Source organism: Drosophila teissieri, chromosome X (assembly GCF_016746235.2).
Source record: "Drosophila teissieri strain GT53w chromosome X, Prin_Dtei_1.1, whole genome shotgun sequence".
Lineage (NCBI taxonomy): Eukaryota > Metazoa > Arthropoda > Insecta > Diptera > Drosophilidae > Drosophila > Drosophila teissieri.
In genome coordinates this window covers 22,077,986-22,148,830 of record NC_053034.1, presented here as the reverse complement: position 1 = coordinate 22,148,830, position 70,845 = coordinate 22,077,986, and the positions used below count along the sequence as shown (strand labels likewise).

General features: G+C 45.3%; 5 protein-coding genes across 7 annotated transcripts; 3 read left to right on the top strand and 2 right to left on the bottom strand.

The window, feature by feature from the left end:
• Positions 1–3,157: 3,157 nt before the first annotated feature.
• LOC122623193 (chaoptin) lies at positions 3,158–21,021 on the bottom strand. Of its 2 annotated transcripts, XM_043802194.1 has the most exons (6): positions 20,157–21,021; positions 19,000–19,262; positions 7,047–9,969; positions 6,137–6,660; positions 4,118–5,257; positions 3,158–3,596 (listed from the first exon to the last, which is right to left on the bottom strand). In XM_043802194.1, exons 1-5 carry the CDS (start codon positions 21,019–21,021, stop codon positions 4,139–4,141), a joined length of 5,694 nt encoding a protein of 1,897 aa, XP_043658129.1. In that variant the 3' UTR covers positions 3,158–3,596; positions 4,118–4,138. The 2 variants fall into 2 exon arrangements, with proteins under 2 accessions (XP_043658129.1, XP_043658128.1); XM_043802193.1 differs by having other exon boundaries at positions 3,158–5,257.
• LOC122624715 (serine/arginine repetitive matrix protein 2) lies at positions 11,794–14,307 on the bottom strand. Its single transcript, XM_043804395.1, has 2 exons — positions 14,268–14,307; positions 11,794–14,209 (listed from the first exon to the last, which is right to left on the bottom strand). The coding sequence occupies exon 2, from the start codon at positions 14,185–14,187 to the stop codon at positions 11,968–11,970; it is 2,220 nt and encodes a 739-aa protein (XP_043660330.1). The 5' UTR covers positions 14,188–14,209; positions 14,268–14,307; the 3' UTR covers positions 11,794–11,967.
• Positions 16,489–17,236, top strand: LOC122623996. The gene is made up of 2 exons (XM_043803409.1): positions 16,489–16,891; positions 17,112–17,236. The coding sequence occupies exons 1-2, from the start codon at positions 16,489–16,491 to the stop codon at positions 17,234–17,236; spliced, it is 528 nt and encodes a 175-aa protein (XP_043659344.1).
• A 10,817-nt stretch (positions 21,022–31,838) lies between the features above and the next one.
• LOC122623100 (protein folded gastrulation) lies at positions 31,839–61,333 on the top strand. Of its 2 annotated transcripts, none has more exons than XM_043802037.1 (5): positions 31,839–31,857; positions 32,779–33,373; positions 43,116–43,259; positions 57,712–61,053; positions 61,201–61,333. In XM_043802037.1, the coding sequence occupies exon 4, from the start codon at positions 57,753–57,755 to the stop codon at positions 60,048–60,050; it is 2,298 nt and encodes a 765-aa protein (XP_043657972.1). In that variant the 5' UTR covers positions 31,839–31,857; positions 32,779–33,373; positions 43,116–43,259; positions 57,712–57,752; the 3' UTR covers positions 60,051–61,053; positions 61,201–61,333. The 2 variants fall into 2 exon arrangements, with proteins under 2 accessions (XP_043657972.1, XP_043657973.1); XM_043802038.1 differs by lacking the exon at positions 31,839–31,857 and adding an exon at positions 32,224–32,342.
• Positions 61,334–68,065: 6,732 nt separating this feature from the next.
• On the top strand, positions 68,066–70,571 carry LOC122624145. The gene has a single exon (XM_043803589.1). The coding sequence runs from the start codon at positions 68,218–68,220 to the stop codon at positions 70,312–70,314; it is 2,097 nt and encodes a 698-aa protein (XP_043659524.1). The 5' UTR covers positions 68,066–68,217; the 3' UTR covers positions 70,315–70,571.
• The last annotated feature ends 274 nt before the right edge of the window (positions 70,572–70,845 follow it).

The window sequence follows — 70,845 nt, the reverse complement described above, 5'->3', positions numbered from 1 at the left end:
AAGGCCCCACGGACACGCTTTTTTCAGCTGAGGTGAATATACATATACTTGATAAGTGCTTATGCAGCACTGGGTAAGTGTATGTTTTTCGGCATTCAATTCAAGGTTTGAAACTGTATTCTCTTATTTATTAAAATAAATGAGGGCGTCAGAGTGCGTTGAAAAGTTGAACAGGTAGATGGAAGCATTTCCGGCCCTATTTTCTATTTCGTACTTCCAATGGCTGAGTAACAGGTATCTGATAGTCGAGGATAGCGACTATAGCGTTCTCTTTTGATTTCTACTAATTTCCCATAGCAGCCGAATGTTCCTATAGCAGCTGTATATTATAGTTGTCCGATTCCGATAAAATCAAAAGCCAAGTTATATAATTTCATTTACGGGTTAATTTCATTAAGGTACATGCATTGTTTACTATTTTTCGATTGTTCACCTTCCGCATTATATACATATTTATATATTTCAATTCAGATAGCCTTCGAACAAAAATACTTAACAAACCAGAAATATTTAAATGATACACAGCACAGCACACAAAAAGGAATCGAACATCGCCGAAACTTCTACATATAACACATAATACTTTGTAAGGAAGCAGAGAATTTATATATTTAAGAACACCAATCCCACACTCGGAAACATATGAACTACCACTACCTTACCGTTTCCATTCTGTACCACCATGAATCAACTCTACTCAGAGCACCTTAATTAGGGGTTTTTAATGCAATTGTAATAAAAACATGGCCAAACCCAAGCGCAAGTCCACAGACGGCGTAGCCCGAATTCCTGCGCCAGCTCTCAATTATAATTGTTTGTTGGCTCTTTACAATAGGAAATATAAAAGCCCACGAGCATGCAAATTTGTAAATTAAATTTGTTCAAGCTGAACAACGCAGGTAAAATACATTTGAGTCGGCTCGTTTCGGTGGCCCATTTCCGCTGCTTACACGCGGCCAAGATGTTTACACTCTGAGATTCTTTTGGGGCTGCTGGACAGCATTCAATTCCCCGACCAGAAATATCCTCGCACTGCAAGTCCTGTTGCATGTACCCACCGTCTAGTCAACATGCATTCGTGGGTGTCTGCAGCAGCCTAATTAAAATTCTGCATGGCATTTAATGCCGTTGATGAGAAAACGTGCTCAAGAAGGCGGAAATTTCCATTTAATTAAAATTTGCAACAAAAATTAAATAAAGCTGGCGGGCTTCCCGACTATAAGGTGCTCATTGTTACTCCACAGCCAGTTTATCGGTGGTTTTTGAATTGTTCTAAATGATTCATTTCGGAGTATAAACCAAAACTTGACACCCTTTTCTTTTCGTACTGCGTGTCCGATCCAATAAGACTACGTATTCCTGATTAGCTCGGATCGGGTATACATATATAATATACATATATATAATTTATTGCCTTTTCAACCCGTTTTCTTGTTGAATCGCTATATAAAAGGTATGTGTGGTATAGGGGCTTCAAGCTTCAAGTAAAATATAAGTAAAATTGAACTGCAGGAAGACTTCTTTTACCTACCTGTTACATGTGTCCGTACGCATGTAGCATACCCCATCGCTCGACGAGTGAGGGGTATTCAAAGGAAACACGGGGTAGCTGAACGCAAAGTGCATACGAATAATAAAGCAAAATGGGATCCTGGTCCTGCACATGTGACGCAATGATGGGAGTTGTGTGCTAAGGTGGAGTTGGAATTAGGGAAATATTGATATTTTGTTGCACATAAGTGACAAAATCCCTTATATAGAAAACTTCAGCATTTTGAAAAAGTTGCTAAGTGGATACACACATACGCACTGATTCCGCTTCCCCAAAGCCAAACGCCTAAATTATAATGAATGACATAATATAGATAAGTATTTGTGGCCCCAATTCAGCAAACTGCACCATTCGCAGGACACAGGTGTATATTTTAGACAGTGCGCAAACACAATAGCGAGTGCAAATATCAGCTGCAATCAAATGAAAACCGTTTTCGCTTTTGTTTGAAAGTTTCTTGTCATTTATTAATATTTTACTTTGTGTTGCTGGCCATACAATATTTTGGTTTTTTGGGTTTTAATTTATTACATTTATTGTATGTTTGCTCTATATTTGTTTTTTGTTTATCTGTTTATTTTTTACCTCTGCATTGTGTGTGTTTTGTGTTTTGTATTTTGTGTTTCCTGTTTCTAAGCCCTACAATTGAACAAGAATCGGAGAAAAGGGCTTTTGCATGGCAGCGAATGCTTCATTATGTGTTGGCTTTTTGTGGAGCATAACAAAGCGTTGTTTAATTTTATATTTCCTCTTCATTTTGAGTTGCTCGTCTTGTTCTTTGTTCTTTGTTCTTTGTGTATTTCGTGTTGTCTTAAGTTCGATTTTTTGATTTTGATTTGCATTTTGTGTTCTTATTCCTCTGGCCATTGTTATTGTTTGCTTCTTAAGTTTGATGCATGCATACTACAGTTCTTGTATCGTATCTCGCATATAACCATATTAAAATACTTCAGAAGCCCAGACGCACTGAAAGGTACACAGGAAGAAATGGGGACCGAAAAGTTAGAAGTCTCGCAAGAATCTCTTCGCCTTAGCTGTCAGTTTCGGTGTGTGAACATGCGTTTTGTCTGGGGTTTTGATTTCATTTCACTTGAACCGGTTGCTTAATTGTCTAGAAATTCTTTATTAGTATTATGATTATTTTGCTTATTTCTCTGCATTTGGCTTCTTTTCATGCGTAATGTTTACTGGCTAAAGTAAATAATTTATGTATTTCAATCCTCGACTAAAGCTTAACTTGTTTTCGAATCGAAAATTAGGAAAACCATACAGTTAACTATGAGAAAAAATGTATGTATATATATATATGTATATGAAACTCTTTGAGTTCTGCTAACAATTATGCATACTTTGGGGTCTGCACTTAAACTAGTTAATGTTATTGTTTATCTTTTTATAATTATTTAGTTACTTTTGGTAATATGTCTTGCCGCTTCTATGACGTTTTATATAACTAGTTTATTCTTGACCCTTCAGCGTTCGGTCTAAAAAAAAAACACAAAAACCCGCTCATACGTTTTCCATTCACTAAGTCTAGTTCAAAAAAAATTGTCTGCATGTGTGCTTTCCATTACAGGTATATATATTTATATATCTTTACGGCCATGTGTGTAGTTCTTATAGATAGCATTATATAGAGCTTAATTTGATTTAGATGCAACATTAGGGCTGAGATTTGCTTTGATTCCACATTATTTACATTGAAAATGCCAAATTGCCTTCCGATACTCGCATTGTGCTCTACCTTCAATTGTCATAACTAAACGAACGTTGAACGCATCATCGTAATTATCACTAACCTAGATTTTCTTCATTTTTCTATATTTACCTTTATTCGCCTTTTTTGGTTTTTTGGCACCTCCTATCGTAAATTAAATGCATGTTGGGCACATTGAAGAACATAAAACTGCTTTGCGCTTGCTCTGATTGGTAAAAGTTTTTGACTCCATTTCGAATGTGAAATATGCGAGCTTTTCCTCGATTTTGCTCGCTTTTGCTCGCTTTTTAGGGATTGCAGATTTGCAGATTTGATTTGAAAGGGGTGCTGAAGTGGATGAATTCACTTAAAATTCCAATAAATCACGCCATCCATTTAATTATTAAAAGCGGATTTCAGTGTTCAATGTCAAAAAATGCAGCCTGCACATGCGGTAGATCCTCTTATAACTCATTTATTCGCGAATGGGTAAGCGATTACGCTTCGGTATTTTCAGTTGAGCTGCATGTACAGAACCGCTGTGCTAGCTGGGCATTAATGTTTTGTAAATACTTGCAATTCACATACATATCTCGCAATCGCTGGCTGATTGAAACAAATTGCATATTTCAAGCACTGCTGTGTGCATGTAAGTGAAGGGCTACTTGGGAGATCATCTTAAATGAAATGAGCCCTAAAGAGAAAGGGTATTGAGGAGGTAAGTTCACTTTTGGGACCAACCAATTTTTGAAAAGGACATTTAGGGATGCGTTTCAAGCTGAATGCGGAATTGATTGAAAGGCAGAAATATCTTTTACAAATGTAGCACCCCTCAACTCGGCACCTGCAACCACGCTTCTAGTATTTACCTAATCCTTCTGGTGGTGCGACTAACACACGCTCAAGTGGTTTGTATTGAGCACCACGCCCGCCGCCATGTAACCGTTATTCTGCCGGTGGGCATGGGCGTGGGCGTGGGCGTGGTTGTGGTTGTGATTGTGGTTGTGGGCGTGACCTACGTCCACGGAGGAGTCGGCCACCACCAAGCCCGCTCCCACGCCTACGCCCACGCCCACGCCCACAAGGGGGCTGCCCGCCTTGCCCAGGGGCACCCCAACAATCGGCACGCCCCCAATGGGCGTGGTGGCCGTGGTGGTCGTGGAGCCGGTGCCCGTGCCACCTGTGCTGAGGCTGGTCCCACTGATGTGCGCACTAATGCCGCTGGGCACACTGGACATGTGCGGCGAGCCACCCGCGTCGGTCGCATTATTGGAGTTATTCGAATTATTCGCTGAGGCTGCTGCCGCGGCAGCCGCTGCTGCCGCTGCTGCTCCCGCATTGGCAGCGGTCCTGGTCAGCTCCTCGTTGGGGATGGAGAAGTGCCTGTAGGATATATACTCGGGCGGCAGGGCGGCCTGCCGCTTGGCGTTTTCGATGCGCTGCTTCTTCAGCTTGACATAACTCAGGACCGAGATCATTACGATGAACACTATGATGCCCAGGCAACAGCCCACAATCAGGCCCAATCTTCTGGTGAGGATGGAGTGAATGAAACCGTTGCTGGAAAGCCCGTTCTCGTCGGTGACCAGGCTGGGCGTGGAGTCCAGTGTCTGGACATCTGTGCAGGCGGAGATGTGGGAGTTCTTGAGCACCTCCATCAGCGCGTGGTCCTGCCCGATGGCGTTGTCCAGGTCCTGGTCAGGATGCTGGTTCTGGTTGTGGCTGTGGTCCTGGACCATGGCTGCATTAGTGTTGCTATTGGAGTTCCGGTTGTGCTGATGCTGGTGCTGGTGCTGATAAGGCGAAAAGGACTCGGGCAGCGGCGCCGACATCATCACCGCCTCCTCCTCGCGCAAGGACTCGTTGGCATGGAGCCGTTGCAGAGCGTTCGCCAGCGGCTCCGAGAGCCAATTACCGCTCCCGATGACACAGATGTGATAGCGGGTATTGGGGCTCAGCTTGGTGAGCTTGGTCGAGCTGGCCGTTCCATTTAGCCGCTTGCCGTGGATCTGTGGAATAAATTAAGCAGGTTGCAAGATGGTTATTGTCATCGCCATGTACCCATTGTCGTTTCCATTCTCATTCTCATTTTCATTTTCATCAGCATCGCCGATGTCGATGCCGTGTCGCTTTATTAAAAACGTTCCCTGCGGCCCTCCGCTTTCCGCGACCACAGTGGCCTCTTTGCTGGCGGTATGTTGATGGAGCTCGGCCCTCTGAGGGCCTTAAAGCGTTAGAAATTTGTAGTAATGGGAGGACAGAACGGGGACAGAACGGGGAGTCGCCCGATCTGAAGGGGATTTATCGACCGGATAGTGCCTAATTGGCAGAGCACGAACTGCTAAAGGCCTTCGTGCGAACGGAAAAAACGCAAAGGATAGGTGAGCTGCTATATTCAGGCCTCTATAACGAGAGGAACTAGAGAAAAATGTTGTAGTCGTAGTAGAAACAATTCTTTAATGTCCCTACAACCTTTCAACTTTTATACTTGTACTAATTTCTTAACACCTTATAATGAAAAAATCTACATTGAGGCCTTCAATTTTCATCACAATTAAGCTTTGACCTCTAGCAATGCCTTTTGTCGAGGAATATAAGAAAATATAACAATTAAATAGTGTTGGCCATTGGGAACTTTGTCGCTTATCGAAGGTGGTCCATGGCCAAAGGACCTACTTTCAAGTTTAATGAAACGAAATCCTGAGGATATTATAAAGACCTATGTAAGTACATATTCTCCTTGACGAATTGAGCCGTTTTATAGAACATATAACAAGAAGGGCACCCATCACACGTAACACACACCCAATACACGATTCTAGGACTAGCCTCGAAACGTGGCTTCGAATGGCACACTGAAAACAATCGCTGTTTGGACAGGTGCTTACCTCATCGGTGGCGACGGGGAATCGCTCCCTGTCCCGATCCCGTTCCCTCTCGCGATCCCGCTCTCGTGCGCGCTGCTCCTGCTCCCGGCTTCGCTGCCTGTCGGGGTCGTGACCCCTGTCCCTGTCCCTGTGACTGTGGCTGTCCCGCTCACGGTTCGTTGGAGATCCGGCCGGAACGAGGCCGTCGCCAGTGGCGTGGTAAACAATTTCGAAGCCATTGAGGCCCAAATGGTCGCGGCTCTGCCAGGACACGACCACCGAGTAGGGCTGAATGTCCTGGATGGCCATTTTGGGTATTAGCGGCGCGTCGCAAAACTGCTGCGGTTCCATCCTGCCGAACACCTTGCCCCGCAGCTCCGTCGGGTGTTCGCACCTTAGGTAATTAATGGAATCGCCGCCCAGCCCTCCGGTCAGTCCGCCAATTCCTCCCCCCGCGCCGGAGCCCGTGGAAAGCGACCATTTACGATGATCCCGCAACCATTCCCAGAGCTTCTGGGCGTCACAGCTGCAATGCAGTGGATTCTCTGAAACGAGCACGCAATATGAACAACAAATTGGCCATGAGAACGGGTTGACGACTGCCATGTTCAAAAACGAAACATTCAAAGGACGGCTAACTTTTATATACATATATAACATAAACAGAGGTAACAAAAAATGGTTTATTTTGGTTCATTATTTCACTTGGCTTTTAGGTAAAGGGCAAATTGGAATGGAACCTTTTTGCAAAGCTAGGAGTCATCTAAAATATAATAGTTGTTAATTTTAAATTGCCTTTGGAATTGGAACTATAGTTATGAAGGATTCTGTGAATGAAAACCAAGTTAAGCTAAAAGGAGTTTACAATGAACTTGGGAACAATCCAGATGACTAAGGTTGTAAATGAAAGAAGAAATAGCAGAGCACTTACCCTCCAGCCTCAGGGTTCTAAGGTTGGTTTCCAGGGGCCTCAGTGGATCCAACGGCACCAGCTCGAAATAATTCTTGCGCAGATCCAGAACATGCAGTTTCCTCAAGAACCGGAAGGCGTCGTTTGATAGAACGGTCATCCGATTGCCCATGAGGAGCAGTTCCAGCAGACCGTGCAGATTTCTGAAGGTCTTCTTTGAGATACGATCCAGCTGGTTGAAGCTGAGGTCCAGAGTTTGCATCTCCGAGAGATCGGCACTGAACTCCTCCAGGTCCTTGAGGGTGTTATGGGAAATATTGAGGAAACGCAGCAGACGAAGGCCTTGCAATCGCTCTTTGGGCAGCATTTCCAACTCATTGACGCTCAAGTCCAGAGTGAGCAGATTGGTCAGTGACTTGAAGGCGCCCGGGGAAATTCTGGTAATTCTGTTGTTCACCAAGTGGAGGTGCTGCAACGCCTGAAAGGCCTCGAAGTCCTTGGATGTGAGTATGGACAGGTTCGTCTGACAAATGTAGAGCTCCTTGAGGTAGGGATACCGCTCTTCCTTCACAGTGTAAATCCTGTTAATAGGGTTGCCAGTCAAGTTCAGCCATGAGAGGCGTGGTATGGAAACATCCGACAAGGCTGATGAGGGTATTTGCAGGAATCGGTTGCTGGACAAGTCCACCTTCTGCAAATTGATCGAGTGGCGCAGGAAATTGGCCGGCAAGGAGAGCAACAGGTTGCCACTCAGGTCCACACTGTCCAGCTGGGTGAGGTTAACGGCGTTAAAGCCACTCAAGGCGGTGATCTTGTTGTCTCTCAGGATTAGTTGCCGGAGGTTTAGGGTTCCGCTTAGCTTGAAGAAATCAATCGAGGCCAACTGGTTTCGGGCCAGGTCCAGGGTTTCCAGCGTGCTGAGATTATAGAGAGCAATGTGCGGGAACTCGGAGAGTTGATTTCTGCAGAGCTTCAGTTCCTTAAACACATTCAGGCCACTGAAGATATTCCGGTTCATCTGGGTCAGTCGGTTGTCACACAAGTCTAGTCTAACCAAATTTGTGTTTTTGGCAAAGAGCAAATCGGGTATCTGCCCCAAACTACAATTGGACATGGAGAGTTGCTGCAGTGAGCGGAGTCTGTCAAACATTCCAGCCATGATGCCAACGGATCCGACATAGCTGAAGTTGTTGTGGCTCAAAAGCAGTCTTCTGAGATTTGGTATATCCAGCTTTTGGATATCCGCTGGATTCAGTTGGTTTCTTTCCAGATTGAGCTCATTAAGATTGGTCAGTGACTTGAAGGCATGTTGTTCCAGTTTTCTTAGAGAACAATTGGCCAAATTCAGGGAGTTTAAGGGCAATTCATCTAGGAAAACATCTCGTGTTATTTGCACCAGCGGATTGTGAGAAAGATCCAGGGACTTCAGATTCTTGAGCTTGGCAAAGGCATAACCTTCGATGGCCTCTATGTGATTTCGGGCTAGACTAAGTTCCTCGAGGCCCTGAAGGGGTGCAAAATAATCCCTTCTCAGTTGCCTCAGTTGATTGCCACTTAGGTCAAGGAATTGCAGGAGTAACAGGTTCACAAAAGTGTCCTTTTCTATATCTCTTATCCTATTGTCGCTCAGATACAACCTCCCCAATTGAGGAGTATCGGCGAAGAAGGACCTTTCCACTCTGGTCAACTGATTGTCTTTTAGCCACATAATTTGCACCTTCTGCTGCCGACGAAATGTGCGGGGGTGAACTTTGTGCAGGTAGTTTGCTTCCAGCTGCACCGAAAGTAGGGAGGAGTTTTCGTCTGGAAAGATGTCCTCCAGTACGGTTAGTTGATTATCCTGCAGGTTAATGTGCTGCATGTTTTCCAAGGTGTGAAACGCCTGCGGTTCTATATCCTCGATACTGTTCTTCTGAATGTGCAACTCCTGAAGGGAGGGCAGGGGCTCAAACACGCCCCTTCTCACCCGACGGATACGATTGTTGTGCAGTCTCACCTCCCGCAGGTGCTCCAACTTCCGGAACATGCCTATCTCCAGGTCCTGGATCTCATTGTTGTCCAAGGACAGGGACGTGAGCTTGGTGCTCTTGTCAAACAGGGTTACGGGTAGGAGGGGTATAAAGTTTGACCTCAAGTACAGGTGATCGAGGTTAACCAGGGTGCTAAAGACATTTGGATCTATGTGGGCTATGGCATTGGACTCCAGATAAATGACATCGACGTTTGTCGAGTTGGTAAACGCATCTGCCGGCAGCTCCAGGATGTTGTTCTCACTCAGGAAGACCTCTCTTAACTGCGGTAGATCCGAGAACACCCCGCCAATGGCGTGTATATGATTGTGGCTGAGGTCCACCGTTTGCAGTCTCTTATTCCTCTCGAATACCTTGGGGTCCAATGCTATAATCCTGTTGTGCGACATGTCCAGGGACATGAGCTCACGCAGGCTCTTGAAAGCCTCCGCCTGGACCAACTCTATCTGATTGGCGTAGAAGGAGAGGGTTTTTAGTTGGGGAAAGGCCCTGAAGCAGTCGTCTCCGATTTCGGCGAACTGATTGGAGCTCAGGTCCAGAAAAATTAAGGATGGTAGCTGGAACGCACCAACTGCGGCAGCCGCAGCCGAGGCATTGTTTGTGGCCAACTGGATGTCCCCGTAGAAGGTGGGAATCCGGTTGTTCGAGAGTCGCAGTATTCGCAGGTGGTCCAGTTTCCGGAGAGCCATCAGTGGGAAGGTGCGCAGTCCGTTCTCCGAGATGTCTATCTCCTGCATGCACTCCTCCAGCCCGGCAAAGGCGTGCTCCGTCATTCCCTGCAGCCGGTTTCCCTTCAGATTCAGCTTGGAGATCCGCAGTCCGTAGAAGCTGTAGTCCTCCACCCGCACGATCTCGTTGTAGTCGAAATCAAGGGCCGTCAGCTTTTGCATCGAGCTCAAGGCTCGGGATGGCATCTGGAAGTATACAAGAATATATACATTTCGGTTTTAGCAAAGGATAATACAGCTCTCGTATATTAGGGTGCCGGTTTAACATCCTTGAGATATTTACTTCTTTTGCTCTTATTCCTTTGCTTCTCTGCATCAAATCATGTTTACAATCATGTTTTTTACTATTAGCAATCTAAAGCACTTATATGCATCTAAAAATGTGGACCATTTGGCATTTCAGAGAGCGAAGGGTATTTTAATTTTGCTCATTTGATAGTAAGCTAAGCTAATAAGAAAAAACAGTGGGGTGCATACATAGGTGAGTACATGATTGCGCCTCCATCAAGTTGGCCGATTAGCAGACTTAACTAGACAGAAAATGTCGTTGAGAATTGGTTGTGCATCGATTTCTATACTCGAGCTCTAGAGTTATAGGGTAAATGATAACGTATATATCAGACTTTGTAAGGAATCAGTAAATGTAATTGATCCGAATCGATCTGATCAGATCCGTTTCTTCTTGTTCCGTCTATCTTTATAGCTTTATAGAAGCACAGTTTCACATCCTTTTCAACGAATCGAATATGCCCTCGGAATATATATTCTCGTCTTCAATTTCTATACCATTACCCTTAAATTTATGATGGATGGCATTTTACTTAATGGTTGAATATCACAAAATACAATTACCTTTCATCACCTGTTGTAACGCATAAAATATATATAAAGCGCTGTGTCAAAATATGGTTACTTTTGCGCTAAGTACTACACGTGTGCATATTTTTGTTTTGCTTGTTAAGATAATTGCATGATTTACATTGTTTTTACAAAATATTTAATTAAAGGTCTGGGGACGTTGAACAGCTATTTCAAAAATATTGAAAAGAGAACCAGGAGCATCCTCATTCCGCATGCGCGTTTGTTTGCTCATCTGTTTTGACAGTATTGCCTGTTCGCTATTGGAGCACAACAAGTTAATGCCAGTTGTCGGCATTAAGCTGAAAACTTTTTCGATTTTGTATGCTAATTTTCAGTTGTCCTGAAGCATTTTTCAAAATATTCCAAAGTTTGCAAAGTGAAAACAACGAAACTATGATTTCTTTTCTAACATTTTCAAGTAATTTTCCAACCCTTCCTAAGGCAGCTATATGATAGAGTATCGTGATTTTTAAGAACTTGAAACCGACAATCATTTATGTATACGTATATTTTAAGGCAAAAACTAGTGCATACTGATTTGAAACGCTTTACCATCGAAAACAACGAAGCGAAGATAGCTTTTTCAATAAGTAACTATTAATTTTCCGATTGTATCCATGACCCCTACTACATATATATCATTTGGTTGTCCGGTTTAGATCAAATTTAAACAGAAATTATATATAATACTTAGTAAAACTGGTATACAAACACTTTGTGATCATAATATTGAATATAAATTGTTCACATCTATTTTAGGAATATTTTTATGGCAGCTATAAGATATACAGGGCTTTTATACTGCACTTACATATATTTATATGTACTATATGTTTTAATGCACATAGTTAAGTAATTAACGGACGAGCGGACAGACAGACGGACATAGATCTATTCAGCAATTGATACTGAATCAGTATTACTGATGTAAATATGTACTCGTGTACTCAGCAACGCTTCATCTATAAATCTGATATACGACTCTCCACTAGGAAATACAATTTACCTGTCCTTGGGTAACCGATTGTTTGATGAACCAGTGGGCCCTTATGTTATTACCGAGAGAACTACTACAATATTCATATTACTTTGTGATATAACCAATTTCTTTTTTGTGCAGGGCATGAATATTTATTTGTATTTAGGGCTTTAAATTAGCCTGAAATTGTTCACCACCAAAGTGAGTATACAACCGCACTTTGTTCTAGCAAATCTCCATTTGTATTAAAGTTTAAATGCAAAGACCAAAAGTGGCATCCTGATTCCTGAAAGTCCTGTCTCGCTCAAGCTGCGCCCACTGCAACGTGCGACAGGTCCGCCTGCCTATGGCGAACGCGAATCGGGGCGGTGGTAGTGCCCGTAGCGCGGCGACGAGCGCGAGCGGGAGCGGGAGCGGGTGTAGGAGCGCGAGCGGTTGCGCCGGTTGTAGCGCGATCCCGACTTCGAGCGGAAGCGGGAGTGGAAGGAGCGCGTCCCGGACCGCGAGCCGGACCCCGAGCGGGACGGCGAGCGGGAGCGGGAGCGGGACAACGAGCGCGAGCGGGACATGGTGCGCTGGTTCTGGCGCCGGGTGACCGGCGAGTAACGGCGGTATTGGCGCCACGGCGCCTTCAGCATGCTCTCCTGGAAGGCGGACACCCTGATCCGCTTGCCGTCGATCTGGCCGCCGTTCATGTGCTTGATGGCACAGGCGCAGTCCTCTGGGCGAGAGTACTCCACGAAGGCGTATCCTCGTCCCTGGCGTCCTTGGAAGCGGTCCATCGGAAAGTCGACTGCCGTGAGGGCTCCGAAGTGACCAAATATCTCGCTGATGTGCTCCTTGGTCACCTGGCGCGTCAGTCCCTTGATGTGCAGGCGCACATTACGCACGGGTTGGCGGAATCTGAAGGCGTCCTTTCCGTTTCTGTAGGCCGTTTTGTTGCCCTCGCCCACGGCTCTGTGGCCCCGTCCTCTTGCTTCGCCTCCTCCTCCTCCTCCTCCTGCTCCTCCTCCATCGCCTCCTTCACGCCGATGGTTCCATTGGCCGTTTTGGCCCTGACCGCTGTGTTTTTGGCGACTAGGTTCTGGACCAGTGGTCGGGGAAGAACCTCGACGTGGTCGATCCTTGGTTGACGACTTGCCCTTGGAGCCAGAGCTGTCCGAACGATCCTGCTGCGGGCTCTTCCTGTGCTCTTTGGCTGCCGAGGGCCTGGTACTGGAGTGCACCTGGGCGAAACTCGAGCTGGAACTGGCGTGGTTGGCGTGGTTCGCGTGGCTGCCGTGGCTCGAACTGGCGCTGGGGTTAGACCTGACCACCGCCTTCGAGGAGGTGCCTGCCAGTGGGGTCTTGGGGGCTGGGTAGACCACCTTGCTGCCCGAGAGATGGGTGACCACCGCCTTTGCAGATTGGCTGGTGCTGCTGCCACCCTTATGTTTGGAGCTGGACAGGCTGGCGCCGGCGGTGCCACTGGAGTGGCTTTCGGCCATGGCGGTGGCGTTGGCAATCGTCTTGGTGATGGTTATGGTGCTACTGGTGGCCTGGATGATGGCCTGGTTGCTGCCGCTGGAACTGCTGGAGGCCGCGGCGATGGTCTGCGAGGTGGAGCTGCGCATGCGGGACTTGCGGTCCAATACCACGCCGGTTGGGTCCCTCATCGGAGTTGGCATGGCGATCGGAGCAGTGATTGGAACCGGAACAGGTGCCGGAACGGGTTGCGGATGGGGATTGTTATGGGAGTTGGAATGACCATGTAGTTGGGACTGTGAATGGGAATTTGAATGAGAACGGGAGTGGGAATGGGAATGGGATTGGGAATGGGAATGGGATTGGGAATGGGAATGCGGGTTCGGGTGCGGGAGCGACTCCGGAACAGACAGGACAGCCGGAATGGGTGCCGGCACAGGCAGCGGAATAGGGGCCGGTATCTGAATGACCCCGGGAGCCGGGGCAGGAGGAATTGCTGCGACAACCTCCTCCTTAACAGTGATAGCTCCCTTGGTGGCGGATATGCCGCGACGACTCTTTTTAGCCAAACGCTTGGAGGAGCGCCCGTGAGTCGAGTGATTCGAGTTGTTCGCGTGGTGGCGCCGCATGACGTGCCGGCGACGGTGCGAATGACGGGGTTTGTTGTGGCGCCGATGGCGACGATGGTGTCGGCGATGGCAGCACGAGTGCTTGGGGCGCTCAAACTTCTTGATGGTGCCTTCTGGCGCTGCCTCGCTGTCGCTGGACGAGGAGCTGCTGCTGGAGGAGCTCGAGAAGCTTGAGCCGCTGGACGATCCGGTGGAGCTGTAGCTCGAGTCAGAGTAGCTGGAGTCGCTGCTGTCTCCCTCGGTGCTCTCCGAAGCGTCCGAGGGAATTGGCGAGACGTCCCTCACCCTGGAGGAGGTGCCTCCGGCTGGCTCCTTGCGCTCCTTGCGATCCCTGTAGTCCCTGTAGTCCCTGCGGTCCTTGCGCTCCTTGCGCTCCCTGCGATCCTTCTTGTGCAAATGCATATCCTTGCGTTCGCGCTTGGTGGCTGGCTCGCCCTCGTCCCTTGCCTTCGTCCCCGACACCTTGGTCATTTTTGCACAAGCTGAACTTTCACTGCGAAAAAACTCGAGGGCCTTCGAAGCTGTTTTCGATCTGCTGCTACGTTACTCACACGTTGGGAACGGCTGCCTTGTGAAATGTGCTGGCGTGAAAAAACTTGGGCTGACAACTGTCACAAAAGTGAAAGCTAACCAGGCAATGGCAACTCGATGGGAGGTAACTCCTTTCTTGCTCCTTGGTTGCCACCTTAGGGTAACCTTAAAAACCAAATCTCAAGCAATGTGCCACTAGACCACACATAAGATATACTTTTGCGTTGTTTCACGACGTAGTTTTCCAGAGCTAATTCCAAGCTACTCTCTACAAATTAAAGTTCCTAAAGTTCACTCTACAGACTGTTGTACGTAGTTGTCCAACCCTTCGAAATCCAGGGCTGTAGTTCAGGAATTCACTCAGGAAGGCAATCCTATAATCTGTCAACATGAAGCATAAAAAAGCTAGAAAAATAAGCCCGTTTTAGCAACCCGACGCTTGTATACCCTTGCAGATATTATATATACCGAGTTGAAGTACTACTTAATTAAAAACAACGAAACTAACATTTTTTTACTATTAATGCTGAATACTGAAACCCTTTTCTGCTTCAGGCTAATGCTATGCATGGGCTATACGACTATTTTTGCTTATACTTTGTTTTTGTTGTCTATAACAAACTATTACTGTGGCCGATTGCATGTTGAACTAATCTTCGCTCCAGAAGGAAAACACAAATTATTGGACATTTATAGTAATAAAACCTAATCGAGCCGATTCCTCAGTCAATTAAGTGTATCGTAAATAACATTTGTGCAGATTACCACACCCTCCCCCTAATTATTTCGCTAGAAACGTTTGGAATGCTTTCTGCAGACATAATTTTAGTTGCAAATATGTTGAAATGATTCTTCGAAGCTGCCAATGCCACTTGAAGTCATGCAATTGAAAATATTTTCTCGTTATACTCGTATCTTTGAACGAGCATCCGAGTGGAGGGAGTTTTAATTGCACTGATTGAGCAGAGTTTCCACCACACTGGCCACGTGTGGGCGAGCACTTCTGTGTGTGAATGCCAAAGGATCGAAAGGATGCAGATGCAGTGTCACCTGACATGGACAAAGCGAATTACGGCCTTTTAATTAATGTACTGACATGGAAATTTATGGCAGTCGATTTTAATTTATTGAACCTTTGCGCTGCCGTTTGGCGCCTTGCGAACGCGACACAGTTCGCAGTCCAAGAGACCCAGGACATGCGACTCCGCCCGACTCAACCGAAATTTATGGCCAGTGGCTGGCCAGCGAAAAAATGGTCTGCCATAAAATGATATTTATTTTTATTGTTGGCACATTATGAAATATTTATGGGCATTTTGAATTCCAAAGACAAAGAACAAGAATAAGAAAGATTCACACTCTAATCCCTGATCACGGGTCGTTTCGTGGGGGCACATGGCCCGCTGGCTCTACTGCCTCCAGCTATCCAACGACACTGGCTGGTGCACGTCTCCCGGAGCAACTCTTTTCCGGCATTCCTGCGATTGCAGTTCCGCTCCAGGAGGCGGCAGGGCCGCAGCCTGGTGCAGGTGTTGGTGGCTCTGTCGCGCACACAAAGGAGCCGCGGATTCTGCAGGTCCTGCAGGGTGCAACGATCCCAGCAGCGCGGAGGACGCGCGACGCCATCGGCCTCAATGGCCACCACAATCGTGGCAATCATCAGGATAATGCTCAGCTTTGACATTATTGGGTATCTTTGGTTTGGATTGCTCTTCTCAAGTCTCCCCGATTGAATGATGAGTGTTCCCCGAAAAGCCAGAGTTTTATAGCCATTGACTGTCCAGAAATCAGGTGGCTTGTTCACCCCTCGTAACATGTGGCGTATTATTTTGTGAATGGCATTGTGGCCCGCTCCATATGGCTTGGTGATTGATACCGCATGCCTTTTGTTTTCAGTATAAATGAATTAAGTAACACATTAAGTAAGATCAGACTTGATTCATAAGGAGAATTATTATTAACCGTTTAAGAAAAATAAATGTCATTCTGTGCTCCTCCTGCTACTTGTTTTACAACAACCAGAAGTTGTATAAAAAGCGTCATCCATCAGCCCCAGAAGAGGGTCAATAATACGCTAGAATAATGTGCAAGTTTACCACGGGATGCGTTCTAGGTACGCTAAAGTCTCCTCAATCAAATCGACTTTTGTACTACCCACTAACATTTCAAATGCAATTGAACTCGCTCTCAGGCCTCGTCCTTTTCGCGGCTGTAAGTTGCAGCAACAGGACAACCACCGGAATGCCCCCCACCCTCGAGTCCAGAGTGATTCGCGTTCCGCCGCCACGCCCCCTCTGCATACTCCCGCCCCAATGCACGCTGCGAAGCCCTCCCGTCTGTGGTCGTCTTCCCAACGGCGATTGCCAGCGCTTCCAGAACATATGCACCCTCCTGGCCCTGAATCGCCGCGGAAGCCTCCTCCAAGTGACCCACACCCGGGAGCTGGACTGTCGCGGAATCCGCGGCGTTGGCGGCCAGTTCCGGCGACCTTGCTATCATGCGTGTCCCGGTCGTCCGGTGATTTGCAAGAGGACGCCCCGCAGGGCGGAGATCTGCGTTCGGTCGCGAAATCTGCATAGCTGCAAGCTGCTGGCCAACAGCTGCCAGCTGCTCAACCAGAACTGCCACGGCCGCCCAAGAAGCAGTGAGTGTTGAAATGAGCGATTCCAAAAAAGGTGGTGTAGTGGACATGAAAGTAATGTTACATTTGACATGCGACTAGGAATCACTTACACCGTCAATTTACTGTGAAATTATTCAATTTTAAAGCCAGAGCTTTCCCGCTTGCTTTAAGCTTCTTCTCAAGACCTGCTCTTCAGCTCCGAATACGAACTGTTCCTCTCATATTACCCGAATATTTTCAGACTGGCACCGCACCGATAGACGCCACTGTGGGCAGCGACAGGTGGGCGACCAGCCCGATGTCTGTGAAAAGCTGCCCGCTACGGACACTCCTGCCCCGCCGAGCACCCGCAGACCGCCCATGTAGGCCGCCCTTGGATGAACTTTGCTCACTAGCGGCATTTGTGTGCACAAATGAAATAATTTTTTGTGGCTGAAATAAATCAAGGCATGCTTTAAATTGAACCACTCATTGAAACTCCAAGGAACATTCTGGCGCAACATGACTTGCTGCTCTTTTTTTCGGGCTCTTGAGCTATTTTATGGAACTTGGGATTTATGCAATACCGCGACTGCCTAAACATGGCTCTTCCGCGCACATGTTGCCTTCTTTATCAGCTGCTCATCAAATGTCTCTGTCTATGCGTTTCCGACCGCGCGATTTCGCCAGTTGCGCCGCTCGCCTGCAAATTATTTTATTGAACGCAATTGTTTTTGGCTTTGGCTCGTTTGTTATTCGGCGGCGGCGGCAAATTACTTTTTATGGCTGGCGGCGGGCTTTTCACTTCCCATTTTGCCATTTGCCGTTTTGCCTGCCCATTTCCCATTCCCCATTTCCCGCTTGCCACTTGCGGGGGCATTCCCCCCTGGAATGCGACGCACTGGGCTCCAATACAGGGAGGCCCGAATACTGGGAGGCCCGGATGCCCGGATGCCCGGATGCCCCGATACCCGGATTCAGGACTCAGAATCCTGGACTCTGCACTCTGGATGGTGGCGCTGCCGTTGCGGCGGCTGTTTTCCAAATTTAATGGCTTAGAAAGCTATTTGCATTTTTTGGTTGCCCAACATTGTTTAACATTATGTTGTACGGAGTTTCGGTCCGCAGTGCCAGGTCCCGCTGCAGGAGCCAGGAGCCAGGAGCAGCTTCGATGGACATGGACTAATTAGCTCTGCGAAGCCACCGCTAAAACCACCGCGAGATGCAATTTATGCGGCTCGACGCCAGTTCCTCATAAGTGAGTATCTCTCTGCTCGGCTGCGACCATTTCACTGCGCCGCCCGAGAGTAGACTGCATATTTTGATCGAAACCGCACCATTTGGAGGGGTTTGGCGCATATGCAGCACAATTAATATACCCTAGCAGAGGGTATGCCTGGGTATGTCCGCCTGTTTGTCCGTCCGCTTCAACGCAAACTAGTCTCTTAGTCTTAATCCATCTGCCTGAAACTTGTTATTAGTGAAAGCTCTAAAATATATAGCTGCCATTTGAACTTGAATGTTTGTTAAAGTTTACGTATCGTCCTGATCTTTATCTTTATGACTTATGGCTCATGATCTTTATGGCTTATATGATAAATCTGATGATTACCAAAACGTTGTGCATGGGTATTCCAACTTGGGGTAAAATATTAATAGCACTCCGGGAAAAAGAACTCCGAAGTTGGTCAAATTCAGATTTCGGCTATTCTCGATCGTTAATGACAGGCAAACGGATTCTTGGGCAGTATAACATTAGCATGGGTAATATGTCACAAAAGCTTTTAATTTCATATTTCCCATTAATTTAAGATTTTTTGTATAAGGTGTAAGTAAAATAATGCTTTCTCCGTTTTGCTACAGGCTAAGACTACTGGAAGTTACACTTATCAATCTCTCCAAAATCTCTTTTTGTATCTTTGATTCCTTGTTGATGCCTTTTTTAAGATTTCAGTGCGGACGGCAGTCTACGTAGTGACGATGAGCACTGAGCGTGTGATGGGTAAGAAAACTACTACATAGAGCCGTGGCACTGAAAATCTGCTACGATGAGCAATCAGGACCGTTTGTATATAGATCAGAGGGAAATTTCAAAACTCTTTCTCTTATACTTGTATCTAATAAAAATGTATATTCCCGACTCCACTCACCTGCGTTAGTTTGCCATTGACAATGCTGAGCGACTCCAGGCTCGAGCGGACGTTGCGCAGACTGTTGTCCTTGAGCGCCTCCAGGTGCGAGTGGGAGAACTGCAGGTGCCGGATGTGGACGCCGGGCTGGAAGACGTCCTGCGATAGTGACGTCACCGAGCGGTCGAAGTCGTAGATGGACAGCGAGTGGATCGGCGCCGATATTCGCTCGAGGGTTGAGCGCAGCGATATCGCCGTCGTGCCAGGACACTCCAGGAATAGTCCTGAAAATCGGACGAATTAATCATGTGCTTATCGCCGACAGGCAGGAGCAATTTGTGCATTTCAATTAGTTCCATTTCCATTTCCATTGCCATCAAAGCAACGGTACCGGCCCGTCGATTGCACTGCTCGTTGGTAGTAGTCTGCCCAGCTAAAGAGCCTGTCATATTCATTTCGATTGACGCCCCATATGGATACGGATATTCTGTGTGCTCCTCCGCAGGTGCTAATTAATATTCACGTGTGGTGTGGGAAGGACACGGATTGGCCGACGTCGTGTAAATACACAGCTTGGTTGGCCAAATCGAAGATAATCACTTAATGCAGTTGCTCCCTCTTTGTTTAACTCGAAATCATCACCCAAATTTTGAAAATATTTAACGTATTTAGAAATGAATAAGAATATGAATAAATAAAAGCCACACACACATTCAAGAATAAGTTTCCTCGACTACACTGAAGTACTGTTCTCACAAAATGATAAAATGATACCCTAGCCTTGTGTAAACACCACGTTTTCTGGGCGATGGTCCTCCTAAGGCGGTCTGATTGAAAGAGGTACTCAATAGAATCTAAGCTATATACCTTTGGGAAAGTAACTGGAATAAGCTTACATTCGAAACCTAGAACCAAACTAAATGTATCTATGGTAGCATAAGGGTGCAAGTTCACCAGGCTTGTTTGATACTTTTCTCCGCCAAAACCCGGGCTGACTAAACTCACAAAAAACCTTCGATACTCTTCTTCTAGCAATGGAAAGAGAAACTATTATTTATTGGGTATCCGATAGTCGATGGCTTCATACTGGACGCGTTCTCACGTCCTGGGTGCAATAAACTTTGCCTCGGCGTCTCGGCTGATGCGTTTAATTAGTTCGCTCGACCGTTCGCACTTACCATCCTCGAACTTGTAGCAGGGACAGGCGGTGTTGTCGAAGCTGGGGCACTCGATGCCAGCCGCACCTCCTCCTCCTGCCCCAGTGAGTCCTGTGCCAGGACCACCGCCTGCCGAGGAGGCTGCTCCGCCGGGGGAGCCACCAGCTCCAGCTCCAACTCCCATTCCGATTCCTATTCCGACCCCGACGCCTCCACCGCCCATCTCGGCGAAGAGGAGCTCACGTGCCGGGCCTTTGGCACTGGAGATCCTGGCCGAAGGTGTCATCGAGGCTGCGGCGCCCGGCGGCAGGGGCAGCAGCCCCAGCAGCAGGACAGCCGGCAACAGGGCGCCCAGGAGCAAGTGCAGCTCCAACTGCAACCGCAGGACATGCTGCTGTACGCCGGCTACATTATTGCGCTTTCGTTGGTGTTGGTGTTGCTGCTGGTGCTGGTCCTGGTCCTCGTCCTGGTGCTGGTCCTGGTGCTGGTGTTTGTGTTTGCCTTTGCATTCGGAGTCTGTCGGTTTGGTCTGGTGTTCGTGCTCCTTGGCAGCCGCCGCCTCTTCATTTGTCCCCATTGCCATTTGCTCTATTTGACGTCCTTGTTGCTGGCGCTGATTATGCTGCTCCTGATGTGGCTCCCGCCGCTGCTGTTGCCGCTGCTGCTGCTGATGCTGCTGTTGCTGCAGCATCTGTGGATGCTGCTGTGGATGTTGCTGCTGCTTGTTTTGACGTTTAGCTCGTTGTTTTTGCGGCACGAGGTTCCCCCGATTTTCCGATTCCTTTTCCTCTGCGAGGACTGCCGCCTGTCCGTTTGTTGACTTCGTGCATTTCGCTAATAAGTTTACCAGCGCTGCTGACGTCCTTAAATTGCTGCCTTTGCACATTTTCCTTGTCTCTCCTGTCTCTCCTGTCCACTGTCCCCTCGCCTCCGTCTCTCTGTCGCAGTTCCTGTTCCTGTTCCTGTTCCTGCGTCTCTCTGCTGTCGTCTGTTTATCCTCGTCTCGTTCAGCCGGTCTCAATCAGCGTGTCGCACTCGACTGGATGTCCTCCTGTTTCCATATCCCTGCAAAGTGGGGAAAATCGAAAAGGCCAATTAATAAGGAATTAGCACACGCATTTTTATGGCCCTTCTTATTGCCCTTCAAATGCATAAAAGCCCAGCAGTGAGCGCTAAAGAAGTGAGGAAACCGCTGCGAAAGGACTTGAACAGTTTAACGCTTAACATATCGCTAAAACCACACAGATTCCGAAACCCAGCGAGAATTAAAGAACTAGTTAAAAATGTAATGTAATTAAAGTGCTAATGCGAAAACCCAGTTAGAGCTTAATTATACAGCAAATTAATGGTGCCATGCTCATGTGACTATGAGTGACTATGGAGTCAGTTCCCTGGACTAACCCACATCCCGGGGTCCTGGCCACAATTTTATTTGTCTTTCGAGCGTCCTTTGGACTGAACTTTTTTCTGCCATGTTATGCTGACAGCATAAGACCATTTTTTTGTCGGACTGCCATCGTTTGTAATATGAAGTATTCTCCGGCATGCCTTTGCAGCAGTTGCGCCCACTTTTTCTCACTCTTGAATTTCATTTAATTTTTTCCATTTTTCCATTTTTATTTTCAATTTTAATGCTCGCCGCCTCCCGAAAGGAATTTGTGTCAAGTGCGTGAATTTTTTTCGGCTCTTCTGGCTCCTAATACACCGACTTTCCCCTCGTGGCAGACGGTCACGTTGGCATGCTTTATTATTATTATTTTATTACTTAGTCGTTGTTGTTCGCTCGTTTAGTAATTAATGCGTTTTTTCCCTATTCCCCATTCCCATTCCCATTCCCCATTCCCCATTCAGTTCCACTCTAGGGCCATTAAATGCCATTAAAATTATGGCAGCTAATGCGCCAAATGACTCCTGCCGGCTGCCCGTCGTCTTAACCGGAAATTTCGTTGGCAGAAAAAATAAAAATGGCAGCAACGGCAGCTAAATATTAATTATTCTGAATTTCCGGCGAGCAGCAACGATGACAGCAAAACAGTTCTAAATAATACAGCAAAGGGATAAGAGTGGCAGATAGGGCATTGGAATAATAGTTTTTAATGGAGATAGGACTTGTGCCTACCCCTCCCCCTCCCCCTCCCAGTATTAAAACATAGACTTAGTCTGCGATATCAGAAAGTCATATTAAGAGGCTTACAACATTTTGTGGTAACAGACTTTGTTCTTGGCAAGCGAAAATAGCGACTTGAATTGGAAAAGAAATGGCAAAATGTGTCAAAAATCACCTTGATCTGGCCAAACTACTAGAAAATGAAATGGAAATGCCGATAAGCAAGAAATATATCTTTATATATACAAGATAAGATTCATTTTCAACTTGTATAAGTTTACATGAAGATTTTGGTTAGAACTTGACACCAACTTGACAAGTACCATAGGTATTGTGCTGCAAATTACTGATAATATATCATATACATATATATTTTTTAGAGCCATAGGATTTTCAATTAGAGTATGGTGGAAGCATTTTATTTTCTCCAAGCTGAATTCCTTCTATTTTTTTAGGTGAGTCCGGTAGACGTCTGCGGTTCCTTGGAGGCTCTAATCCCATGAAACCCACTCCATTTAGAACCAACCCCCTTGGGCAGGAATTCGCCGAAGGTTCTTTCGCGACAGCTTGCGGTTTCGATGCCCGTAACCTTTCACCCGCGATGTGCTTGGCCCCACTCCCCCTTCCCCCCCCCCCCCCCCCCCCTGCGACACCTGTAGTTGCCACCCCGTGTGCGATCGCCTCACCTGTCGCCGGCAGCGGCGGATGTCCCGTGGGGAATCGCAGTCCCAGTCCGGATCCGAATACCGCCGGCGACCGCCACGTTTTCATCCCCTGGCTCGCGGCCTTTTCAATTAGTGGCCATGACAACTGAAGTTTTTATTGCGGCGTTTCCACTTTATTTTCCCATTACTCGGCGCGTTCGTACATTCATTTGAGTTGGGTTTCCCAAGTTTTCTCAGTCGCTGCAGCGGTCAGTTGGCCGGCAAGTCACTCCGTTTCTCAGTCGGTTACTCAGTCAGTCAGTCAGTCAGTCAGTCAGTCAGCCAGTCAGTCTGCCAACCAGCTAGCCAGGAAGTCGGCCAGTTGAACGCTTAAGCTGGACTCGCTCTTGCGGCTGGTTAAAAGTTAATTGAGTAACAACAAAGGCTCGTAATGCAATTGCTTTCGCCATTGAGAAACGAAATTGAAATTATGGCCTTCGCAAGGGGCTGAAATCAAATATGCAGTGGCAATTTATTTAACGCGGCCAAATCAATAAATCGACGTATCAATAAATTAATGCAAAATGTGGCCGTCATTAAACAATTAAAAGCGAATTCAGTGAATGCGGAGGCCACTGCAAAAGGAGAGGCGGTAGCTAAGGACCACAGGTTTGCCCACCCATTAAATAACAGGCTGCATTTATTTTTTATGAGCTTTTTATTTTATACGCTGCTATTTGCTGAAGGAAACCATTTTTCCAACATTAAGGAAAGTTAACAGTGAGTGGCCCCGTGGTTTCCGAATCATTTGAAATTTGGCCATAAATAAACTGGTGGTTATTTTATTGGTTAAATTAAACGTGTACCTCAAAATATCCTGGCATGGCTTCTGAAGATATCAAATGCAAGCCTGGTTATATATAACTGCTGGTTATCTAATGTCAAGTGAGTTCCTAAGACAGAGCCCATTGAGTTTCGCACTATTGCTATAGATTGTTAATCGACCTGAGATCGATTCGGATTGGCAACAAATCAAAGGCCTCCCAGGAGCGGGATGAAGTGCCACTTAGCTTGACCAGTTGGAACGTCGAAAGCTAATGCCAAGTCCAAGTACGACAGGAGTGGACCGATGTCCATGGTGATGGACCCATCTGTAGGTCCAACTCGGACCGAAAGCCCGGGAGAAACCTCAGCTCGGGTGACATTAGCGATGACAAAGAGCTCGCCAGGCGACTGCAACATCAGCAGTGGCAACAACCACTTTGCTTATTGGAGTAAGCATCTCATCACTCACACAAATGCACTGAGAGAAGCGATCCACTAATCGAAGCGAGACACTTTTGGAGATTCTTTACCTCGTCGGGGGAACTAACTTAGGAGTCATTAGGCTAATCGATATTCCCACTGGGAAATTTCATTCCTGCAAAGCAAGTATAAGCTGGACATTCCAGCTTGATGCCCTAACAAATTGGATCGAAAAACACAAACACGGGGTACATAATTAGTATATAGTATATAGTTATAGTGCACCAAAGCTTGGCTGGTGCCAAATCCGGGCTCCCCTTCTATGATACCAGACGAACCTGACAATTATATAATTGTTTTCCCTGCACAAAAGCTGGCAAAGGAGGCAACGCCTGCTGTGGCCAAGCTGACTTCCTGCCCCAGTGCACGAGCAACATCATCGCCTCCATTCGCCCTTTGTCATGCTTCTACTTAGACCCGACTGCCATTTCATTTTAATGACTCACGTGACTTTCACGTATCTCTTCAGAGCCAGACCAGCTCCCATGCACGGAGCAGCTCTTGGGGGGCAAACATCGGTGGCTCCAACTCCGACTCCATCTCCATCTCCAACGCCAAAAGCACCAGCAACAGCAACAGCAACATTGTCCATGGCAGTTGGGACTGGGACTTGGGATGGGGGTGGGGCTGAGGCTGAGGCTGGGGCAAAAGTATAATCATAATAATAAAAGTTATACACCTAACATGCTATTACATCGCAGAGGGGGGCGGGGCTAGTAACAGAGGGGAACAGAATGAGACGGCAGAGACCAGAGTTGGGTTCTCGCACACACACCACACACATCGTGCACTTTGAAGACAAGCTCAATTGGGAAATGAGCTCAATGCCATGCCACCCCCGTTCGTAGTCAAAACTGTCAGTTAATTAGCATCAGCAAACGAAAAGTTTTCATTAGCAAGACCCTAACAAGCCGATTTCCGAATATCATCGACTTGGGGAGTAAGTTCCATTTGGGATTTCTGGAAGGAAGGCTATTTAAGGGACCTATTGGTCGAAATAATCATCGGCGAGATGTGACATCGTAGTGTGGATTTCTAACAACACCATTGCCAGCATTGCACCTACTTTTACAAGATGTATGTATGTACTATAGGTAATGCAGAACTCTTTGATTACGTGACAATGTGCCCATTTCAGCCGTACTTCAGTTAGCAGCACTTAATTTCAGCACTTGACATTGGTTTCCTTCCCATTTTCGACTTTGCAAAACAGAGACATGCGTGTTTCCCCAGCTCCGCCCGACAGGCCATTCATCAAAAAGCCGACTTCCGCCGCTCCCCGATTTTCTTGCCCAGCCTGTGCTCCTTTCCGTTCTGTGCTACCGCTAGCAAGGGCGGGGTAATTGGCCACCCTGGAAAATGCCTAGTACCAAGGGAAAATGCGGAAAAATACCACGTCAAATGAAGTTCAAACGAGGGAATATCACGCTGAAGCCATCGCATCAATTGTGATTGACAGTCGCGGAATTTTCAGCTAGGGGATGGATGAGGCTGCTGGATGAGTCTGCTGGTGCTGGTGCTAAGACAAGCAATCTGGCGGTTGCTGTGGCTTTTAGGCGAACAAAACTCGGGGAAAATGTCATTTTGACAGGCTCACAGGGTCGCAGAAGCGCGATTCTGAAGACGTCTTTAAGTAGATTTTCTTGTTGTTGGCTAACAGTTCCATTCCTATTCCTATTCCTATTCCGATTCCTATTTCGATTCTGATTCCACTTGGAAGCAGGCCGAGCTGGCTGCAGTTGGAGCTTCTATTGAAAAGTGCCACAAAAACGGTTTTCATTTTTCTGCCTAACACCATAATCAGCCATCAGCTCGTTTTAGTTCAGTCAGTTCAGTCGGTTCAGTTCGGTTTAGTTCGTTTTAGATAGGTTTAGTTTGAAAATAGAATCAAGCGGAAAACGCCGAAGGCCCATAAACATGGCGTTTTGCGAAAAGAGAAAACAAAGTTGGAGCACACGATGTTGGAATACCCTTTCGGAACTCACTGAGTAAATAAGAAGGAAAGGCGCGGAGTTGGAAAGCTGAATAATGGAAGGAAAGAGCTTTCTTAATTTAAATTCGGTATTTATTAAACCAAATGATTTCCAAATTCTATTCTACGAGATGGCTAAATACCCACTTATCGGATGAAGTTTAAAATTGTTCGGATATCACCGTTGGCGTGGCCATCCCAGCCGCAAGCAGAGCGCGGAAAACCGCTGGTCAGGGTATTCTAATGGAAATTACATGCACATACTAAATGGCCAACTGAAAATGGTCAGCGAGAGAGCGGAAAAGGCGAGAAAAGCGGCCAGCACGGAGGAAGGCGGACGGAGACGGAGTATGGCCAACTGAGGAGGACGGCCGGGGAAACTGTTTGTTTGGACTGCTCTTCGCTGGCTTCGATTAGCTCCTGCAAGGCGGAAGCCCAGAAGCACAGAAGCACAACAACAAGCAGCGCCTTTTAAAGTGCGGCCCAGAAAAGGAAGACCCAGAGGCACTCACAGCAATTTAAAGGCGATTAGAATTGATTATAATTAGTTTACACAGGAGCCCTGCCCGTAACAAAGTTATTTTAACTCATCTAGGGGAATCTATATGACACAAATTACGATCGTCGTTAGAAGCGAGGAAATCGCGCAGGGTGAGTGCACTTTTCGCCATCGATGGGGATAGACTGTGGGGGAAAGATCTTTGGTGAACCTAGTTTCGGGGTTCGCTTTTCAGGTTTTCGAATTCTTGTCGATATAAAGTGTGTGAAAATAAACTATTACTCGTATGGGTTCAATTAACTAGAAGTAAAGTTACATAGTTTGGCTACGGAAGATCACAAGTCTCATAATTATACATATATGAACATTTGAAGGGATAATACTTGGGCTGCGTCTTGCATGCAAAGCAATGGTGCTAAAGCTCAATTATGATCCCATGATGCAACTTGCAGCACTCATTGTAAGCGGGAGGGACTTCTGGAGATCCGACACGTCCACTTATGGAGCACTCGAATACCTCCAAATATGGCCGAGAAACAAAACACACGCAGACCTTGAGTGATGGAAACAAGATGGGGATGAGGTTGGATGTTGATACGCCCGGCTGAAATTAACCAAATGTTTAATAACACAGCGGTGTAGAAATTTCAAGTGGCCACTCATTCGGGGCCGCAGATGTGCGACGTCTATGCGTTTTTCGGAGTGAGTTGTTCTCCTTGTTTTCCCTGTTTTCCTTCTTTTCCCTTCCAGGAAGGTCAATGCAGCAGTGTCTCTGCGTTTTCTGATGACTCATTGCCAAGTTCGAATGTCACGAGTTTCTTCGGCTGCGATTTGGACTGAGTGTTTGAGTGTTGGGGCTCTGGGTTTTGAGTTCTGCGCTGCCGGTTTCTGTCTTTGGGTTTTGTTTCGGGTTCCCAGTAAGCCGTGTCCGCAATGTCCGCAGTGTCCGCCGTGTCCGCAGTGTCCGCCTTATCGGAGCCGAACATTGCCCGACTGCTCGCCAAAGATGTGCTCCCGATTTTTGGTGTTTTCTTTTAGGGAAATATTTCACTCGCTGTCGTCGCCTTTGGACAGGGGAAAGGGAGGGGGCTCCAGTTTCGAAAACAGAGCGTTGCCTCCAGATGATAAATAAAAACAAGAAATGAATCTGGCAAGCCGAAGCTTATATGCCCTATACACATATATCTTAACACAGAAAAGCTGGTGTAATTTAAAACATCGAAACTATGATTTTTGTTCTATTTTTTAAATACCCTATGACTGCTTCTTTGGCAGCTACATTCACATATGTGATACTGCATACTGAATTTGAACGCTTCATGATCGAAACAACGAAGCTAGGCTTTCTATTCCATTAATTAGCCAAAAAAAGATTCAAATCTGCTCTTTGCTAATGTTTTCCGTGTATTCCCATGGCTGCTATATGATATATACAAACTGAAACAGAAAGAGGGAGTTTGGAAAAGAGCAGTTTTGAGATCTCTTTTCCGAGAGATTAGTAAGCCTAGAAACGGACGGAGGGATACGGATCATGAATATATATTCTTTCAATGGTCGCAAGTCTCCATTCCAGTGCGTTGCGAACCGACTGAAATGAAAGTACCAAAGTACCCTCTGCAAGGGTATTACAAGCTTTTAGCTGGCACACGCAGTGCCCAGACCTTCGAAATTATCAAATGTGTTCAAAGACATTGCCTTGCAATGTTCCCGAAACGAGAGCAATAATGTAGCTGATAGTATGCCTACAAATTTGTACGAAAATATATAGTTTAAAACATTCGTCTTTGCACTGTGGTCAAGAATGATTTGCGCCTATTGTGTCGTTGATTGAATGCTTCCCCAAATATCCCTCCTAATATTTTGTATGTACATAACTACGAGTACGGAGCCAAAATAAAGCTCACTTTAGCAATGCCAAGTATGATTGGCCGGCATTGAATTCTCGTTCAGTTTATCCCCAAAGAATTTCCCGAGGCAGATGAAAGAGATACCAAGCACAGTGATATGTAAATGGCTTATGCTTTGGCAAACTTGCAAATTGTTGTCCACTTTTCATGTTGTCCTGGCCATGTGATCCCTTTTTTGCAGCCACGTCTTCATTTTTTCCAATGGCTTTTCTTTTTTCCCACTCCCCCCGCTCGCTCCCTGTGTGGCTATGTGGCTCTGTGGCTGTGGGCTATCTCTCGCCATAGGATTGTGTTGATGTTTTCTTTTGGAGGCCCGAGAGCAAATGAATCCCAAAAATGTTAAATGCTGGCTGCCCCTTTCGGGTTTTCTCGCTTTAAACTTGATTCACGTCAGCCCGGCGCTCGGCATCGATATATTTTCTTTTCCTGCCCGCTTTTCCACTTTTTTCGGCTCTTTGGTATCTTTGGCATGCATATGCGGCTTAGTCCCTTCCCCTCCCCTCCCTTCCATGACTCCCCCTCCGGCGGCGTGTTGATGTGTTTATCATTGTTATTATTTATGTTTAGATTTGAATGTCAATGTCGAAGCGGAATCGAAATCGGCATCGGAATCACCATCACCATCGACATTCGTTCCAAACTCTGGCCAGGGGAGGGGTGTGTGGAGTGTGGTGTGGAAAATGCCTAGGAAAGGGGCAGAAATTCGGGGAGTGTTTTTGGGTTTTCTTGTGCGCGCACTTTGAACTCTGATGGCATTAAGTTGTCAATTTGCGTTCTGACTTTGGAGCGCCGCCATCGGGCGCCCATATAAGGGGATTGTACCTCGGATAGCCCGCTGATCTGGGTATCTGTTCTCTGGTCTCTATTCACTAGCTATGAGAAAATACGATCCTGAACGAACGGGGAACATGAACCAGCCTCACTTCATGCCGTTTTAGCATGGAGTGGTGATACTGGTGCTAAAAGCTTGCTGTGGGGTGACAAGGAATTCCAATTGCATATTTGAAGCTTCAATTCACTCAGCTGCCACTTTTTCCAACTCAGTTACAACCTCTTCTAATGCCAAATCCGTTTCCCTAGCCAACGACTTCCATGTCCACGTCTGTCCAAGTTTTTGGCTTGCTTGTATTTTCATATTTCGACTCCCACGCAAAACTTTTGACAATGTTTGGTTTGGCTTGGTTTGGCTTGGTTTGGTTTTCGCCTCTTAATTAATGTTGGGGTTTTTCCCCAGAGACACAAACTTGTTCGAAAAGTGAAAACGAGAACATTAAAAAAGTGAAAATGATTAGCATAGTGGGGAGGGGAAGTAATACGTCGGACGGGAAAAATGTAAAAAGAAATTAATTTTCATTGAAAATCCAAATGCCCTCGAAGGGTGTAGAGGATGGTGAAGGGATGGGAAGGGAAGGGAGGGGGAAGAAGCGGCAGCGAAGGCAAACAATCGAAAGACAACGAAATTTTTTAATTGATTTCACTTAAATCACTTTTGCTCCAAAACAACGCAGCATCTGCGCAAGAAGAAGGAAAAGTACAAAAACACATTTCGGACTTTTTTCTTATTTGTTAAACTTTTGTTTCTTCGATTTTTCGTTTTTCGTTTTTGGTTTTTGGGCTTTTGGGCATTTGGGCGAAAGGCCTCAAGACGAGCCCCACACACTTGACCATCGAAAAGTCAACACGAAGGGAAGGAGGCGGAGAAAGAGAGAATGGGGAAAAAGGCTGATCCGAATTCGTACACTTGGCGAAATGGCCCCCCTAGTTCAGCTGTCGAAAGTCTAGTTTTGGCCATACTTAGTTCCCTGGGCAAACTGTATACATTTATATTTTTAATTATGTTCTTTATGCTTTGCATAAATTAGCTTTATTTACACCGTTTTGCGAACTCTTTAGTATCGTGGATTTTAGCTGGCATCGCCGCATAGAAAATAAGGGAGTTTACCCAAATCAAATCGAAATTGAAACGCTGTATTCGGCGGACAAAGTGGCCCTAATTGGCCATTATGTTGGCCTAAACAGCGGCACAGGCTCAAGTGGCGGCTAATTAAGAGTACCGAGAAGTGCGATTCAGTCCCCAATGATGATGACGGGCAACGAAAAGAAACGGTCCTCTGCTCCAACTTCGATTTAAGTCCGAGGAAATCCATCTCCGACGTTCTCCAAGGTTTTCCTTAAAAGTTTTCTTTAAGCCGGCCACTCCAGTTAGCCTTAATTTCTGACTGCTGGTGCCTCTAGTGGTCTCCCGACCTCGGAAAAATTGAAAATAGATTTTACCCAATAACGAAATTAAAAACGAACTGCCAACGGAAAATTACCAGGAAAAGTACCAGGAAGAGCCAGAGCCGTAGTGTCTATGTAAATTGAACAATTAGCTGCATTCAGAAAAAATGAACAGCAGAGAACGTCATTAATCATCCTTTGCAGGCGGCCAAAAGAGAGCAGCGCCTCTTTGGTTTTTACTATTTAACACTTGGAAAAAGATTTCAGAACAGGCGGGTAAAGGTTTATAACGAACAAAGAGTTTCGGAATCTTGTAATTCTATGTTTTAATTGGGAAAGTATAGTCTTGTAGCCTGCGCAAGGTGATCTAAGTTCTAATAGATATAATTTCTAAGCTTGATGGAAACAAAACAGAAACAAAAGGAAAATCAAGTATCGGATATTAAATAATACGTACCAAGCCAAACGAATCAAGTGACTTGCAAGTGGCTTGTCTATTAAAGAATCAAACTTATTGGAAGATAATCTCATAAATCAAGTATCGGATATTAAATAATTCGTACCAAGCCAAAAGAATCAAGTGACTTGCAAGTGGCTTATCTATTAAAGAATCAAACTGATTGGAAGATAATCTGACTTCTCTATTTTTGCCAACCAAAACACTGCTGAATCTCTTTTCTTTATCGCACCATATTTATGTTGCCAGCACACAATGTTTGGCAATGCACAATGCATTTTACTTTGAATTAAAGACATTCATTAAATAATGCACGACCAAAAGAGCAGTATGATTTCTCAGTGCAGTTGCAACTTAAGAGCAGTGAAAACTGAGCGCGGCTTAGGAGCGCTCTTCAAAGAGAGTTCTCTAAACACTTCGCTTCTCTTGGCTCAGATCATTGCCGAACGCGTATATACATATATACAATTACATGTATATATTTATATCTGACCGCTGACAATCCTCTCTCGCACTCTCTGCCTGTCACGGTGACTGCGGCGCCGACGTCGACGCCCGCTTTTCGAAGCCGCTTCTCATTCAAAAAACAACTGTGAACGTGATCGGTAACGGTGCGCGCTCTCTTTTCCGCCTCTGCAGTGTCTTTGCGAAAAGAACTTGAAAGAAATGAGGGGGGAAGAAAGCGGGGGAAAGTCACCAGCAATAGCAAATGACAAAAACAACAATATTTTGTTTCGATTGAATTTGTAATACAAATTGAAAATTTAAGAGACATGTGCAATCGGCCAAAACGTGCATATAACTCAAAAGCAAAAAATAGCATGGGAACTGTGAAGTTTTAATATTTCTTATGATTCCCCATAAAAATGCGTCCCCTTAAAAAAAATTCGAACGTTTTTTCGTGTGCTTTTCGGTTTTATTTTTTCTTCATTTTTTTTATTTGGCCCGTCTTTATTTTTTCTAAATTTGACCCGATTTCAATTTGGATTTGAACGAGAACCTAAACTCTAAAACAAAACGAAAACGAAAACAAAACATACGATTGCATATCTGTGAAAGGAAACAGGAAAAAGAGAACGAGCCAAGTGAAAATAAAGTAAAGTAAAATAAAATACATACTACGAAGCGTGTATTAATATACTATACTTTTGTGTATATACTACATTGTGAAACAGTTGTTGTTGTGCTATTGTTGTTGGCTTTACAGCAACAGCAACAGGCGTCCGATAATTTATAATCTTAAAAATATATGTGCCCTGTGCATATAGATTCGCCTATGTGCACTGAAAAAACCGAGATCAATTTTAAAAGACCAACACTTCAATGCTCCTTGAATTACAAATATTTAGATAACGTTGTTTCGAGATGATATTCCTCTGTAGGCAAAAAAGGAGGTAAATACGTACATATTTATTGCATAATCTAAAGTTCTTTTCGGTGCACATGGGAGCTTCTATTGCGGGCATTATTTTTTAATTGTACTCAATACTTGCTTAAAAAATAATTCCCTTTTCGATTTTTTTCCCCAACAGTGTGTTACAATAGATACCCTTTGAAGTCGATTTTTTGTAGTGTTTTTTTTTGAGTGCGCAAAAGTCTTTGTGAATGAAATAATACATGTGATACAGTTGGAGAAATAAAAAAGATAAAACGAAAAAATTTAATAATAAACATTGTGTTGTCTTAACGAGAGTAATAATAATAACAATAATAAATGCAGTGACAAAAGTCGATACAAGTGCAGCGAAAAATGAAAGGCAACCAGCGCCGGAAAAACTTTAAGCAACTGAACAAAATTTAGTAGCTAATAAAGAAGTTTAAACTGGCTCCAAGCAGCTAGCAACCAGCAAAAATATAAAATATATAATATTCTTAAAAAACCAATCCAAAAATCCAAAAAAAACTGAACCGCCATCAAACGAAATTCAAAACGAGCCAATTTGTGGTGTTTATTATTTATTTATATGCAAATTTATTTTTACAACAACTTGGTATTAACCCACAATCGAACCACAACAACAACAACAAAAGCCGGGGAAGATAAAGAAGAAGCATCGAAAGCAAAAGCAGCGCACCTTCTTCGACTTCGACTTCGACGTCTTTGTTTTGGGATATAAAACAGCAAAAGTAAGTGGATTGCATGTATTTTTGTTTAAACTTTATGTGTGTTTTATAATTCCCATTCCCATCGAATTCACTGCTTTCCGCTGCGAAACTTGTTCTTTAATGCAAATTCAATTGAAACGAAGCCAGCGAAATTTTTACAGCCCTGCAAACTCGGATTTCGGACCCGAAACCCACAACCCGCAGTATCCCACGTTCCTGGTCCTCCTGCAACATCCTTGTGCATTATTTGGTCGGATGTGCTCTCGGGATGTCTCATTTTCGTGGGCTTATCCTCGGGGATTTTCCGGGTTCACGCCCGATGCTGGCCTTCTGACTCTGCGGATGTGGGAAATCTACCCATTCTGCAGATGCAGAGCTCACTCTTGGGATCTTTAGTGACCAAATCGCGAGGTATTAGAGTAATGCTTCTCGAAATTACCTCGCTATTACGCGTCCAAATGGATGCAACTTGGCTAAGTCGGAGTGCTTGCCAGTTAATATGTACGATCTCCCTTGAATGTTTCACCAAGAAACTGATGAATAACAAAAGTAGTTAGGTAGTAGAATCACTTAGTGAACAAACAACAGCCACGTGCACATTTCCCCAATCTGATCAAGTGTTGTACTAGTTAGTGCAAAACTCATGTCACGACGTGACCACAATGGATGATAACCTTAGTGTCATCATTCAACCAACTGGTTAAATACTGGTTAAGTTCGATTGGTTAAATTCGCGCTGGTTAAATACACCGAATTCGAGGCGCATTAGGTGTCTTATCAGGGTTCGCACTTAAGCATTTGCCAAACAAGTGAGTTCACGATTATGTTTATAGAGATGAGCTCCATGGGTCTCTGGGTCTCTGGCAGTGGACATAATGATGATAATGCCGATGAAGTCACGCAGCGACCCTATCAGCGCCGAAGTGGCAAAGTGATCACTTCCGCTGGACGTAAAACACATTGTGGCTTAAAATAAAAACCGAGAGCAAACCATGAACGAATTTCGGAACCAAATTTCAGTCCCGCATGAAAGTGTAACCAAGTTAATTGCATTTAACCGGCTGTCCAAAAAATAAAGAGTTGAAAGGGTGGCAACGCACTCGAGTGGCTGGGAAATAGTTGACACTCGGGTTGGAAATTGCACACTGAGAGAAATGGCAATATCCATGTATTTACTTAGTAGCTTCTTCCCTGTACTCGTTTTTATGGCGCAGACATATAAACTACGAAATGTTTTCTGTGCAAGTACCAAAACGCCCACAAAATGCTCCTAAAGTCATTATCAGCATTAGAAAGTGTTACAGACGGCACGAAAATCAAATTCCGGGGATTGTGATGGTATATACATACATACGTACTATATGGATATGCAGAGTTCGTGGGGAACTGCGCGGAGCCGAGACTGCCAGGCTGCTAGACTGCCAGACTTTCCCCACTTGCCTCGACTATCAGATACCCGTCACTCTGCTGGTGAATTTTAAGCCTATGCCTTCTTATAAAATCGATGACTAATCTTTGCTTTGCTAATCCTTAACCCATATCCTAACCCTATCCAATTAGAATTCTAATTGCAGCTCAAGATCATATATGCATATCTAAACGGGTCGGAACGTTTCCTGTTACATACTTTTCCGCGAACTTAGTCTACCATATACTCTGCGAGCAATGCCTATATGTTGATACCCCTCAGAGAACGTGGAATGAAATCAGCAACCGAAAAAAACGAATCTATCACGAATTTATTTTCGAGGCTCTTTGAGTCTCTTGTGCCCATGGCTATATAGCCGTGGTAAAATTGATTCAGCTGCATCGGGGCAAACAGCATCGAATGGGCGATCCGTAGGGCAGTACGTGCCTGAGGGCCCAAGAACCGAAAACCGAAAACCAAATACCGATGTCGGCATCGATATACGACCTCCACTTACACGAAAAACTTGGGGAACGTTTGTTCTGGAATTTCTGGAATCTATTTCCCATTCTATACTCTATGCTTTCAAGCGGATTCCATGAAATGGCCTAATGCTTAAGTAGGAAGTTCCGAAAAAGTTCTTACCTGGAGATACTTAAATGTATGGAACATTGGCTTGAAAGAGTGGTTGGGAAAAGCTTAGGCCAGCGCAGTAGCCAGTAACACAAGGTAGAAATTTATGGATATAGAGAGCAGAAGGAGAGTGCAATCCCTATGAATAATATGTACATAAATGGTGGCTAAACAGACCAAAAGAGCTCCGGAGTGGAGGACATTGGCAGTCGTCGCATAAATACACATATGCTCACCATCTTGATATATGCTCCCATTTACATGAGTTCTGAGTTCTGGTCCAGAAGCCCTGCAATTGCATTGTTTACTTATCTCATTTTGGGATCACTTCCCCATTCATTCCCCATGGCATTCAGTTAGTCAGTTATTCACCTGTTGAACCTGAGTTTGGGCGGCCCATGCTAATAGGGCAATACATATTCGCCGTTAGAGCGCGGGATCCACCTGCCTAGGCCCCCTTTACGACCGCCCCCACCAGTAGCTTGTGACCCCCCTTTTCGACTTTGAGCCCCATGTGCAGCGGCGCGTTTCCCCCTCCCCTGTCCCCCGCATGGTTATTTAGGCATGAAGGCGGATGAATTTGCGGACGAGGGGCGTAGGGGACATGGGGCTTCTCGGGCGGAGCACGTTAGCTGAGTCATCGCCAAGTCACAAGCGTAGCACGCAGCGCGCTCGCCTAAAACCAGCCAAGCGTCAAAGTGTCGACGAACAGGTGCCTCAGCTCCAGAGGGTGGGTACGAGGGGGGGCTGTGAGGGACGGGCGGGAAGGGAAGGGCGGTGCGGCGACGAAATGGGGGCGGCTGCTACTGGGGCAGAACCTGTTACGCCCTTTCGGTTGCCACGGATGCACAGCGAGAAATATAGTTTCGTCGCGTTTTGACAAGGGTAGCGTGTACTTCTGAATTATTCACAACATCAGTGCCATTGCAAGTGGAAGCTTCTTACGAGTCTGCAACATTCCTTAGCTATTCCTTAGGTCCTTCAAAAGTGTCTTTCCTCGTAAACTAAAGTGCTTCAAAAGGAAGTAGATCTCAAGTTTTACAATCTTAAATATCTATGAATGCTGCGCGCGTTGTTCTCCGTGTACCACTCCATTGATCCTAAAAACGGGGCAACTTCTAAACTCATTACGAAATACAGGATTTTCGTTAGATTTGAGTGTTTTTTTGCGTGTGCGCTGGCGGTTGTTGCTGTTTTTGCTGCTGTTGTTTCTGCTGCTACTGCTGCTGTTGTTGTGTTGCTGCTGTGGCGGCGGCAAGCGGAAGCAGAGTGCGGCTTGGGGCAGCGTCTATCGCCGCGACTCCATCGGAATCGGAATTGTAGCGACTATAGCTGTACGGACGCCAATGGATATAGCCGCAGGTGCACTGCCCCCAGCTCTGTGTTGCTGTTGTTGCTGCTATTACAATGCGATTTTTTATTGTTCTTGTCCGTGGACAGTGCTCGTAATTTCCATCGCACGCCGCGCCGTTCTTCTTTCTTTATGACGACTCTTTCTTCCGCTTCTCGATATAAGTCCGTTTCTGTTCCAGCTGAATGCGTCGCTGCTACTTCCGCTTACAATTCTTTTTTATTACACTTTATTACACATTTTATATTCCGTTTTGATTTCCATTTGCACTGCGCTCCCTCTGTGTTTTGTTTTTGGCTAAATGATTTAATCATTCCCCGCGCGTAGTGAGCACCGCGATGTTATAAACTCTAAGGAGAGCGAAGAGATGGCCAAGAGCCATGAAAATAGACGCAAAATAAGCTCTGCCAGACGAAATAGTGACTGCCACTCAGTTTACGTGTTCGGAAAATGAGCGCCAACTGGGCGAACAGATTAATCGGTGGCAAATTCATAGATATGGCTCCTACAAAATAGGTTTCCGTCTTTTAAAATGTGGCAAGGTAACGTATTCAAATGTTAATACAACTTTTGAAATGTTTTCTGGCGAATATAGTGAGTTTAAGAAAGGGTTTCTACTCGAAAAGAACTCTACTCGAATATGCAACGAAGATTTTATAATTTCTATATGTTCTGTGGTCATATTTAATGGTGTACCAGTTACAAAAACATTTTCCATATTTCAATTCGTTACTCGTTTAGTAAGAGGGTATACTAGATTCGATTAGAAAATAATGTAGTGGTTCTTGTCGGACAGCCGTAGCACGTTTTCCATTATACGGCGATATCGCCGTACAAGTCTCTCGGTGCTCATCGTTACTACGCGGACTGCCACGTATCCACAGTGCTTTTAGAATAAAATACATAGAATATGTTTTCCAACAATCTCAGACACTGGCTAGTTTCCATTATTCTTCCAAAGCTATCACAAAAGGTTTTTACTCAATTAATTATTCCTAATAGCCGACGTCATCTTACGTTACGTATCAGTTTTACCTAAATACAAAGAGTAGGTAATCAAATAATAAATACAATTATAAAACCGTTTATTTCTGTTATTGATGTCATTGGAAGAGACCCCTTTTATTTATTTATCATCTATCATTTGTCATCTTAGTTAGGATTTTGAGCAAGACTGCTTCTTCATCTTGGAGGATGTCACGATTCATCTGCTTCCCCCCTTTTCAAAGACCCTTTCCCAAGACTTTCCCTTCCTAGTTCTCCATTTGGCTTCTTTCCCGGGTCGTTCGCATTTGGAACTCCGACAATTTTGCCTGTAGTTTTTCGTGCATCCACTCCTCCCCACTAGTTTTTCTGCCGTTTCCCCATTTTCTCCGTTTTATGTTCGAGCACGGCAAGTGTGAAAGCATATGTTTTGACAATGCTATCGTTGTGTTCCAGGCCCAGAGCCTACAATTCGGCTTCTGGGTTTTTGGGGCGGCGGACACTGAATGGGCGGGGGCGTGGCAGGAGAGGGGCGGCCAGTGGGCGTGCGTTGATGGAATGCAAAGCATTTGCATTGCAAGTTTTGCATCCGCGCAAAATGAAAACGCGTGTTTGCCAGCGACTCAATGTTGCCGATACTCCTGGTGTTGCCACCGTGGGGGTGTTGCTGGTGTTGTTGCTGGTGCTGGTGTTGTTGCTGGTGCTGGTGTTGTTGTCGGTGTTGGTGTTGTTGCCGGTGTTGTTGCTGCCGTGCCGCTGATGTACATACATAGCTGGTGTAATTGTTGGCGTTCGTTACAGCTGTTTGCGGTGGCCAGGAGATGTTTTGGTTGAAAATTCTCGTTCGGTTTTTGGCATTTTTTCCCGCACTTCTGTATTATATTTTGCCATATTTTTTGGCACTTTTTGCTATGTAACTTCTTGTTTATGCTAGCATGTTGCCGCAGTGTTGTTAAGGTTGCTGTTGCTGTAGTTTATTATGCAGAATGTTGCGTTTTTGGGGTTTTCCGTGTAATGACAGGAACACAGCCCTTTTAAGCAAACAAACACCATAAGCCGATGAGGTTATTACCGAATTAAACAGCGTTTAAAAAGCATTCATTTGAAACCATTGGACACCATCAACTCTTACGAATCCGTAAGCTACAAATTTACAAATATCCAGAAGAAAAGGAAATATATGTGAGTACTCGTATGTACATATGTATGTACATACATACTTGAATTGAACATTTGCAACAAATTATATGCCGTTGTTTCATTTTAAGAAAACGCACTGCCAATGTGGACGGCTTTGAACACATTGTGGAACTTACTTGGTTTTCGTGTTGACCGAAAACCTCACATAATTATTAGCCGGGAGAAGAGGGTTGAATTTCAAGAAATCCGAGCGGAAATTTCTGTAGAACTTTCTTTCTTTGTGAGGCGCCTTTGTGCTGCTGGGCGTCAATGTTGCTACTGTGCACAGAGCATGGCATGATCAATTGCCCGGCCACATGACCGACTGACAGACAACCAGATCTGCCAACAATAGGTCCCGAAACACGAAACACAAAGCACGAAACACTTGCAGCAGCCAGCCGCAGCAGCGATTCGCATTGTATTGTACGGGTGTGTGCGCCGCAAAATCATGTGAGAAGTGTATTAAAATTGTTGCGACAGCAAATTGCAAGCATGCAGTTTCCAGTGGCCCTCGGAAGTGCACACACCCCCCCGTCGAAGAAGCCCCCTGGCCACCACCCCTGGTGGCACCCACGCCAATGCCTGAGAATGCAGCGCGGGGTCAAAGTTTGCAGCAGCTGCAGCAGTTGTTGCTGATGTTGCTGTTGCTGGTGCTGGTGCTGGTGCTGCATTGGCTGCAGCTAGCGGCACATGCAGCAAATCTTGTTTGCTGTATGTGGCATCTTCTGGAGCGTATTCCCATGAACCGAAGTCGCCCTCAGCGGGCGAAGAAGTGGAGAGTGTGGAGAGGGTGGAGAGGGGGTCATGTGACCACGAATGCTGTCATGCCGCAGATACAGATGTACAGTGTCAGAACGAAGCTTTGCATTCGAATATTTATGTATAATTACTTTTCAATAATAGCCGTTTAATTGACCTCATCATTTGGGTTATTTACTGTGGAATTTTAAAACAGTTCATCAATGCGAAATGAAAATAAGCTTCAATGCATCATTACATGTGTCATTTTGTGATTTTTGATAACTAAACAATTGGATATTTGTTTCTTCGAGTGCACTGAATAACATATATATGTACTCAGCACCAGCATCGAGAGTTGCAAGCTTTACCGCTGTCAATGTTTTGTAGTGCGAAGCAATTGAATTGATGCTGATGACTAAACGAGGCGCGCGGCAAGTGGAAACTTGAATTCATGGGTGGCCGATATCCCCCATTCCCCATTCCCCATCCCCCGTCCCTCATCCACTATCCCACGGCAACTGGCCGGAGGATCACGACCAGGCCCTTCGCGAACGTGAGACGCCAGATAAATCAGCACTGCAATAGATGCCTTATTGCCTTATTGTTAGTTGCCCGCCGCGTCCGAAATCACTGGGCTAATGAGCGGGCGAGCGGCATGCGTTGCAGCGTCCAACTGCAACATGTTGCTCGCGGCTAGCACGTCAGCGGCAACTGTAGCAACTGCAGCAACTCCAGCAACTCCAGCAACTCAAGCAACTGCAGCAACTCCAGCAACAACAGTGATAAGCCCAGCATAGAAAGTTTAATGACTTTGGGTAACCGAACCGAGCCGAACAGAGCAGAGAGCAATGCGGAGGGCGCTCTTCTTGGGCTAATCGAAATCGAAACACAAATCAGTTTGAGGAAAGTCGCAAAAAGCCAGCCACGATGCACACAATTGCGAAAAACAGTTCGAGGGTCAAGAACAGAGACTCGCATCAAGCGGTGTCCTGCACTGGGAGAAAGAAGTGTCAATCGACTTGTGGGGTATTGTGTTTGGTGTACCGTAAAAGTGCAAGGTTCCACCATTCTACATTTTGCTGATTCCGCTCGCGATCTGTCTATAGAAAGCAAATTGCATCGCCGTGTAGCTGGGACCGCTTTCGTATGTGAATATTGATAAAGATTACTGCTCAGCACGCCCTCACTCACTCCACCCCCTTTTCGGTGGGCAAAGTCCCCAATCTATGAGATTGGAGCTGGTTTATTTCATGCAAAGACTGTAGACTCCACCGACCATACAAGCTGATGATGATGAGGTTATCTCCTTGTCATCGTCAAGCGCAATTAATCGAACATTAATCGGTCTTGGCCGCAGTTCTTGTCTAGAACTCTGTTTTGAAGACTACGGAGGTCACGACCTGCGACCTGCCTATCCCATAGATAATTATCGGACTAGCAGCTACGGGCTAGCGAAAATATCGAAAGAGTCCAAGTTGACGTAAAATAACACATCATCCAACTGGATCTCAAGACTTATGGCTTATATAACTAGTGGCTCTGATTTACCTAGAACTAGTTAGAAATTCGCCTTAGTCTCCGATCAAATCGACCCCTTTTCGTATCTGAATGCGGATTTGTTTGACGTCTTCTTAATTTGAGACACACTTCCACTTCCACTTCCCCGCGCTCGCCCTGAAATTTTTGTGGTCGTTGAAGTTTTCATTGTTCATAAATTTTAACGGACTTATAATGATTATCATTTATATGTCTTCGTCGCCAACTCGTTGCGATTGTTGTTATTGCAGTTGTTCCCCGTTTTTATTGCCAGAAGAAAACAAGTAAAAAGATTGCGTTTAATTTAAGCATTTTTTGCATAAGCGCGAATTATGAACGCCACTAAAAACATGCCGAAAAAAAACAACAAAATTAATAACAACGTCCGTCGATTGCAACAGGCGCTAATTTGATTTTTGTTGCTGGTACGGCGCCCCAGCAACTTGCAGTATTGCAGCAATTGTTGTTGCCCCTCTCGGTTTTATTTTTCTTATTTTTTTGTTTTGTTTTTTTTTTTTGTCGTCTGGGAGTTTCATTTTGACATTTAAACTTGTTTTTGGCACTTGGCGGCATTTCTCACTCGCTTTATTTTTATTATCTTTCTTGATTTGCTCTTCGCTGGCTTTCTGGTGGCTTTCTGGCTGCTTTCTGGCTGCTTTCTTGATTGCTCGCTTGATTTCTGGACGAGTTTTAGCCCGGGCCCTACCACTCAGCCCCTCGCCTGGGGATCCCGCCCCATGAACGCCCATGAAAGCCATTAGCAAACACGATCTTGAATGTCTAGTAGGCGACATAGAAAATGCTTTGCCCGATGCAAATTTCTGTTCATTTATTGAGCGGCTTATGTAAACATTTTGTTGAGGGGATATGTTATTGTTATTGCGATGGTTTTTGTTTCGTTTTTGTTTTATTATTCAACATCTGTAGGACACAATATCTTAGTGGAGGTCTAGCTGGAATTTTCCTTGAAAATCGAAAAATCAAAATGTCAAAGTTGTTTGATTTTCAAATCAGCAGCAAAGCATGCTATCCGATACATCTGATGTGTCTGTAGCTGGTAGCTGGTAGCTGGTGGTGGGCGTGTGAGCGAATTTTCACTGTGTTCAATGGATGCCACCGTAAAGACCATCACTGGGCTATATCGACTGCTAAATATATAATGTAATATACTCATACGATCTTGTCATCTGTTACATGAATTTCCCATCTATTAGCTAGTACTGCTCTCAGTCCTGAGTCATGGCTTCTAAAATGATATTCTTTCCAGCAGCTCGTGACGCAGTGTAGTCACGAGCGCACATCTCTAGTCCGACCGCCATTCATCCGTATCTGTGGGATTGAAACAGACACATGGCGTTGCGGGAGGGTTTAGAGGGCCTTCATTTTGATTGGGGTTCGGTTCGTTCATCGAGGCGTAGAATTAAACTGTTAAATTCAACAAATAACTGGATTTGTAACACGGAACACACTGGCTCGCAAGCCAAAGGAACACATCGTAAAAAAAGATGAATTGATGTTAGTTCGAAAATAATAAACAACTTTGGGCGCTTTAAGACTGCCATTCTAGACCTTTCTTTAATGTTTTCATTGCTCGTCGGTATTTAAACTAGTATTTTAATCTTTAGCTTTACTTATCCGACTCGCAACTTAATGAATTATTTATATTTGAAACAATAAAGCCACAAATTCGCTTATCGATTTCCGGATGTTGTGTACATATTCGAAAACTTAAGCTCTGTAAATTCGTTTCAATGTCAGCCACTTTCTTAAATGCGCCATTTGGGGTTTCCTGTTAACAAATGGACCTCTCTTATCCCTTCTTTATTTTTTCATGTTGCTATAGCTTATCACCAAAAATTGGGCACAACGTAACATTAAATTCAACACACAAAGCCTTTAATTTAGCTCTATGCCTCTTTTCATCGCAGAACTACCCCTGCCAACAACCAAACCAAACGCAACAAGAAGAATTGACATTCCGCAAAAATATTGTCCGCGCGATTGGAAAGACCTTTTTTCACTGCGGCTCGACCACTTCACATATCATTTGGCTTTATGTGGCCTGACTTGGGGTGAGTATTGGTTTTCATATCCGAAAAACATATTATTGAATAGGGACGAGCAGGGGTATAGCTTTTCTCAAAAGCCTCTATCGATTATCATTTTTTTACAAGAAAACAATGATGGTTTGACAATGTTATTTTTGGGTATTCTTTAGATTTTAACTGACCAAGCTATATTTTAATTAAGTAATTATATTTATGCCATTTATTGTCTTTCAAATGCTGTAATCTGTGTTGTTTCTCTTTTATTTAAATCGTTTGAAAGTCACCTAACTCGTCCATAAATGCCACAAAAGAGTATTCAGCTTATTGGCTTTGGCATGTTTCCATTTTCGCGCATATTCACCAGCTGATATATTTTCTGCCATAAATCGCAAAAAGGAACAATTTCGCGGGGGCGTTGACAAGTTTCGCAGGCACAAACACACAAACACCCACCCACCCATGAACCCACTCGCAAATCCATTCACTCTTCTGCTCAGTTTCAGATTCAGTTCGATTCAGTTTTTCGTTTTCGCACTTTTACTTCTTATTCCCCTGTTTTAGTTGATTAAACACAACTGTTTACGATTGCTTATTGCTGACTTCTGCTGAGAATGCTTTCTATGGCCAGTCCGGGTTTATTTTCATTTTATAGTAACACTCGCTACTGTGGGGCGGTATTACTTCCGACCTGAATAAAATTTAATTTATGAATAGTTTGGCTCTTCGTTCAGTTGGGCGTATGTATGTCTTCATCGTCATTGATAGTATGTCTTAATCGATATATGTATTTTCTAGAAAACCAACAGATTTAAAATTATATATATTTTTTAGTTAAATAGAACAGTTTATTTACATTACACCTACGACCTATTTCTACGTAGAGCATTGAGAGTCTCCACTGGAAAATTCTTAATTACTCCCAAATATATTCTTTTTCTGCGCCCATCGCGATGCTGACTGTTTTTTTTTTTATCACAAAGCCCATAAATTGTGGGAGCTCCGAAAGTTCGGTGTGCATTAAAATTGGCAATGTTGTTGCTATCGTTGGTGTTGCTGTTACCGCACATTGTATAAAAGTTGCAAAATCCGAATTAATGAATACGTCTAGTTGGCAAGCATCGTTCGTGCTGGTTCAATAACATTTTCATTGCGTTGACATAATTTTAATTAAAATAAAATCGAAAACAAGTCCCAGCATATCGGGTGCAAACACGCAATGAATATAAAGAGATCGCTGAGTCTCGTAAAAATTCGCGAACCGGGTTAACCCAAGCTAAAAAAAGGTAAAAACCAGGAGGGTCGCGATTTACATGCGAATCGCACTTGCCAGGGCTGCAAGGCTGATGTGACCAATTTTAGTAGCCAAAGCACCGCAAAAGAACTGTAAAGATAATTGTTGCCGTCTCTCTTTTGCCCGATTCCTGCCGTCTCTTTCTCTGGCTTCAATTTTAACCCGGAAGCGATAACCGCAGCTGACGAAACCCCCAAGATAACTGACCGTGCACCAAAAGTCCCATTAAAAATATATAAGAAAAGTAAGCGAAATGAAAAACGAGCACTTGTCTCTTTCGTTTTACATATTGTCGTCCCTTTCTGGTGTCCCTGCTCTTGGTCTTGAGCAGATTGCGGCGCTTGCACTGTGGTTTAAACACGAAATCAGCAAAAATGCGTGTAAAATAAATCAACTAAGTGTTATGGGTCTGCCTACATATGTGAAATTCAATTTATACATACATTTGATGTAATTGATGTTCTTGAGTCCTTTTCTGGTTACAGCTTCGAACACATATCTAATCAATATTTACAGTATAGTCATGTCAGCACGATTCGAGAATCGATACTTACTTAATGGTAATCAAGACAAAATATATTATATTTTACCAATATCGGCTAGAGTCTAAAGTTGTGCGTACATGTAATCTGAAGTTTAGTGATAAAGTAGGGCCATTGAGATTACCCAAAGGATTTAGATATTGAAAAAGCCAGAGTTATGAAATGCTCTTGTAAACAACATGTTGAGCCAGCAATAGACAAAGTTTAATATCAATCTGTGTCACTGTGTCAGCTTATTAACGTTGCTATAAAGCACTGTTAGATGTCTTAATGTGCCACAGAAACGTAGATAATATTTTTACGGGCCCCAAAAATCACTGGCAAGTATACGTTTAATCTTTTACAGACTACCATTAAATTAATCTGTTGAACTTCGCTGGGCTTCGAACACATACAGCCACATCATCAATTTCAGTTTGGGTAATGTTCTCGCATTTTGTCTCGGGCTCAGTCGATTTAATGCAATAACAATACAAATTATTTATCAATTAAGCTGTTACATTTAATTTAATTCAATTTAATACTGTTCATATACTACATGTATATGTACGAGTATGTGCCAATAAAAAACAGCACAAGCTCCGGAGTTCTTGCCACGAAAATTTATGCGAAAAGTTCAATTGCGTTTAAAATGTGAATAATTCGAGGTTGTTGTTCTGCTGCCTGTTATCAATGCGACCGATGTATTTTGAGAATTTTCTCATGAATTTTGCATGTGACAATTTATTTATTTATTGATTTACTTTGCATCCAGCCGTGGAGCGAAACCGCGAGCTCTGCCCATCCTGTAAATTGGCTTGGGCATTGCAGATACATAGATACGCTGATATTCGCTCGTATAGGAACATAGATACTGTACGCACGGTGAGATTGTTCTCACATCCACGTCCATGTCCACGTCCATTTTCATTTCCATTTCCATTCGAAACGTGTCAAAGGTGTTGGCAATTTCGCAGTCAATTGGCATTAATTGAGTGTGAACACAAAAATATTTTTGTAAATTGTCGGGGCGGGGTCGAGGGTTAGGAATGCGCCGCGACCTCTTGGGGCAGCTACCGCTGTTGTTGGTGTTGGTATTGGTTTTGTTGTTTTTGTTGTTGGCCCGCCTGTTGTTACCGCAAATGTGCCGCGCAATATGCAAATTGATTTGCCGAACAATTCATTAAAAAATGCGTTGCATAAGCCGCAAAGCTGAAGCCCGCAAAACACAAAACAGAACAAAACAGCAGCCAAAATCGAAACGAACGCCCAAAAAGACGGATGGAAATTGCCGAAATTGTTTGCAAAGCCGAGCAAAAAGCTGTTAGCCAATTGAAAGGTTACAAGCAGATCGGCCGCCTTTTGGAAATGAATTAGTAATTTTCATGATGTTTCTGCCAAATTCTTGCCACACAGGTTAAACCTATTGGATTGGCTATTCGATGGTATTTTTAAACGAAAACGGAAGTTCAGTTTTTGTCATTATTTTAGCAGATATTTAGACTAGAATCAAAATATAATAGCTTCAAAAAGTCGTGGCCGTTCGATAAATAAACTGAAAATGATCAAGCTACCTAATCTAACAACTTCGTATTAAGATAACAATGAGTAGCAGATAAGTATACTGTAATTACTTGACGCAACTTACTAAAAGAATGACGATCATTTAACAAAATTAAAATATTTGTCGTATGGGAGGTAATGCCAACCAGTACTGTCGAAAGCGATACCGTTTGGGATTGTCATGCAATCAGGGGTCTTTCACTGTGATTTGCATTCAATTGAGAATATCCACGGCGAACCGGTTCATTTGCACCATCATCGCCCTTTTTCGGGCAGTGCGGAGTCAAAAATATCCAAAATATGCAAACGGACGGGCCAAATACCGTTTCAAAATCTGTTTTCCCATTCAACTCACATGGCCAGTTAATTTGGCAATTTTTCTATGTTTACACGACGTCGCCCACGGAGGCGAAACGGCGAAAACCCGAAAATTCAAACAATGAAATATGGCACAAATAAAGGTTGGCCTTGAATTGCGCGCTACATACGCGAAAAGAAACACATCAACTACGACGAATACGTAAATAAATAATAAACAATCGTTTTCTTTCCCCCTTTTCAGCCCCATTCAGCCCCCATTTATTTTTTTTTTATTTATCCGCCGTTGATTGGCCCTCTCGAACTCGGTGCTCATTGGAAGTTACATAAAAATACTACGACTAAACTAAAAAACACAATTGATAAAACTGCAGCAATCGCATTTCGTAAAAAATCGAGTTAAATTAAATTCCCTTTCGGATTTTCGTTTTGATAACATTCCGTTCCGTTCAATTCATTCAAATCGATCGATTGTCAATAGTTTACGAATTTCATTAATTTATTTTGAGGCTATTCAAAGAGCTAATTTCGAGCTTCAGTATGCGTCTTTGAGTGGCTTAGGTTAATTCAAGCATTTGCACTCATCATATTTCGTTATTAGGAAAAAGATGTGCCTTGAAGTTATACGATTTTAAGGAATTTAAGGATACGCAATAAAAATGAAATATCTAAAAGTAAATGTAAGCGTAGTGGATAAAATGATATTGGGTTTGAATGAAAAGCTGAATGCATACTCATCTGAATGCATAAAGCCAAAAATAATGTTAACATTTTATAGTATTTGACTTTAAAATTACCCTATCATTTATTTCCTTGGCTTAATTTTTTTCCGCAGTTCTCAATACCACTAATTATTGTGCACAAGACCCTGACTTTTGATGAAAGTACAAGACTCAGTACAAGGGAATGTGTTTTGCCCAGAGCTTACAATTAATTCGGGTTAAAATGGGTTGTGTTTTGTCGTTCAACGACTATTGAAACTACATCTACTAATTGGGTCTGGTCTGGTCTGGTCTGCTACTTTATGTAGTCATTCGTCACGCCGCCACAGAGATAGAGGGTGATGATTGATTCGGCTTGGCCGTTTGTCATTGAACGTTCAGCACATAGCTTAGACTCTTTTTTTTTGGAAAGGGGTGGATGTCTAGAAAACAAGGAAGCCCATTGTGTGGCTGAGTAGTTGCAACACTTATGTACCATGCAGACGTGCAATGTCAATGACAAGTTCGGGCTGACCTTAGGCATTTTTTCGAACACGAAAATCCCCAGCGGACCCTATCGTGCTTATTGCGTCCTCGTTCCCAGTAACTTGACTCACCGCGTTACCTTCCATTCCGCATTCCTGGTATTTGCTTCCAAAGAAGTTGACTTCTAGAACATTTGTTTTTAATCGACCTGCCACAACAGTACAATATGTAAGAATGTGTAAAATATTTAAGTCCTGACTTCAAAACATAAGTTTATTTATTATTTTATACACGCATTTTATATCCGTTAATCATAAAGTGAAAAAGATAAACTAGTTTCATTAATAAAAATATGTATCAGGTAGATTGCAGCGTATCCGACTCTATAAAGTATATACATACATACATTCCTAATAAGGATAACTAGGCGAGTCAATCTATTCATGTCCGCATGTCCGTCCGTCCGTATAAGCGTCGATATCTCAGGAACTAAAATCTACAAGTTGAAATAAAGATTGCAGTTCGATTCAGGAGATAGCCACGCTCACTTTACCGCGTACATGTCGCCCAAAAGGGTTGCACCCACGTTGTTGAAAAAAGTTGTTTTTTAAATATTATTAAATGTCTTGTCAAAGACAAATAACTCCCACCACCCACTCCCAAAGGCAAATAGGAAGCAAAAAGAATGATTGATTGAGTTAAAAGTAAAAAGGTTGAACTATTTTAATTGAACATAAAAGTATTAGGTCGGTCGCGCACTGTATACAGCTATATGTGCATTGTGCATGAGGAAAGGAAGTAAATAATAAAATGGAACAGTTTGCACTGAATTCACGATTGTTTTCTCAGTGTTATGTTTGTTTCACATACACTTGTTGCTGCTTCTGTTTGCCGCTGCTTCAGTTCTTTCTGCTATTTGTGCATTGTCTGCCAACTAAAGATGCACCTATCAGAATCTGCAGATGTGTATGTTTTCCTATCCACAGAGTTTGGGCAGACAATGGCTGTCGGTAAAGCGTGGCTTTCTGATAAGTCACAGACGCACAAGCTATCTAGCAGATACAGATGAATAGCGAGCTGAAGATAGCAATAGCCATATATGTATGTAGATAGATATAGAGATTTGTTTTGGCCGACGATCGGCGCTGATCTTGTAATTGTAGCTCATCGGTTGCCGCGAAGACGATGTCGCCATTCAGACGTTAATTGTATTGCAAACACGGGTTATTTTCTTTCATTTCCATTTTTATATTGAGGTGCCAAAGCGAAAGCTTCGAGATCGGAGTGATCATTCACTTTCGACGAACAGCGAAAAGAATCCAACTGCTGCCAAGAGAGATTGTGTTCAAGGGATCGGGTTGTGAAGCGGTGCTGAGGTGTGGGGATCAGGTGTTGGGGACGGCTATATTCATTGACCTAGGTTGTGGATGTATTCGTCTGAGTATCGCTTGGGTTCTTCACTTTTTGAATGCTCTTTCTCCCAGCACTGATGGAATATGCTTAATATGAATGTGAATATGATCAATATGCTGAATGGCTCCACTAGTTTATGCAGTATACTTTTTCATTATTAGTTATTAATTGAATCATTTATTAGGATTTATAAATTACAACATTTTGCACCATGCGCATTTTGGATTTAAATAAAGATGGTCTATCAGTACATATACTATTAGTTATTAAGCAGCCTGGATTTTAACGACTTATCTCTATTCGTTGAAGAATAGAAGATAAATAATTAAATGACCTACTAAGTTTCATTTTACTCATATTAGCCTGCCAGCTTAGTCGACAGCCAATTATTGTGTTGGCTGAGTTGTCTCACCTTGGTTGCATCATATCACTCGGTCCGTTATCAGGAATTCGCCTTGACCAGTAAAGAAAAACAGCGGAGAAGTGGTGAGAGAGATATACAGAGAAAGAGATGGAGAGAAAGAGATGGAGTGATGGAGCGAAAGAGAGATAGGGAGATAGAGAGCGAGAGAGAGACTGCAATTTCATGGCCAAGTTTGTGTATCTTGTGCTTGTTCGCTGCTATCAGCAGAAGATACTTGCGGATGCGTCTTCTTTGGCGCCCACTTGGCAAGGACGTTCTTATCGATTCCACAGGCTTCTCTCTCTCTCTGTCTCTGCCTCTGGCTCTGCCTCGTTCCGTCCCGCTCTGAGAGAGGAGTATCTCAAGGCTGCTTGGCAGGTAGATACGGCGGGGAGAAGCCGGATGCGGTGTTCTACCTGTCCTCAGGATCAAAACAAACAAGTGTGGCAAAGATTTACCGCCAAATCGCCAGGGCAGAGATATACAGATACTAGTTGAGGCGCAGTTACGGAGACTGATACAGCTGCATTAACAGATTCAGATACTTTTCCATTGCGGGTTCTCGGCTCTTTAGTTCTTTGTATTGCGTAAGTTTATCTCCAGCGTGCTCTTCGTATCTCTCACACAAGAATATCGCTTTATCTACGTATCTCTGTGTCTTTGCATCTGCTGTGTGTGTTCGCCACTCTCGGCCAAGTTTTTGTTTTGGTTTCGATGTGATTTTTCTTGTATTTTCCACTCAGTCTGTATTCAGATCTTCAGCTATTCAAGTCGCTAAAATCGGGTTTTCGTGTGGTTTTTTTTTTTAAGTGATATATTGTGAATGACCGGATCATTTAACCAAACCAAACTTATTGGACTATTTTTCACAAGAATTAAAAAAAAACGAGCAGAAGTAAAAACCGTTTCTCTCAAGTGTTGTGCAAAAAATATCCAATAAAACGTGAGTAAGAAAGTGTAAGAAGTGCAAAAGTAATTTATCGTCATCTTTAGTTTGCTTAGTTTCTCGCGTAAGTAGCCAGCCAAATCAATAAGGCCAATAACTGCCAAAACATGGCATATGGAAATCGTCTACGAAACTATTTGCGTCATTCAAAACGGGAACCCAAGTTATAGCCATAGCCTAATATACATCCCACCCTCCCAGAAATCGGCGGTAAAGCGATTCATATATCAGACTTAGGCGAGGCAACAAATTAGACTCACTCACGATTCTTGGTAGCCTCTAATCGCTACTTATGCTAATGCCCTACCCGACTTTCTGGAGGGGGTCACGTATTTGTGGGGGCCGAAGATTATGTAGTTGGGAAATGTTAAGACACTGCGGGAAATGCATAATTTGGACATATTTTCGGGGATTCCGCGGACCGTTTTCTGTATCGGCTTGTCAAAATAATTTTTGAGAAATTTAAGGAGATTAATACATCTCAGAGGAATCTTATGAACAAGCATTCCGGTTTTCGGAGGAATTTTACATTTTTAAATACATCTATTTGTAGCTTTCTTGTAACTTGCAAAGTCCGCTTTGGCGTCCTGGCATAAAACTATCAGAAACTAGATTGTTAAAAGATTAAGGGTAAAATGTATATATACCATTTCAACATTTCCTTTCTACATCCTATTCGAATTATAAAAACGATCTCATTATTCTGAAATAATGAATCTGTTTTGCCCAAACTCAGCGCAGTTGCAATACTTTTGACATGAAACATACCCTGCTCAGAGTAAAAGCTTTTTTCCACCAGGCGACTTACCATATGGCGCCCAATCTTTTACAATGGAAAATTCGGTTAACACTTTATTCACTGTACATAAGGTATACATATAGATAAGGATCACAGTCTGTCCGTCTTCGTGTGAGAATAGACATCTCGTTGCCAAGTCCACCCACTATGATTCCTATGAACAACGCATATAGCGCAAAATCTCTTTCGATTTTAATCGGACCTCATTGGAAAGAGTCGTCCTCTGAACGCTATCATCATCATATGCACTTCGTTAATGGGAGTGCTACCCATTAGACCAGTAAGAGGTATATAATGGCTCTGTCTTCTTTTAAATTAGACTTGCCTTCGTTTTCCAATTTTCATTACCGACCAGTTTCGATTTCGGTTTCGATTTTGTGCCCTGCTGCTCGTTTGTAAACGTTTATTTCGGTGTGTTATTTGCTTCCCTTTGGGCTTTTCAATTTATTGGGATCAAGTTTCGTGCCTCTCTTGTCGTTCTGGGGGTTTTGGGGTTTTGGGGGTTTTGGGGTCTTCGGGTCTTATGCCTAAGTGCCACCGAAATGTACATATATCGATTGGAGCGCGAATGCGTTTTTATGAATTCGGCACGCGTCTGCGTGCGCATTTCAGTCATTTCAGTGCGTGTTTGTGGCCTGTGCCAGACAGTAGAACCCCGTCTTTGCTGTATCTGCAAGACCGAAGCCGCCGCACCCACTCCAAACCAAAACAAAGCCAAAAAAAAGGAACAAAATGAAGAAAAGCAAAATCGCACGACGGTGTCGTAAACAATTTTCAGTTGGACGACTTCAGTTGTTGATCGTTAATTGTCGATCCGGGCGCGTGTGCCCCCAATTGGATTAGCTATTTTTCGGGTTTCTTCGGACTCCGCAGCCGTTTAGAACTGAGTGGTTATATACGAGTGTGCTATATGTTATCGCTAAGTTCGATGGTTTGGCAACTGCGAACTGATCCTGCCCCTTTGCGGCCACCTGCTGCCTTAGACTCAGTCGCCATTTGATTCGCCGTGTGGTAATGGAGAACTAATTGCGTTTCTCACGCCCGATTTTCACACGCATTTCGGTTTGTTTGGAAATCAATTTACGACTTCAATAGTTTATGATGGGAAAGAAAAGCCCCTGCGCATGCTGGGGAAATTGGCGTGTGAAGTGTTTGGGCACGTATTCCCCGTCGATTATGGGACTGCAGTGCGCTTTTCATTTGCAAATGACCGGCGGGAAGCGGGGCAGAAGTTGGGAAACGAGATTCGCAATTGCACAAACGGCATCGCTTGTCTGCGGTGCGGATTAGGGAAGAACTGCTGGAATTCGCAGCAATTAGCCCCAGAAGATGATGTCAGAATGCAGATTTTATTCCAGCGATAGGGCCAAGTGATCTCATGTGAGTGCCGAGTGCCTGCGCCTGTAGCTGCAGCTTCTGGGCTGCTCTACTCTATTCGGCTCGAATTCGAATTCAAGCTAGGGGTAACGGTTCTCAAGTCACTTACCAAGCGACAAAGAAGAAAACAACAAAAAGCAACTAAATCGGAAAAAACAATAGCCACGGTAACGAGAAAACCCGTCCGTTGCTTTGGGCCACCTTTTGGCAGCCCAGCCAAGTCGTCAGGCGGCTGAGTGATTGTCTGTGCACTTGGACACCTTTACAGTGCCAGCAAACTTCAGAATATTGTATTCTTCAAGTTCGTTAAATAGCAATGGATGGTAGAGTGAACGTGTTTAATTACATTTTAGTGTTATTATAGACTAGGTATAGACACAGCTTATATTGTTTAATAGAATAAGTGCCAACTATTTCTCCCAGTGTATCTGTTGCTTTCGAGTCGGCAGTTAAGCGGCAATAAAAACTAAATGACACCACCGCGAACCACTTTGTGTCGCTGTTGCCTCTGCTGCTGCTGCTGCTTTGCATGTTGCTACTGACCACATGACCACTTGTTGCGCATCAGCAACAGCAACGACAGCAACGACAGCGACAGCAACAGCAGCACTTGTGCTTCACTTCGACTCAATTCGTTACGTTTCAGTTTGCATTTTCAGGCTTTAAGCAGCCACCGAAAATGCGGCGTGGAAAACCGAGCCCAATAACTGGTTCACGCCGTAAAAAGTGTCCACAGTGCGTGGGCAATGGCGAGCCGCAACACACAGGGAGTGAGTCGGATGGCCAGATACATTCGAATTTGTACAATTCTTGGCCGACATTGACACAGTCGGCTGCATTATGAGACATTCTAGTAGACGGCTGTAGACCAAGCGGCTGCAAAGTATCTGCATCTGCGTTGCGGCTAATTGAACCACTTTCCAGCAACTGCCAATTGAATGTCCAGATGTTTGCCCAGCCTCTCCACTGGCCATTGGCTACGATATTGTACTATTGTGCGGCATTAAAGCGGCAAGGAGGTATCGATGAGATCACAAATGATGCAATTGACCTGCCACTTAGCGGTTGTTTTGAAGCCACTACTTTTGAATTATTCATTTAGCTTAGGTGTAAAATATTCAGGAATATAAATATTTTTAAGCTGTAACCAAATGGACAATTGAATATATTTATCTATCTTGGTTTCTTCAAAGCAAGCTTAGAGCATTGAAAAGTACAGCTAAAAACTTTAGACCATTGCTAACATTACCAACTATGTACATTCTGGCCTTCTGGAATTCTTTCTAGGTTTTTCGTTGGGTTTTCGTTGAGTTGTGATCGAGACATTCTGTTTGCTCACTCACCTTTTTATTAGGACAGGCAGCCAATAGCCAACAGCCAACAGAGTGTTCTGTAAAGAAAGGAAATCCTAATTAAATACCAGAGAAGTATGAAATATTTGCTGGTGGCTGTAGAGTAAATCATTACAAAAATATGTTAGTTTATCTTTATAAGGGACTCCTTTTGGAGACTGAGGATCTGACAAAGAGCTGATTTCGGATGTCGGTGATAGTATATGTGTGTCAAGAGTCAAGCCGAATGTGGGTGGGAATTATAGGAACAGGAATAAAGGGCGGAGCAGGAAAACGTGTCCGTCGGCGGGCAAATGGAAAAGGGGACAGGACGCGCTTCCCGAAAAAGTCAAAATCCGTGGGCTCCTGGGCACGCACTCGTTCTGCTACGCAGCTGCGGGAAATCTAGGATGACTGTGCGTGTTTGCCAGGATACGGGAGCCAGGAACCAGGATACGGGATTGAATCATTGAATCGAATTGAATACGTGCCGGCACGAAGCACCAGCACCCAACACCGAATTCTACGTGTTGCTGTTTTGTATTAGCAAGATGTCAATGTATGTTTGCGGAATTATGTACAAACAGCAGACACATCCATATCCTCATGTCGAAATGTCCTTTTTTATCTCTATCTCCATGTCCGCGTTAAAGGCATCAAATGTTGTCCGAATCAACAAACAACGCAAAAAGAGCAAAAAGGGCAAAAGAACAGGAACGGGAACGGGAACGGGAACGGGAACGTGAAGAGAGCGCCCCAAAATTGACATCAGTTGCTGATTTTTAATTAAAAATTTGCGACGTGTGAAGTTGATTTCAATTTGGGCCCCGCCAAACTGACAGATGAACTGATATAGGAAGCTCAACTGGGCGCTGATGCGAAGCCCCCTGGATGTTTCGATGTTTAGGACATGGAAGATGGAATGTCCGACCCTTCACGTCCGTTTGCTGACCGCAGAGGAAGGGGCCTTCAGGGGGGTTTCGGTGGGGGTTTCTGTGAGGAGCTTGGAGAGGATTTCCGGGGGTTCCAATAGGGCGTTTTCGCGGACACACAACGGGGAAGTGGGAGGGGTTTCAGGGGGGGTTATAGGGGGTTTTTACGGGACTCTCGTGTCTGAAATAACAGTTGATGCCTGGTGACAGCCTTGAACAGCAGTCATCACATGTCCACCAAACGCGCCACCAGCGCCAACGGTGGCTTCCATAGGATCCATCGGTTTCCCGGGCCTTCATAAATATAGATTAGCAAATCGAAACAGCAAATAGAGCGACACATTATTGGGCGGATGGCGAGTGATGGGATAAGCCAGGCAAATATGCATTTTCCAGGCATCCAGTATGATTATTCATTGCAGCAGTCCTGGTGTAATGGCACCTAGGCATATTTTAAACTAGCTTAGTAGTTACTTACTCTAATACTCTTATTGTACTTTATCGAAGCCAGCAATTATTCAACTTAACTTATTGCAGTATTCTTTAGACAACTTAAATTCCATTTAAAATGGCGTGGGTAATTTAAGGAGTGCAAAATAAACCCATTCATGCCACACTTTTGATAATGCGCCCTAGCGATTTTGCGTTTTTATTTCGTTGGCTCCACAACACAGCACATAAAACTGGATCGCTATATTGGGAGATTTGTGCTATATTCCGAAATAGTTTCGCCCCTGATCTTGATATGCGTTCACGTGCCAGGTGCCAGGTGCCTCCTCCGCCACAATCTTCGATGGCTGCGGGTGTCAAAGTCATTGCCTTATATAACACCGTTACACTGGTGACATTAGGCTTATCGGGCAGGCCCGACAACCCAAACAACCAACAACCAACAACCACTATCTACTAGGTACTTGACATTCAGAAGCGGGTCCCGAGGGGAAAGATGAGAGTTCCGCTGCTGACTGCTGACTTCTGACGGCTTTTACGACCGATACGCGACCCAGAGACAGCGACACACACGCACTTTCCGATTCCACAGGGCTATTAACAAGTAATAATGACAACAACACCAGCAACCACAGCAACAGCAGCAACATCCACAGAAGCAGCAGCAGCAGCAGCCATAAACCGAGTGCAACAGTTAGAAAAGTCGCGGTTGAAGAGCCACACACTTGAACTCATAAATTCCAAGAACCCCGATAACCTACATATATATACACATATAAATATGTGTACATATATGCCCGCTTTACTAGTATACACGTGCGTGCGCCCCTGTCGCTATCCTGCTCTGGCCACCTCCGTCTCGCTCCCGCCGTCGTGTTGTAGGAAAGCACTGGTGCGAGCTGATGAGTGCCGCCCGGGACTTCGACGTGTGCGCTGGAGGCAAGTGCAGCAGCCACAGCGGCCACAGCAGCGTACGCCAAAGTTGCAGTTGCAAAAGCATCTGACGGCACAATATAAACAGCTATAGCTGAGATATGAGCAACGTATGCGTCGTCACAGGCACCAGCAATGGCAACAGCAACAAACATGAGCGGGAGCAACAAAGTGACCAGCACGTGCAACAGTATCAAAATCGTCCCACAACTGCATTGCCAGCATCAACAAGTTGTTGCAGTTGCCGCATTTCGTTGCCGCATTTCGTTGCTGTTGCTGTTGCTGATGACGATGACGGCGACAACATGCCAACATGTTGACTGATGTGCAACATGCCCTCTGACTGTCTTTGGTGTGCAGTGGAACCCTTGCCATGACCAACTCGTGATGCCCCGGCGCCCAGTCGCCTGCAACTTGAAGCGCAATCGTTCCCGAAGTACAGCCACTGGTGTTTACTTAAGGTTATCGGAAGCGGCAAGAAGCGCGCTAAGCTTCTCCCAAACGTCTCGATGAAGAAGTAGTGAGAAGTAGGTGAACTGTAGTTTCAAAGTTAGAGTCGCGTGTTAAAACACCTTGCCACATTTCTTTGGGGTTTGTCCCTAATCTGTTTCTCTCTTTCCCTGATGAATATGGTAACTCCCAAAAGGTTTTAATCGGTTGGTGTCGTGGAGAAGAAAACAGCGGATCAAATGATTTTAATGTGTATCCACAAGCTAGGAGGTACAAGCGGGGGAAAAAAGTGAACTTGAGCTCAAAAAGTCCATTCCACCCACTTGCTCCAATGCTCATCACCGCTCTGTGTGCGGGCAGAGAACCTGTATTCGTTTTTGCTTATCCGTCCATGGCCACGAGGAATGGAGTGGGTGCTTTTCGGGGGAGTTTCAGGTGATCTGGGGGGAGGAGCAACTGCAGTGTGGATAGCCCCGCATTGTCTGCTCTGCTACAATACAATCTAAACCCTTTACTGCCATCTTACTTATTTCATGTATGCCTCCCTTCTTTGTGTTTTCAGCGCTAGCCAGGAGTAAGCGATCGGTGATCGGTCCCGAGAAGATGGCTCCGCCAAACTGTCTGCTGGCGGTGCTGGCGCTCACGGTTTTCCTGGGGGCCAACAACGCACTGCCTATCACCTCGCGCCCCATCGAGGGGAATGTGCAGCGGATGGTGTGGGAGGATTGGGTGAACCTGGACCCAGAGCAGAGAAACCTCACCAAGGAGAAGAAGATCACCGCCAAGTCGATATTTACGCTACCGTTTCGCCACTGTCCGCAGGGTCACACGCTGTTCAACCAGCTTTGCATCCCGCAGTCCAACATTGATCCCACGGATCTGATCAAGCAGGAACTCATCCTGGCCGGTGGCTCCAATGGCAATCCCCCACCGCCGCCCATTGGAGACTACGACTACGGGGATGACGAGGAGAGTGAGGAAATCGTGTACGACCTTTCGGTAATACCAACAGCCATGCAGGATGGCATCCCGCCCAGCGTTGGCGACGGGGATCAAGCCCTGCCCAGCGAGGATGCCCCACTGAAATTCAACATTTTCGAGAAGAAATTCCCCACGGGCACGGGAGAGTCCGAGGAGCTGCCACTGCCGCCGGACATGGTGGCTGCAACATATGCCAAAAACAGCAGTGCCACAGCAGAAACATCAACTAGCACAGCGCCCACGTCACCGACGACTGTTGCCATAGCGGCAGTTCCTTCGGCAGAGCCCAGTAAGCCCATTTCCGGCGGCGATTTGATGGCGGCCCCCAGTGATGCCTTCTCCACATCGACAACACTTACCATGCCCAGCAGCAACTCTACCACCACCACCACCACCACCAACGGGGACGTTGTTAACCAAGTGGAGGCCATTGTGTTGCCGGCGGATCAGGCGCACGATGGCTCTCTGCACCTGGTGACCAGTTCCCTCACCGACAATGACAGCGATGACTCCTCTGCCACAGTGAATGGATTTAACGCGGAGGCGGATCTGGCCCAACTGCTCAAGGTCGACGCCTTTTTGCCGGCCTACGATGGCAGCATTGAGTTGTTGCCGCCGCTTTTCAGTCATCGCAAGGTGGCGCCGCCGCTGAGCGCAGACCAGGATGTAAACACCAAACAGGCGGTTGAGGCTGCAGAGAAGGTGGGAACGGAGCTGGAAGAGGAGGCGGAAGAGGAGGAGGTGACCGCTACGGACATAGTACCAAGTGAGGAGGAGGAGTATACCACAGAGACGGCAACGAGCACAGGAGACACAACTGTTGCGGAGGCGTCAATGGATACATCGCCTGCCACCTCCACCTCCACCTCGGTCCAATCACCATCACATCCGCCAGAAGAACCCGAGATAGATGAACGTGAAAATCGCCTGGTCTTGATAAAATCGAAAGTGCAACCGGTTCAGTTAACGACAACAACTTCGGCAACAGCAACAGCAACAGCAACAACAGCAACAACTGCAGCTGATGTTGCTGCTTCGAGCTCCTCAACTGACCGGTTTCACTATCAGCATTTTGTCGAAGATGTTGCCGCCAGCAGTACCACGACGGCAACACCAGAGCCCAGCAGCAGCACTGCCGGCGAGCCGATGGAGCAGTCCGATATGCCGGCGAGTGACAATGACAATTTAATGACAAATACAATTGGCGGCCGCGGCGACGAGGATGATGATGGGGGCCATAAGGCCACCAGTGAAATTGATGTCCAACAGGAACTGCGGCTCATCAACGAGCTGGTAAAGGGCAAGCAGCGAAAGCAGCAGCAGCAGCAGCAGCAACAGAAACAGCAGCTTGAGCCAACCAGTACAGAAGCGACTTCGGCGTCAGCGTCAGCGTCCATATCAACATCAACATCAACTGAGGATTCCACCACTACAACAGCAACAGCAACAGCATTCGCAAATTGGTCAAAGGTGATGCCGCAATTAGGCCAGAGCACATCTGAATCAGCAGCCACAACAGAGACAGCTGCCACATCGAGCCAGGTCATTGAAAGCAGTTCGACCGCAGCGACAGCAGCAACAGAAGTTAAACATTTAAGTATTACTAATCGTAGCAATAGAAATAGTAAAATAATAAGAGTAGATCGCTTGGCCGAAGAGCCGGAAGGAACTGCCGCATCTGAATCAACTGCAGCAACCGCAGCAACTGCAGCAACTGCAGCAACTGCGGAATCAGCAGCAACCTCCGCCACGCTTCCCAACAGCAGCAGCAACCCAGATGGCTACACGCCCTTCTGGTGGCTACCGAGCATTGGGTGGCGCCTGGACCGCCAGCTGGATGGGAATGGCGAGGATCAGTCGCTGTTGCTGCGGTTCTTCAGCACATTTCGCGGCAGCAACGCGGCAGCAACCACACGCTAAAAGCAACATCAGCAGCAGCAGCAGCAACTCCTGGCTCTGGCCGGCGATTAGAGCCACAGGAAGTAGCTGGGTGCCGCATAGTCTAGTGCAGCATAGTGTCGTGTTAGCAACAGCGTTTCAATGGCGTGTTGAAGTTTGTTCACAGTTGTCTCACCTTTACACTCTTTCCTTTTCTCAGTAAATATTTATTGTCTTTTAATGTTTTAATCGAATGTCAATTGTACATAGCATGTCCGAAACACTTACACTTACTTACTACTTAGCAACCACTTTTGCGTATTTTTTTTGCCTTGGCGTTATCATACCTTATTCTTTGTGTTATTGCAACTGCTTTCTTTTTTAAGTTGTTGATTTAATTTTAGGGAAACTTTTTTTTACATTACAATAGTTTTATATGTGAGTGCTGCTGTCGTTGTTGCGAGCCTTAGCAATATTAAATTGTGATTACCTAGGCATATGAATTGATCGTTAGACTTAGGAAATCGTATTTGTATACCCAGAATCTTTTGATGTATCTTTTTTTTTACTACTATTATTACCCTGGTAACCCAATATGTTCATATATGTGCGTACAATCTGAGCATTTGTTGTAGCTGTCTCAGTGTATATACATTAGTGCAGAAACCTTTGAAGTCAAAGCATTTTTAAATCCAAGCATCTACTAAAACAACACGTGTATCTATACTTAGAATGTAAGCGCAACAGTTATGCTAAACATTGTAGACACAAATCGAAACTAAAGCCTAAAGAATAGTGTAATGCATGTATATATTTATAGAAAATGCGTTTCGATCCATTAACTCAAACTAATCGAATCGAAACGAAACGAAAAGAAACGAATCAGGCACCCAACATGTTTTTGTCAATTGAAATTCAACCAACAACCAAAGTTCAGAAGAAAAACAAATGCAAAAATGCAAAAAACGTCTATTTAATTGGCACAATGGCGATTGTGCGGCTGTGGTGCCTTCCTCACCATTTGATAGCTGGCCAAAAGTCTGCGGTAAGTATCCCACTATGAATTCGGTGCGAATATGCTGGATTAGCCACAACTTCGAGGGGGAACGCGGGGCGAAACGTATTCAACCGTATTGCCAACCGCCACTGGGCTCAAACTTTACGAAGATTCCTTTATTGCTCACCTCAACAGTCTGGCCGAAAACTGGACGCTCGACTCTTTCCACTGCGAATCGGCCAAAATGACAAAAAGACAGACTCAAAAGGAACTAAATATTGAAGTGCTGGCCGACAGGTGGACAGAAGGACAGATGGAAGCGTAATGGTCGGGCCCAAAGAGTTGTCAAAGAGAATTTCGTTGCACCAGTCTTGGCAATACACTAAGCAAAAATAAATAAAATCTCCTGACGTTGGAAGTACAATTTTTAATTCGGCATCAATTACATCACATCATTTTAGCTCTAAACAACAAAATTCAGCGGTTTTCCAATGCGATTTGGTTGGATTTATACACTGCAACGCTGTTATCAGCCAGTGAAGATCAGCGAAATAAATGCACCTATCAACCAATTTATTGACTTAAATAAGTCGTTCTTCTCAGTGGAGCCAAAGGCAAATAAAGCGCGAACGACAGGTGCCAGCCACTGACGAATCCAGTCGGCAGATGCATAAAGCGGTCGAGGACTTGGGGGTCGGAAACAAAATCAGCTACAGGAAGCCCAGGCACGGGCACGGGCATGGGCATGGGCAAACACACACACTGGCGGAGAAATGACTAACATAATATGCCAAAATATCTGTCAAAAATATTCGTTGTAGGTGTGGGTGTGGGGGAGGGCTGCCGCCGTCCGTTGCCGAAAGAAATGCATTAGGAAAATATGGAATTTGCCCGCAGCAACGAAACTGCGCGACTTCCCCCGTCTCATTTCTTTGGTGGCATCTTGTCGGAAAATGTCCTCAGTGAACATATGCAAAAGGCATGTTAACATGGCGAATAAAATCATGTGTGCCTGCATCTGTGTGTTTGCCTAACGAGCTGCATTAGTCGCTGATTGCAGCAGCTGAGCTGTGCTGACAGATCCAGGTGCAGGGAGCGGGTCGGGGGCGGGGGCGGGGTGGGCAGAGGTAGTGGCAGCGGCGCCTGGGAAATACGCATCTTGTTTCCGGCAGCTCACCACCTGGCTTCAGTCGCCCCCGCCAACTTTAAATTTAAATCCCAAATGCACCATCAACAGCACCAGCACCCGCACCTCACAACACACACGCGCCATCTGTGGGCGAGTGGCAGAACGCTCTGCATTTTGTTTTTCCCTGCATACTTTAAGGCTGAGAGTGTTAGTGTAGCGAGGAAATTAATTGCAACTGGATGTTAGCACTGTGTTACACATAAGAAATTACATTGATGGGCACCTAGAAATGCACATAAAAACCATGAAGCAAGGATTCAGAGATAAAGAACCTCAAACTGGGAAGAAAGCAGTTTGTTGGCATTTTTGAACGGATCATAAGTTAGTCAATTTTCCGAAAACGTAGGCGAGTGAAATTTTTCTTCTTATTTAAAGGGTCTTTTTACAAAACTAAAATTACATAAATTGTTTCGATCTCCGTCAATGTAAATAAATAAAGATCTCATTTTAGATTACAGTGTAATTAGTGGGGTGATAACAATTTTTATTTCACCAAATGTTTCCGAAGAAAGACAGTTCTGCCTGAATTTTTAGATGACATATTTATATAGAGAATTTCTCGCCCACGTTCCGGCACAAGAGAAAATAGACTATTTAAATTTTTAATAGAAACCCTCGATCTTTGTAATAATTGGATAAATGAAAAAGCATCACAATTGCCCGGACTATTAAAATCTAAATAACTGTAAAATGCTTTCCATACACTTGGGAAAAGGGATGTGGGATGTGGAAATGGACTGAAAAGCGTCTGCGTGTGTGTCTTCAGTAATCCTGCGGATGCACACTGGGGCAATAGTAATGAATAGTATGGGCAAAAAAGGAAATGTTTTTGTACTTATGCTTACGATAATTTTGTGTTGAAGCGAACTAATCATCACTATAACTCGATAACAGAAGTAGTTGCAAATGAAAGACATAATTCCCGAACTATTAAACACTTGTTTCAAAACAAGAGCTACTAGGATTCTGAATTGCTACTTCATTTGTATTAAAAATATATAAAATACATACAAGTAGATCCCTTTTATCCATAAGGTGGCACAAGAACTTGAACGAAAAATTTGTGGCCCAGTGTGCGTGGTAAAAGGAAACTTCTGTTTATTTAAATATTAAGCAGAAATGCACACACACAATCACACAGGCACTAAAACGCTTGCAAGTTGTGTCTGCTTGCGAGTGTTCGTATCTGTGTGTGCATAAAATATAAATGAAACGGGCCTAATGCTTTGCAATACAACGTTTCAAAGTGTTGTGCAGTATTTTAGTTTTCAATGCCTGAGCTTTTATGCAAAGTAAACAAACCACTCACACACCCAGGCACTTACACACACACACACACACACCTAAACACAAGTACAGTGCTGGAAATATGTTATAATCCAGTCTTGCCATATTAGTATTTCACTTTTTTCATATTATTAGCGTGAATGTTTCTTTAGCGCTAAATTTTACATGTTCTTCCCTTTTTAGAGCATAGACTGAACTATTTATTTCAATAAGTGAAAACTATGAGTTTTTTGTATGGCCTCAGGAATGAAATCTTTGATATTATTCGAAAATTTGTACCTAGAGTTTCTTCCCCAACTGTTGCAGCAATAGCGCATTTATCCATACATACATAATTTTTCAGGGTACATATTTGTGTTTGTATTTAGCAGTTGAGGCATCAGCCTTTGTCTGTAGAACAAACCAGCCAACGAAAGCCCACAAACCAGCCACGCCTTCTTCACCAGACCCCTTTTAGGAAGCCGCCCACCCCCTGATAAGCCCTCACAGCCACCCCTTTAAGCCGCCCCTTTAAGCCACCAAAGCCCATACCCATGGCCAGTGAACTGAAGCTTCACAATCTGCTCAATGAATCTCAATAAGTTTGTCATGGCTCTATGGCTAATGCACGAGTGTGTGATTGCCAGTGCGTGGGTGTAAGTACCGTGGGAGTGTGAGTGGGAGTGTGAGTGCGTATCTGTGTGAGTGCGTATCTGTGTTTGCTTTGCATTCGTGTGCGTGTGCTAAATCAAGCGGTAATTGGTTCTTCGCCTGCCATTTCCACTGCCAACCAGCCGTTCGCCTGTGCTGTTGTTTATATAATTGAAACTAACACAAATAAAGTGCAAAAGCTTTCTGATTATGGGTATTTGCGCCTGCCGCACAATAAGGCAACTGCCGGCCCCACCTCCAACGTTTTCCACCGCTTTCCCATTGCCCCAAGCCCGGAGTTCTGCCAGCGGGAAACGCTCGAGGATGCACACCTCGGGGACAGTGGGTCCAGACTGGGTTCTCTCCCAATCAAAATGAGAGGCTGGAAGAAATCCTTTGCACTGTTGGCCACTGAATTATAAAACTCATGCTAGACAACTGAAAGAAATGAAGGCTTCACTGGATCCAGCCAGTGTAAATGTTACGCAATAGGGTACTTGTCCACTTACTGCTAAGTAATTCCGCAAACGAAAATTAGAGTTAAATGAATGGCTCTGGAACTGATGAGGATACAAAGATATTTCGAATGATTGGACAATGATCTGTGAAATGGCACGTGTTTATTGTTTCATGTATTAGCATAGACTTGACAAGAGGACATGGGTATGAATTTCGAACTATGTGCATCCTGCACGTGTTTGATAATGCACCTCGTAACATAAGTAACAAAGCCAGGTTTTCAGGATGCATCCACTCCTTGTTGCCCACTGTGCGGCAACCATAAAAGCCAAGAGTGCGTGTGTGCTTGATTACTGGCGTAAGCTCGTGTGCGTTTGCTTACTTAAGCTGCTGTTAACTTAAGTATAACAATGATAAGGATAACGTCGGGCATTTAGTTACCTACCCCAGCTTCCAACACGTGTTTGCACCTTATTTATCTGCCACTTTGCCTCCGCTTCCATGGGCCCGAGTTTGAGCCACTTGCTCGGCATTTCAGCTAAGTAATTGGAATGGCTAAGATTGGGCTCTAGTGCCAGATACCACTCCGTAATTTGCCAAAGACAGTGCGCATATCTCCGCCTGTCTAAGCCTTAAGTCAGCTCATTACCCAAATGCTCACTGATCATTCAAACGACCAGCATCCAAAGGCGACCGCCTTCGCACTGCATCTCAATTAGTGGCAATAAATGTAGGTTTCATTCAGGTGCAAAGCACAGTTCTGAATTTCATATGTGAATGCCGGCAAGGCACCTGATTTTTGGCATCTGCATCTGCCATTTGCAAATTCTAGGGGATTACCACATCACAATTATTTGACTTCAATTAGCCCATTGCGCCATTTCAGCCAGATCAGAGCAGATTGTTGTGATGTGCTTTATCTTTGCTCCTTTTAAATAAGTGCGATACTGGATTATGTACAGTGTAAGCTTTCAAAGAAAAGGTGATGGCATATTAACTTGGTATCCAAATAGATAATCAAAAAACGTCTTCCTCTGTTGGACACTCGGCTGGACACTTTGAACGGCCTTTTATTCCCGGATCATTTGCACCATTTGCAGTCATTGCTTTCGCGGCTCGCATTTTTAATTGAGGATAAAAGCTGTTCATGGAAGAGCACAGTGAAAAGTTGAAAAAAACGAGAAAATGGGTGGAAAATGGTCTGGGTGGAAATGGTGGGTGGAAAACAAGCGTGTTGAGCCGCCTGTGTTTTGTGTAATTTTGGGGAAAAACCAAAGCCCAGCAATCTCATAATGCGTCGTCGCATTCATTCGTTTTCCGTTGTCCGGCCGGAAAGCCACGCCCCCCCTTGTCTCTGGCCACTTGTCATAAATAAGCAGTGCAGCTTGCAGGACCTTGTTTGCCACCCAATTTTCCCAGCGCTTCCCCCGTTTTCCTCGCGCTTTCCTCAATTTTCAGTCCACAATCCTTGCTCGCACTTCGAATCCCAGGGCCCTCGCATTGAACGAGCGAATTCAATTTAACGAGAAATTGCAACAATCAACGCTGCTCCTGTGTCCTGCGTCCCGCGTCCCCCGCGCCGCGTCCTCCCACCAAGGATAAGCCACCCGCTCTCCTCCCTGCATTTTTATGCCCCCTGCACCGCACCACTCCCCTCCACACATCCTGCGGACAGTCGGCGGGCGGGGAGTGCAAAAAATTGCCAAAAAACAACGCGCAAAAACGCAAATGTTCAGACAATGGCAAGGATTCCGAGCAACAGGAGCCGCAAAAACAACAAGCCGAACACGAGAGAGACGGCCTGAGGGATATGGAAAGAGAGGGATATACATATGAGGCAGAGAATGAGACGGGTGGATGTGGCAAGGACGGACTGCAGCGGCACAAAAAAATTGGGGGCAGAAAAAGGCAGCGTATGCCAACAATGTAATTTTGACGCTTGATCTCGACGGACACACATGCACCTATGCACAGAGAGAATTAAATCGTCCCCTTTCAAAGTCTGGACATAATCATACTAGCTTAAGAGAAAAATTCTATATTTGCTGCCATTGGAGTTAGACAAAAAAGAAAAGTTTATTTCAATATTGGTTAGATCGATAAATCAAATCAGACATGGCAACGGAAATACGTAGATTGAGCTTTTGCGTCTGTTTATTTTGAAATCTAAGGTGAATTTGTTCTTAAAACTAATTCCTGTACTAACAGAGGGTCATGCTACAAATTAGTCATTGCAGTGTACGTTCGTATGAAAAGCAACTGCAAAATGGTAGATGGAAAACGCGTTGGTTTCACAGAACAGCGTAAAAACTATGCTAGATAATGGACACCGAGGAATTCGCTGCCCGCAGCTCACAAAAAACGTGGAATTGTGTATATGGGGGTGTATCGAAGCGTTAAATACCCTTCAAATTGTACCTATTTAATAGCTTTCACTCGGGTGTCATGCACATAGCTCCTCTGCATACATAACTACTTTAAGAACAAGTAATGTGGCATTCCCAAAAGCGATTTGAACAAGCCTCATTTGAATAAGTTCAGTTTATAAAGGTTTTCCGCGCAGTAAGAGACTTTGGATTGCATAGAGTATGGCACCCGGAGAAAAGGAAGCATGCCTGACCACTTATGTGTGGGTCAGTGCATCTGTGTGTTGGTCTGTGCGTGTTTGTTTGGAGGTTTTGCATCCTTTTTTGGTTCGTTTTTCACGCGTTTTTCGTGCGACTTTCGCGTGGTGCATTATTACTGCCGAAACGCCAGCAGTTTCCACACTTTTCCCACCCACAAAGCCTCATAATATTTCATGGCTGTTGCAGATTGTTGACATTTTGGCTGCTCTGCACCTCCAGGCCGCGTCCCGTTCGCTTTTTCGCATTTTTTCTATACCGGAGTTGCTGTAGTTGTTTCGATTATGCGGCAAACAGGGGGCGGGGTCTTTCACAAAGCAGCCACTGCAGCGGATGCAAACAAACGCGGCCAGAAGCGCCAGGAAAATGTTGGCATAGGGGTGGGATTTTAGGGGCTTAAGTGGAGTGGGAGTCCCGGGACTCCAGGCAAACCAGGCAAACCAGGGGATCCGGGGGAGGCGGGGGATCCGAGGGTCAGCTGCCTCCGCAGTCGCGTGCAAACAGGATAAAACGCGCATCTGTCGCAGTGTCCATCATCATCATCATCACCCTCATCAACTCCATCATCGCAAGAGCGTCCTCATCAGGATGTTGCAACGGATATGTCCATTGTTTTGATGTGAGTTTTGGCTTAGACGCAAAGTGGGCGCAGGGGTTTTCCGGTTTTCCACTCTAGCCGAGGGACTCGTGGTTCAGAGCAGCCTCTAAACGCTCTAGTGGAAACCTTAATGGAATAAAGTTTAATATTTAGATACCGACAGAAGCTAATAAGTTTTTATTCAAAGTTAGGAATAGTTAATTACTGAATAGGCGTATTCGTTGTAATCCACACTTCAACGGCGAGATCAATACAGACTGATCCCAGTAGCTCCTCAGTGAACCATCGAAACTGATTGCTTCCGATTCGTTCCATTTCACACTCCCACACTACATTCCGACTGTCGAGCTGAGGAGCACTTCAGAGTCGGCATCCGGGATTCAAGCTTGTTCAAAGAGGACCCGCTGCACATAGGAGCTCCTCAAATGTGCGCCGCCGTCTGCGTGATGGTCACGGTGCCCACCGAAGCCGAGGAACTAAAACTGTACCCCAAGCCGCCGGTTGCCACCTCATACTGCTCCAGCTGCGGTGGTTGTGTAAGGAGCAGGTGCTCAGATCCAGATCCACCCAGCATCGAGCTGTGCGAGCGCTGTTGGCGCTTGACTCAGATAGCCGGGAGCAGTGTGCATTGCGAGGCCGCTCCGTTGGCGTCCGGCAATACGGCAGCTCCTAAGTTCCCTGCTAAGAGCAGGGCCCTGCAGCTGGCCAACCTTAAGGAGGACGCCTCTTTGGAGCAGCTGCTGAGGGCCATTGCCCAGGAGCTGCGGCTGGAGGACGTCTTCTGGTCGCACGACATCGGCGGCAGGCAGCTCCAGGCACGCTTCGACCTCCTGCAGGACGAGCGATACGAGAGGCTGCTGTGCACGCTGCAGGACTGGGGCGTGGGTGAGCGACCCGGCACCCATGTGTCCGCCCTCAGCTGTCTGGAAACGCGGGCTAAGCCCGGCCTCCAGGTGCCCAGACAGGAGCACGACGATGTCGTGGACCAGCACCAGGAACAGAGCCAGGGCTGGCAGAGCTTTATGGACTCTGTGCGATGCAGGCTGAATGTCAACCAAGTGGTGCGCCAGGTGCGTCGGGATGCCACGCTGACCTTTGACTTCGTGGTGCTGCTCATGGCCGCCGCCCTGCTCTCGTGCGTGGGTCTCGTCGAGAATAGCTTCCTGTTCCTGTCCAGCTCCATGCTGATCTCCCCCTTGATGGGCCCCATCATAGCGGCCATATTCGGTTCGGTGATCGGCGATCGCGACCTGCGCTGGCTGGGTCTGAAGAACGAGCTCCTGGGCATAGCTGCGTCCGTGATCATTGGATTCCTCTTTGGGGGCATAGTCTGTGGCTTCGGCCACTGCTTTGCCATATCCACGGGTCTCACGGAGGAAATAGTCTCGCGGTGCGACACACACTCCCTTGCCATCGGGGTATGCACCGCCCTGGCCTCGGGGGCGGCGGGCGCCATAGCGGTTTTGGGTGGCAATACGGGCTCCCTGGTGGGCGTGGCCATCTCAGCCTCCCTGCTGCCGCCTGCCGTCAATGCGGGACTTCTCTGGGCCCTGGCCATCGGCGTCCACATACTGCCGGCCGACCATGAGCCCCTGGCCAGCCTGGTGAAGCAGAGGTTGTACTCCTCGCAGCTCTCCGTGGAGCTGCTGGTCTGCGCAGCTGTCAGCATGGGCCTCACCCTCCTCAACATCATTTGCGTTTGGCTGATGGGAGTACTGGTTCTGAGGATTAAGGAGGTTGCTCCAGCGGTTCAGCGGCATCAGAAGTTTTGGCGCCACGACGTCCGCACAGCACGCGAGGTGGCGCTACTAGACCCGGCCCTGCAGAGCGCCATAGATCGCCTGGACGAGTCGCAACTGGACGCGGACACGTCGCACTACCAGCGCTCCTGGTCGCCGGGGATAGATCGCCAGGCCGCCTCGCACACGGGAATCGGGAGCTACGACATCAACCTGTCCAGCAGCAAGGACCAGCCGAACAACTATCACACGGTGCACGGCTTCCAGGAGTTCTGCATCACGCTGCACCGCCTCAAGTCTGCGCCCAAGGTCGTCCCACCGCCGACTATAATAGAGCTGTTTACTCGCCCGGCACCCAACTCCGACCAGACGAACACTGGGGGCAGTGGCTTCAGCAGCTGCCGCAGCTTGCCGGACATCAGCAGCCATTCCCGTCTCTGGCCACATGGACCATCCAGTGCCATGAGCATCCAAGGCCTGTTCTTCGGTTCAGCCAGGAGCGGGGATCCTGGACCCGCTGTCCCTGCGGCAGCGAGTCCAAGCAGGGAACGCGGAAAGCGGAGTGTCCACTGGCGGCAGGAGAAACTAGAAAGGGACCTCGTCCTCAGGAAGGAGGTCCTGAACAGCAGGGACAGCAGTCCGCTCAGAAGGACCGGACAGGTTCTGCTACCCCTCCCCAGGCTAGAACGCCATTTCTCGGCGGATCGGACCCTAAACCTGTTGCCCTACGGCAGGCCAGGGGTAGCGAGTCCCTTGGAAGAGCAGGACGAGTTCCAGGCTTAGCAGTGTGCTCAGCCCCAAGTCACCTCTTTAAACTTACCACTACCAGGCACTAGGCACCAGGCACCAGACACCATCAAGAGCTCCGCAAACATCCAAGAGGAAGCCTCGGGCTTCGTGTCCAGCTTTGATTACTCGCCAATCCGGCGGCGGTGTCCTTGTTTGCCAACCACTTTGCGCCGCCAGCACTGGCGGTTGTGAAATTTACAAAAAGATGTGTATTCTATGAACTATGTAAAAACTGATGGAAAAATATATAGCTTGGACAGCACGCAAAAGCTGGTCTAGTTAATTGCCTATTCCCAACAGGTGAACTACCCCATAAAATGCTGATGAAATTAACCTCGGGTGGGCCAACCAGCGTTTGCAGATTTAAACAACTAGCGATGTATGTAACGTATATACTATACTATATTTCCTTTGTATCTATGCACATCCTTGCACTCCTTTTACTGCACAATCACTTCGCGTGCATTTAGCTGTAAGATCAAACAAACTAACGAGAATATTTGTACCTGTGGGCGTTATAAAATG

What these genes read in the sequence shown, in the direction of transcription:
- LOC122624145 (XM_043803589.1), top strand. Translation starts at nt 68,218, where the DNA reads ATGTGCGCCGCCGTCTGCGTGATGGTCACGGTGCCCACCGAAGCCGAG.
- LOC122624715 (XM_043804395.1), bottom strand. Translation starts at nt 14,187, where the DNA reads ATGACCAAGGTGTCGGGGACGAAGGCAAGGGACGAGGGCGAGCCAGCC.
- LOC122623100 (XM_043802037.1), top strand. Translation starts at nt 57,753, where the DNA reads ATGGCTCCGCCAAACTGTCTGCTGGCGGTGCTGGCGCTCACGGTTTTC.
- LOC122623193 (XM_043802193.1), bottom strand. Translation starts at nt 21,021, where the DNA reads ATGTGCAAAGGCAGCAATTTAAGGACGTCAGCAGCGCTGGTAAACTTA. An exon ending in TAGAACCCTGAGGCTGGAGG is followed by an intron (nt 6,661 to 7,046) that starts GTAAGTGCTCTG and finishes TGCTCGTTTCAG; the next exon opens with AGAATCCACTGCATTGCAGC. An exon ending in TCCCCGTCGCCACCGATGAG is followed by an intron (nt 5,258 to 6,136) that starts GTAAGCACCTGT and finishes TTTATTCCACAG; the next exon opens with ATCCACGGCAAGCGGCTAAA.
- LOC122623996 (XM_043803409.1), top strand. Translation starts at nt 16,489, where the DNA reads ATGCCCCCCACCCTCGAGTCCAGAGTGATTCGCGTTCCGCCGCCACGC. An exon ending in CCACGGCCGCCCAAGAAGCA is followed by an intron (nt 16,892 to 17,111) that starts GTGAGTGTTGAA and finishes GAATATTTTCAG; the next exon opens with ACTGGCACCGCACCGATAGA.